This window comes from Podarcis muralis, chromosome 10 (genome assembly GCF_964188315.1).
Source record: "Podarcis muralis chromosome 10, rPodMur119.hap1.1, whole genome shotgun sequence".
NCBI classification, from domain to species: Eukaryota; Metazoa; Chordata; class Lepidosauria; order Squamata; family Lacertidae; genus Podarcis; species Podarcis muralis.
This window is the reverse complement of record NC_135664.1, coordinates 53020473-53091661: the sequence shown is the minus strand read 5'-3', so window position 1 is coordinate 53091661 and position 71189 is coordinate 53020473. Positions and strand designations below refer to the sequence as shown.

Here is a 71189-nt window from a genome sequence, read left to right as displayed (position 1 = left end):
TTTTTCTAGTAAGGCTGTTTCCCATACTGTTTGGTACCATTGATCCATGCTTACTCTTGACAGGTCTCTCCAGTGTCTGGCTATGATGTTTCTGGTTGCTGAGAGTAGGTGGGTTATGAAGGGCATTATATTGACTGCTTTCAGCTCTAGACTGAGGGTTCATCCTTTTGTGCTGTGTCTTTAGGCACAGGTCTGGGATTTCTGGGTCTGAGTGTGACTCACAGTTTTTTTCTACTGTTGCTGCTGCTGCTTTCCCCGGGGAAAACTGTGTTTTACTGCTGAATCAAAGCAAACAGCAATCGAGTTTTCTGTGGATTGTCATTTGCTCTGATTCAGCAATAAAAAAATGAGATTTCCCAGGGAAGGCAGCAGGACAAAACAAAAACAAAAAAACCCTGACTTGGACCTGGAAATTCCAGACCTGTGCAGAAAAGCAAGTGTGGAAGACTCAGCCCTGCTGTGTTCATGAAGCCCTGCTGTTCATTCTGTTGTGCCTGGCTTCTAACCTAAAGACCTACTCTAATGGCTCCACCATATGAAAGTGGTCCCTTTGAAGTGCGTAGCTAGAACAGAGACCTATTGAATTGTTTAGGGGAAAAATATCAGCCACTTTGCTGAGCTACTGAGCTGGCCAAAGAGTGTGATGTCCCGGAATCCGGAAGAATAATTTGTGGTTTGAGTTGGAATATGGGGTGAGGGTCCGTATACCCATCTCTTCTCCAAACTGGACCCAGGCACAGACTGTAAACTTGGTTTGCATTTTGGCCACCAGCCACCTAACTGCCTCAACAGTCTACAGCTGCTTAATGCACTCTGTAAATCCCACTGGTTGGTTTTACGCTAGATGTGAACATTGCACAACCAACGTCTTATTTATTTGTCACCTAATAATACGAAATGTCTCTAGATGACTTACAGGGGTGCCAATTTGAATAAAACATTGTGGGGGGGGGGCCAGGTAAGCTCCGCCCCACATAGTCAATCAGATGATGCATTGCACACACACTATTTAAATGGGAATGCCCATCAACTTTGCAGAGGCCTGGCCCTAGGAGTTGGCTCCTTTGATGACTTACTACAATACCACCCTCCACCAAGAAATGGCAATAAGCAGGATCATCATGCAGTAGTACCTTGAGTTACAGACACTTCAGGTTACAGACGCTTCAGGTTACAGACTTTGCTAACCCAGAAATAGTACCTCAGGTTAAGAACTTTGCTTCAGGATGAGAACAGAAATCGCATGGCGGCGGCATGGCAGCAGCGGGAGGCCCCATTAGCTGAAGTGGTACCTCAGGTTAAGAACAGTTTCAGGTTAAGAATGGACCTCTAGAATGAATTAAGTTCTTAACCCGAGGTACTACTGTATTCCCTCAAAACCTTGGAATAAGAGGCATGTCCTAACCTGGGACCGAAAGGATGTTCCTGTCAGTATCAAGCAGGCAGCCTCACTGGGATAGGCATTCTATAAAAAGGGGCCACCACTCAAAAGGCCCTCTCCCTTGTATGAATCTCACTTTGATGGGGTGCCTGGAGAGGGGCCTCTGCTTCATATGTTGGAATCAGATGTGCCGTGTTGCATATGGTTCGAGGTACCACTATTATTTTCCATGCCAGAGAATGGAAAGGTGGGAAGGAGCCATTTTACATTCTCACCTTCCCCCACATGTTCTACAGTTTTTGTGGGCCATTGTGACACCAGGCACTTACCATGTAGCCATTTCCTGGGCTGTGTACTCAACTCTTGGCAATGGGTCACCCCTGTAAAAGAGCACATGTGATTAGAAGTCCCTTACATGCTACAAATATAGGAGATACCAAGGATCTTCTAGAAAGTGTCCCTGAGGCCTATTGTTTGTTGATCAGGGACAGAGCTACCAACTTGAATAAAATATTGGTGGGCCTAGGTAAGCCACGCCCCACATAATTTTAATATATGTTATTATTATTAATATAAGCCAAAATATTCTTAAAAATAACTACAGACGTTCACTATCTTTTAGAAGTTCTCCCTTTTCTTCCTGTTTTCCAACAGAGGAGGCTACAGAAGTCTGCAGAAAACTATACTACAACTGCATGAATGTGTGAGCGGTGAAGAAAAATGGGAGAATGGTTATTGCTTTTGTTTTGTTTTATTGTGCACTTACTGTCTGAAATTGAAGGCCAGGTCTGCAATAAAAGCCCTTCGCTTCCTGTATTCAGCATCGGTGTATCCCTAAAATTGGATTGAGAGACAACACTTCACTGCAGTAAGTAGAATAGCCAAAAAATATAATATAACAAGATCCAAATTCTTAGTGTATGAATGTAGTTCTGATAATGGTTGAGATAATAAAGAAAGGCTTCATGGAAGAGGGCAAATGAAGTTAGCAACTGTCCAGTTAGATCTGCAAATCATAGAGTTTATGAACTGGGCAGCACTCAGTTACCACCAGGTCTAAATAACTCACCGGATGGTCATGATCCAGATCAGGGTCAAATTTGGTGATCAGATGATGGCAGTTGTCAAGGTCTCGTATTTTCTTTGGGAACCACGGTGCTGCAGCCGAGGGTATAAACCACAGATTGTGAGTGCATGCAGGGCCGTTTTAAGCATATCCGGCACTGTAGTGCAAAGATCCCTCTGGCACCCCCCCTTTCCCAGAGTTGTCGACCCTTTTTAAGGGGGTGGACCCCAAAGTTGTTGACCTTTTTTAGGAAAGGTTCCCCAGAGTTATTGACCTTTTTTTGGAGCTGACACCACACTTACACATTATCTCTAACAAGCCCTTAGAGCAAAATAGAATAAAAAGGCAGAAGCCCAACCAGCTGGGCAGGGTATAAATAATAAATTATTATTATAATTATTATAAAATCTAATGAAGTCCTCAATTCAAAAGCAAGACTCATTCAAGACTCAGCAGTTCTTCTAATTCATCCTCATGATTTAAATCACCACATATGAAAAAGTTAAAACAATCACCAGTTTGTTGTTCTTTAAATAAATGAATATAGACACAGACAATGAAGTTCCCAGCCAAGTTGTGTTTAAGTACAAAGCTGACGTTTTCAAATATTGGGGGTTGGGTGTGTGTAAAGCAGGGACATCCTGAACCTAAAAAGGACCCAAAACTTGGGTCACAAAGGCTGCAGCCCTAACTGCACTTACCTGAGAGTAAGCCCTGCTGAATCTAATAGGACCTTACTTCTGAGTAGACAGTAGGACTGCAGCAAGAAACACAGTTGGGAATTAGGGATTTCTGTTTTAAGTCTCAACCAGAGGAAAATGTAATATTGGAAATTAGGGAGAAAGGAATATGAATAGATTGGGAAGAGGGGGCTGACGAGAGACCAAAAACCACAGGTAACAAGACAAGGCACCTTTTCTGGGGGGGGCAAGTCTCACACGCAGTTGCTCAGGGCGAGGACAGCAGAGGGACCATAGTTGAGTTGTGCATGTGTGCTTTTCAGAAAAACGTAGAATTGGAAGGGACCCTGCGGGTCATCTAGCCCAACCCCCTGCAATGCTTTTTAGCTTGCATTGATCTAAAAAACCTTCAGTGCCTTTTTTTTTTAGTTGGATAGGCAATTAACAGGCTTATTTTACAAATAAGGGAGAAGGAGGGTTGCTGGCTTGGTTTGCCTTTGTTCTAGTTTTTAGCATGTGCTTAGTACCATAGTTTCAGGCTGTGAGCCATCCTGATATCTATAGGTGGAGGTCAGTAGTAGTAGTAATAGTAGTAGTAGTAGTAGTAGCAGCAGCAGTAGTAATGGTGATGATATTTTTCGCAGGGCTTGGAGTGGGTAATGGCCAGCTGCTGGAATGAATGGGGTTGGTGCTAAATGGTCTGGATTGCTTTAAAACCCCTAGGGACCTTGTTGGTGGGGGGGTGAAGAAGGAGCCCACCCCCAAAGAGGAGGAGGAGGAGGAGGAGGAGGAGGAGGAGGAGGAGGAGAAGAAGAAGAAGAAGAAGAAGAAGAAGAAGAAGAAGAAGAAGAAGAAGAAGAAGAAGAAGAAGAAGAAGAAGAAAAGCGAAGGGAGGAGGCTTCCCTCCCCCAGGATAGAGTTGCCCATAACATTAAACACAGGGCACGATTCCAGGGAGAGAGAGAAACCAGGGCAGCAGCTGCTGCTACTCACGGCTTGGGCTAGATGTATCTGAACAGGACGGGCAAGGGCACCCTGCAAGTAGGGCTGCAAACCCAGCATGGAGGCTCCAAGGAAGAAAGGGGGCAAGTCGTGGGGGCACCTCTATTCTTCTTCTTCTTCCTTCCTCCTCCTCGCTCTCCACTACCCCCTCACCATCGCCCACCTCCCTCTTTCCACAGAGTGGGCAGGTGAAAGAGAGAGAGAGCGCTGCACACCAGCCAGCCATATAGTTGGCGGGGCGCAGCTTCCATCCTAAGCCTCTGCAGGGATCACTCTCCTCCTGCGGAGGCTTGGGAAGCAAGCTGCACGCCCGCCAGCGTTGGGAGTTGCAGCTGGCAGGTGCAGGGAAAGGGGAGGCCACCAGCAAAGCTGCACAGCTCCCCCACTCACCGGGGCACCCCTGAGAGGCCAGCGCCCTGGCGCAAGGCGCCAGTAAGCCCAATAGGAAAGACACCTCTGAGTACATGATACCTACATCATGTGGGGGTTGAACAAGAGCTGGAGTCACTGCAGCTCATATAATTTAGATGGAACACCCCAGATATGCTGGCCAGGGATGATCACTCCTGGGGACGGATTCCCATACCCAAGTCTTCAGCAATCATAAAGCAGGCTTAGTTATTTTTGGTATTACCGCTTAATAAACCCTTATGAATGTTGCACTACTGATTAAAAAAAATGTTTATGTGTCTATATGGAAAAGTGAGGCAGAAGCCCAAGAGATTGCTTACCTCTTTCTTCTTGGTTGGCTTTCACATCCTCCGCCACCCTCTTTAAGGAATTAGTGAGGCTGCTGACCTCGCAGTTAGGAACTTCACATCTCACGAAAAATTCAAGGTCATCTGCAGTGTTTCTAGATACTTTAGCTGGTCTGCTTTCAAGGTGATAGATTTTAGTATCGAACACCTGTAGAAGGCAGTCCCACATAAGCACGTATTGTGTGTGTGTGTGTGTGTGTGTGTGTGTGTGTGTGTGCAATTGCAATGCACAGGGTTGTTTACAAAAGTAACAAGCATATCAACAAAAGTAGCAAGCAAATAAAAGTAATAAAATACGAATTTGACTTCCCCTCCTTCCCAGAGCAATCTGGAACCTTTTGTTTAACCGGAAACTGTGCTACACAATTTTATGCATCTCTACTTGGGAAGTTAAGTCGCATTGTATTTGAGTAAGATTGGTGCCCATTTAAGTGCACATGGAATTGCAGCTCTAACAAAAGCACCATTAAAAGTGTGGCCACTAGCCTTAATGGTCATGTTCCGCATCCACTGTCAGAGGCAGGAAGCCTCAGAGTACCAGTTGCAGGGAACCACCAGTAGGGCAAGGGCTGTAGCTCTCAGCTCCTGTTAGTGGGCTTCCCGGAGGTACCTGACTGGCCACTGTGTGGGTACTGGAAAAGAAGGGTCCTCCTTGGACTGGTCCAGCAGGAATCTTCTTATGTTATTGAGGCTCATATGCAAATATTCCTCTACCACAATCATTGTCAGGGCATGTTGGTAATTATCTCCACATCTCTTCATCACCCTGCTCCAAATTAACATTTGATGCACAGTTTTGGGCAAACGTGCTGGGTGTTTACTCATTTAAAAAAAATGAATTAAGTTGGTGATGATCACTGAAAACTAATACACTGCCCCCTACAGACATTTATTATTTTTCCACTGCTAAGATCTTAAAAACATTTTCATTGCTTTCTATTGCAAAAAAGGAAATCAATATCAAAATAAGCCTCACGAACCCGTATATAAAGCACTTTTTTAAAAGACAGAAAGAAATCAGAGTCTTGTAGGATTAAAAGAGGCAAGGGTTCAAATCCTCACTTTGAGCCAATCTCAGCTTAACAGGGCAGGCTAAAAATGGGGACGAATAAAACTCTCAGGCTCCTTGGAGGAAAGGCGGCATATCAGTGTGATAAAGAGATGTACCTCGAACACTTTGGCCGCCCTAGAAATGCCCGCTTTTCTCCCGTTGCGGAGGGCGAAGGTCAGGGTCAGTGTGGCTTTTCCCGCAGCCTCTCTTTCCCCCGCAGAAGGGTCTTTTTTGGTCGACGGCTCCATCCTCGAAGGCAGCTCCTCGTCTAGGTTCGCGCGGGTCTGCCGGGGAAGAGGTCCTGCCTCAGTCGAGGCAAAGCAGTCTTGGCTCTTTCTGGGAGGAGGCGGAGATCCCACCTCGCCTTCCAGGAATGGCGGCGGCGGCGCCTTTATGCACCTGGCTCAGCTTGGCAAGCAATCGAGGAGCTGTTCGTGGGAAGAGGGAAATCTGCCCACGACGGCTGGGGACTTGTCCTCCAGCACTTGGGACGTGGGCTCATGTAACCCAGAAGGGCGAGAGATGGCGCAGTCTCTGCTCACGTGTGGCCGGTCCCACCAGGAGAATTGTAGGGGGGACCAACTTGGGAAGGTACTCCAAGCAGCCCCTTAATAATAATTATCATTCAAAGCAGGGCGAGTTCCCCCCTCGACTGGATATTTTGACCTTACCGATTGATGAGCTTTATGCTCGCTTTAATGTTGACGGGTGTTAAATTGCTAAAATGTCTGTTAAATTGTGCATTGTTGGGGTTTCTTTTTAGTTATTGGTTCTAGATTTGTATTGGGTCTCCTTGTTGTACAACTGTTTAGGGGTTTTTTGTTTTAAAAAACGCCCTGAGCACAGATATATTTCCAGGGAAATGGGGGGTATAAATAAATGGATTATTGACTGGTATGTATGTGTTATCAAAAGTGTTTATAACCCGCCCTCCATCTGTACAGATTACCTATTCAGAACATAAGATAAGGAGGATCAGTCGAATTATAAAATACGACGAAGAGCCAGAAGTATGGTGGTTTGGTTATAGACTCCGGCTAGGATTTGGGTTCAAATCACGACTCAGCTATGAAGCTCATTGGGTGGCCAGGGGCCAGTTTGTGTCTCTCCTCCTAGTCTACTTCATAGGGCTGTTGTGAGGATAAAATGGGGAAGAAGGAGAACCACGTGCGTCTCTTGGTTATTGTTGTTGTTTAGTCGTTTAGTCGGGTCCGACTCTTCGTGACCCCATGGACCAGAGCACGCCAGGCACCTCTGTCCTCCACTACCTCCCGCAGTTTGGTCAAACTCATGCTGGTAACCTCAAAAACGCTATCCAACCATCTCGTCCTCTTGGTTATAGATGTAACGATATAGATTTAGGTGGTGTTTTATTGCAGTGTGTTCCGCTGATTTTATGTCATGCTTTATGTTCAAGGGACTGATAAACTGAATAGAAAATAATTAATTGGTCGATTCGTGTATAAAGCCCGTCAAACTAAACAGGCATCTGAAAACAAAGGAGTCCGTTAAATTATGATAAACTTCTGAACTTCCAAATACCTGGGCTGTCTGGCGTCGGTCCAGACACGCACCCTACACTCGGTATGGATCTGCAATTGTGTGTTGCCTTGTGAGGAAGAAAGTCCGGCTTGGATGGCAGTTGTGCATTTGCGAAATGTTTTGTACTGCATTGGTCGCTCACCTGACATGGGAGAGAAGGTAAGCCGCCTTGAGTCCCTATCAGGGAAAAAGGCGGTGTATAAATAAATATAATCAGTTCGCATCCGTCTGGGGAGACAACGGAGGGGAAGAAGAAGAAGAAGAAGAAGAAGAAGAAGAAGAAGAAGAAGAAGAAGAAGAAGAAGAAGAAGAAGAAGAAGAAGAAGAAGAAGAAGAAGAAGAGAGCGAAGGCAGATTCCCTGGCCATTGAAAAATAATGATTTGCTCTCCAAGGTACCGCCAGTAAAGCAGATGGCGCGTCTCCTCGCGCCAGGTGCCCCCAAACAAAAACCATACGTATTTAGGGAAAATGTAAACGACTTCTTCTTCTGCTGCTGCTATCGAGCTTTTTTATCCTGATTTTTGGAAAATCAGTGGCTGGAATGATAATGCTGGATGTGAGAGAAGGAGGCTGATGGCTAAAGAGGGGAGGGTTAAAAAAATAAAAACCCGTCCTTTATTTTAAATCTTCTCACTTGAAACCCAAACACAAACGAAAGGTTTGCTGTGTAAAAACGGACTGAAATATATTACCTCCGTTTAACTCAATGCGTTTGGATAGAGAGCGGGGCAGCAGCGGAGTTGTTCCTTGTTTTGTTCTGTTTAAATGCTGTTCATCCTGTCCTCCCAGTTTCGTTCTTTCTTAACATTGTGAAGAAATGGACAATGAAATCGTGTGTGTGGGTGTGGGTGTGAATGATAGAGTTGGAAGGGATGCCGAGGCTGATCTAGCCCAACCCCCTGAAATGCAATAGCAATGCGACATAGATATCGATAGCAATCAATGTGGATGCTTCTTCCTTAGACAATTCCTGTCCGAGGTGCTGAAACTGCCTCCTAAAAACCCAGTACAGATTCATGCCAAGCTGGTATATATTCCAGCTAACCCGATGTGAGGTGACGCTAGTTTTCCTCTAGTGATCGGTTGTTAACCTCTGGGATCAAGCAGGATGGAGTCATTCTGAAAAATCTTTTTTAAAATCTATTTCTCTTCTTTTTAAACTATATAGGCACCTACAATTAAGCTAGGGGTGGGCAAATATATCACCAGCGGGATATAAATGCCTCTAACTGGGGCTGACTCGAAGACAAAATGAAAGTATTGGGGAGTTTTGTTTTTTTGTCTGTCCTGCTACTAAAAAGACAATGAAATAAAGCTAAATGGCGTGGGGGGGGGGTGGTTAGAGGGCCGGACTAGGATCTGAGAGACCAGGGTTCGAATTCCCACCCAGCCATAAAGCGCATAGATTACTTAAGGCCGCTCACTGTCGTTCAGCCTAACCTACCTCACGGGGTCGTTGTGAAGATAAAGTGGGGAGGGGGAGAAGCGTGGATGCCGCATTGAGCTTCTTCGAGGGTAGGGGGAGTATAAACGTAGTGCGTATATAAGAGTTAGCGACGAGACTCCTTTAGCTGAAATGTAAGAAGGTTTTTTAGTTCAGCCCTACTGCTTTGTTGGTGATAAAATCAGCCACTTTTAACTTAGAACTCAGGCACGATGTAGCTGGTCATTTTTAGCAGAAAAGCTATGGAAAGAATCGGTGACATTTTGTCTTTTTTAAAAAAGTAAGCTGAATTTATTTTGAAAGCTAGATAATGGGGGGAAAGACGGAGACAAAGCAATATGCTGTTTTTAGAAGACGTCAGTTCTAAATTAAACAAGCAAACAAAAACCCCGATGGTATATTTTTATTTCTTGCAGTGGTGTGTATTATTTTATTCCTATCGAGGTCTGCTTCGGTGATCCTTGACAGTGAAGTTTTATGTCATGAAAAGAACAATAAAATACAATAAAAACAGCTAACAGTCTCATCTTCACAGAGTGCGATCTGTGGGCCACTAAAATGCCTAATAGTAATTGTGGAATACAGGCATCATGTTAGATGTTATAGCATGCGCGCCTCCGATTTTTTTTTAACGAAAACTCATAACGCTTAGACGTGGGGTGGGGTTAATGACATTTTTACTGTTGATTTTATTGCTTATTGTTCACTTTTCCTTGGATATTGTCTATGTTTTTATTATGGTGCGAACTGCTTTGGTATTCCTTTTGTAAGTGAAAAGTGCTATAAAAATCGTTTAAACTAAATGGATGAAATAAGGGTCGTCCAGGAAGAGCCCAGCATTGGGAAGGTGATCTCCGCAACGAAATCGGTACGCACGTCATCGATCAAAAGACCGAGGAAGGATATTCTATCGCAGAATCTTCAATTCCATGCCTGCACCGGCGGGGCTCCGGACCCTGAGGTTTTGTGGGAAATGGCTATTTCCACCAGAGACGAGAAATCCAAGTAAACTGCAGTCCTGAAGTGCGAATTATCGCGTCTCCCAAACCATCTAATGAACTCAGCGTTTATTTGAATCCCTGGTCCTCCCAGACTTCTACTTGAATTTCGTTGCAATAGCATAGTCCCCCGAGATATAATATAGCTGATTTTTTCGGATATCCCCAAGCTTTCGCTCAAATCAAGACTTCCTCAATGTCTTTTGTCTTCCGTACTACAGCTTTACACGAGCCAAGTTCAGCACCACCACGTCCCGGGAATTTCCGCGGAAGGAGCTCCTAGTAAGTGGGTTGCAGCTCAACAGGACCATGTCTAGTTAGAAGTCAGTCCTATCGAGTTCAGTAGGGCTTACTCCCAGGTAGGCTGGGTGCTCTCCGTCTCTTTAAAGCCTTTGATTTAGGCTGGATCCTGCCCAGTGAAATGTGTTCCATTTCCGCGCGCGCACACACACACCTTGGCTTTGAGTCCCTTCGATAGCTACGATTACTCACTGCAAATGTATTATGCAAATGGGGAGGAAAATATTTTCCAACAACATCAAAGCGTTGCCTCCCCCTCAGTTGTGGAATAGTCATAATACTCCCCGGTGCTCAGTTTTTAGCTCTCAAGAGGCCGTTTAAAAGAACTACTGAAAAACTGATTTTAGGCGCAGAGGCTCTTCCTCTGCCCCCCTGGTAGGGGGACGTTGGTGACTGTTCGGGAGAGACCTGCTCTCCCCACTGAGCTCAGATCTCTTTGGCTTCCGCTGGGCCTTCCTGTCTAGGGAGAATCCAAGGGAAGCAGCTGCCCCAGAGAGTGATATGTGCAGGGTTTTACAGAATCATGGAATGATTGGAAGGGACCACAAGGGTCATCTAGTCCAACCCCTTGTAACGCAGGAATCTTGGATGCAGGGGTGCAGCCAGGATTTATGTTGGGGGGCAGGCTTCATGTTAGGGGGGGCAGAACCTCAGTTAGTTAAGTATTTTTCTTGATTTACTTGATTTAAGGGGGGCAGCTGCACTATGCCCACACTTTGATGCTTCTTCATCTCCAACAACTTATTCAACTATTTGCACCGCTCCTCTGGGAGGATCCTGGAATCCAATGAAATGCTGACATGTGCGTGTGGGTGTGGGGGGGGGTGTTAATGTAGGAGAGACTGAAACAGCACAAACAGGAACTGAACAGGAAGAGCAAACCATCTCTAATGCATCGTGGGTTTTTAAAAATTGTAATTTATTGATTATTCAAAATCACATAATCAGCTTTAGCATATCATTGCAAACAGCTTTAAACGACGATATAAACAAACAAACAAACAAACAAACAAGAACACCAAGTGATTAAAAAAGAAAAAGCTGAGAGAAATAAAAGTTGCCGGTGAGGCTATTGCTATGTATTACCTAGCAATTTATTGATCGTCATTTCAAAGAAGAAAAATAAATTGCATGAAGCTGCGTACAGGTTAAGGACACAAGAAGAGCCTGCTGAGTCAGGACAGAAGCCCATTTAGTCCAGCATCCTGCTCTCACTGCTTAGCAGATGCCCTTAGAAAGCCCACAAACAGGTCATGAGTGCAACAGTGCTCTGCCCACATGCGATACCCAATCACAGGCATCCTGGCTCTGAAGGTGGACGGCAGAAAATAAATTTGGAGAACAGCCCCCGCCATGCTTTGCGTGTGAACTCCTGGATGAAGATGGGCGGCACCCTAAACAACAAAACAAAGGGCAGGATATGTCTGGACCTTCACTGCCAAAAGATCCACTTGAATTCCCAGCTGTGTTTCTACCCAAGACTTTAATGTATAAATCAGATTGGTCCATAGGGAAGGCACAAGGTATAAGATGCAGTAGGTACATAAGAGGGATAGCATGACTAAGTGCAGGCTAAGATGCTGATGATCCAGCAAGCAACATGCCCTTTGCAACTTCCTTCTGAAGAACAGAGTGGATGCAGCTGTTAGTGTGGCAAGTGGCCAGAGTCCTGGGAGTGGGGAAGCAAACAGGATTTCCTTCCAGTTGGTTGAGTCTGTGAAGTTTGTCCATGCCAGCTCAGCATCTGATCTACTCTCAGTTGCCTCCCCTGGAGCAGGGGGATCCTCGGAGGAGGCACCAAGGGTGGCCCCACAGCAGAAGATATCTGGCTATAGATACCACTCTTGGAGGCAGCAATGCTTCTGAAAAGCAGTCACTGGAAACCACAGGAGGGGAGAGTGTTCTTTTGCTTGAATTCTAGTTCCAGGCTTCCCACAGGCATCCGGTTGGTTACTGTGAGAATAGGATGCTCTTATTTTCTTATGTAAGGGACGCGGGTTTCACTGTGGGTTAAACCACAGAGCCTAGGACTTGCCAATCAGAAGGCCGGTGGTTCGAATCCCCGTGACGGGGTGAGCTCCCATTGCTCAGTCCCTGCTCCTGCCAACCTAGCAGTTCAAAAGCATGTCAAAGTGCAAGTTGATAAATAGGTACCACTCCGGCGGGAAGGTAAACGGCGTTTCCGTGCACTGCTCTGATTCACCAGAAGCGGCTTAGTCATGCTGGCCACATGACCCGGAAGCTGTACACCGGCTCCCTCGGCCTATAGAGCGAGATGAGCGTGCAACCCCAGAGTCGGTCACGACTGGACCTAATGGTCAGGGGTCCCTTTACCTTTATGTTCTTATGTACTAGTGGTGTCCAATGGCACAGGGTGGAAACATTCTTCTGTTAACCCACTCAGCCACTGGAGCCAGCCCTCCGCTCCCTAGACCACTGGCCCCCTCCCCCGGCTCAGACACTTCTTAGGGTCCCAGTTTCACCTCCCCCATCCTGCTCAGATCCTCTCCTAGGTTGTCCCACTCCAACTCAGAGCTCTTCCCATTTCTCTTCAGGAGCCAACCCCAAACCCCCATAAAACCTCCCATGAGATTCATGGCTGTGGATTTTTGCAGGGGAACTTGCTGAGACCTTTTACGTGTGCCATATGATATAAATGGAGATTACAGACATCTAAACTATCACCTGCCTTTATTATAACTGCGATGACAAGCACATTAAATATGTATCACATTTCTACATGCTATTAGTTATTGGTAGACTTTCTTTATTTTTTTAAAAAGTTTGATATTTGTTTCACTGTCCAGTACCGTCCCTCCCATGGCTCTTGGAGCCATCAAAAGGCATCTGAGAGCATCTTCACTTGATCTTCTGGAGAGCGTTGCAAAGAAGTCCCAACTCATCTGCAAAGAAATGAAGGAAGTCAGTCTTCTGTTTTACTCTTTCTTTTGCTACAGTTTTATATCCATAGAGCACAATAGAATGTGTACATGGAGGCATTCCCATTTCATCACCTCAATGGCACCAGGTAGACTCAGTGACACAGGTGGCTGTGCATAGATTTGAATCTTGGTCTCCTCAGTCCAAATCCTGCACTCTGCAGAAGCCAGCCTCTGATGAACAGAAGGAGCCAAGAGGGCACAAACTGAATGTACTGGCACCCAAGAAGTCTTAAAATAATGAATGTTGTTGATAATGTGATATAGGATGAAGAAGAGCATTGCATTTACAAGGAGGGAGAACGGCATCGTCAGGCATGACCGCAACCTACTTGACTCTGTTTATCTCTTTGCTGCATTTATGTCCTGCCCTTCCTCCCCAGTGAGCCCTATCTGGAATCTGGCAGAAGTCTAGCCCTCATTTCACCATTAAAAAATCCATTTGTAAGCCCATTCAACTCGGAAAATGACAGAAATTTGGCACTGAATGAAATTTGTAGTGGTATCCTGGAATACAGATTTGTGGCCATATCCCAGCAAACAGATATATGGCAAGGCTTGAACCAGGGATTGGCATTGCAGGCAACCGGGTTTTGGTGAAATATTAGTTGAAACTCCCCAAGATACTTTTTGGACTGTGGAACAGATTTCCCTAGGAGTTAGCTCCTTCCACTTCTCTGATGTGAAAATCTGCTGAAACAGCAATACCTACATGCCACAGAATTAAGCTTTTACTGATGCAGGGTTTTCAACATGTACGGTATATATTGGTGCAGGGGAGGGGGGGAAATCATGCAAAAGATACAGCAGTCTCAGCTGTTTATTCCCCCTTTTTCATCCCCACCTCTGAGTTTCAACACTTTATGAAATTCTTCAGACCACATCCATACGCAACGCGCTTTCCATTGCACCTAACTATGTTTTGTTCAGTGAGGCAGATTTGTCCCCTGCAATGAGATGACCTGTTTTGACTCCCAGTCCCTGAACCACAGTAAATCTCTTAGTGTGCAGCAGGATCTGAAGGCTCCATTAAAACTAATGGGGCAAAAACCGATGTGCAAGAGTTCTCTGTGGACACTGAGCCAGACCCACAAAGAACTAAGGGTTTGGGTATTTTCACAGGAAAATCGTTGTATATTAAAATACAGTTACTTACTGCTGATGGCATCAGCTAAATTCTTGAGCTGCTTTGTGTTGTCCAGAACTTCAATCCGTTCAGTGTACGGGTTGTAACGGACGGAGAACGGACGGGAAATTGTTGAGGCATATTTCCTAAAGGAGAAAACAGAAACTTTGTCGCATTGTTTATGGATTAATACACTGATTGAGTGAATAATTTGCATTCTGCTCTTCAGCTGAGCAAGCCCTTCGTAGAGACACGTCTTGAGAAGGGATCAAGGCCCCTCCCTTGATTTGGGATGGAAGATTAAGATTGCAATCCTATCTGGGGTTGCCATATTTCAAAAAGTAAAAACCAGGACAACCCAAAAGTTGTTGAGCTTATTATAGTAAAAGCTACAACATTTTTTGAGTTTTGGAGCTTCTTAAGGCATTTCCGGCACAATTTAACCCCTGTTGCGGGTTTTCCAGGACACATGCCCGATTTCCGAAAAATAATCCAGGACGCCATTTTCAGAGGCGAATTCCAAGACATGTCCTGGAAAATCAGGATGAATGGCAGCCCTATCCTATACCCAGTTTCCTGAGAGTTTGCAACATTGAACTTAGTAGGTCTTACCTCTGAGTACACATGCATATGATTGCACTGTATATTTTCATCTCATTTTGCTATTCTACCTTCTGCCCATAGCTTTGCATTTCTAGCCCCAGTCAACATGTTCTTTCCCCACCCTTCCAGGTGGCATTTTCTATCTAACACCAGTTTAGATTAACTACAGATAAATGTTGATTTATTCATTTCATACGAAAGTTTTTGATTCCCAGGGTGGCTGGCAGGTGAGTTTCAAGATTCAGCACTGACCTCTGTGACATTTCTGTATTATGCACACACGGAGGGACACTGAATGATCCAACCAAATCCTAACGGAGGTAAAATTATTACCTTAACTTTTGCTTTGCATCTTTGAAACTTTCAGCAACATAGTAAATGGGCTGGAATTCGGTGACAGGATATTTTTGAACTGCTGTCCTTTCCAAATTGAGAGGTTCAATGGCAGGCTTATTTGATAAGCAATACTAAAGAGAAAAAAGCAGATAGGTTTTAATTTTAAATAAAAGTTATAATATAGATATAGATATAGATTTTCCTTCTTGTGGTAGAACCTCAAAGCAGTTTACAATGAAAATTAAGATGACCAATATATTATAAATATTAGTATCATTATAATTACTGCCATACAACAGGAGGGCAAGCTTTTAAACTCTAATTATTATTTCTAGCAGCAAACTCCTTGTGGTAAATGCCACAAGGATGGTAACCAAACAGGAGGGAAATATCAGCAGGCCTGAGGTTCACAGAAGTTCAAGAAATCAGAACAAAACAAAACAAGGAGACAAAAATCTTTATAAAACAAGGACCAGTCCACCCAGAACTGAGCAGCCTTCATTCTACTACTACTGAATACCAGTTGATGAGAATCACAGCTGACCCACACCCTGCATGCAGGTTTCTCACAGGCACCTGGTTGGCCACTGTGAGAACAGACACATAAGATGCTGGACTAGACTGGCCCTTGGTCTGATTCAGCAAGGCTTTTCTTAGGTTCTTGTGTAGAGCAACCATTAGAAGAGAAAAAACAGAAGAGGGCCCCTGATCAGTGGCGTAGCATGGGGGGTGCAGGGGGGCCGGCCACACCGGGCGCAACATCTGGGGGGCGCGCTCGCACTCGCAGCTCTCTGCCCCTACCTGGCTCACTCTCTCTCTCTCACTGCAGTGCTGGCTGTGCGAATCTGATCCGAGCCGCCGGGTCGCCGCCCACTGTGGAGGGGGGGGGTGCCAGGTGTGCGGTGCGGTGCGGAGAGAGAGTGAGGGACTATCGGGTTAGGGGGCGCAAATTACTTGCCTTGCCCCGGGTGCTGACAACCCACGCTACGCCACTGCCCCTGATTGCCATGTTCTATTGCCACTGTTGGAGATAGTATACTTTTGAATTCCAGGTGCTGGAAATCGTAGGAGGGGAGAGTGCTGTTGTGCTCAAGTCCTGTTTATGTAGGCATCTGCTTGGCCACTGTGAGAACAGGATGCTTGACTAGATGTGTGCCCCCTGGTGGCCTCATCCAGCAAGCTCTTCTGATGTTCTCATTGCAATGTTTAGTTGCAGGCCTTGCTCACTCTTTCCACTAGTAAAGGACCCCTGACCATGAGGTCCAGTCGTGACCAACTCTGGGGTTGCGGCGCTCATCTCGCTTTATTGGCCGAGGGAGCCGGCGTTTGTCTGCAGACAGCTTCTGGGTCATGTGCCCAGCATGACTAAGCTGTTTCTGGCGAACCAGAGCAGCGCACGGAAACGCCATTTACTGGAGTGGTACCAATTTATCTACTTGCACATGACGTGCTTTCGAACTGCTAGGTTGGCAGGAGCAGGGACCGGGCAACGGGAGCTCACCCCGTCGCGGGGATTCGAACCGCCAACCTTCTGATCGGCAAGTCCTAGGTTCTGTGGTTTAACCCACAGCGCCACCCGCGTCCCTACTCTTTCCAGTAACAAGGGTTGTGTTCTCTTTCTTACTGATACCCCTTAACGCTGGAAGCAGGACAGGGTCCCTATTATATGTTATACACACAGGTCCTAATCTAGCTCCATTCACATGGAACTAGCATGGAGCACACTCAAAGGGCCCGACTTATTTGTTGAGTGAGTGCAGAGCTCCTTGCCCATCTCTGGAAGATTATAAGACTTAGAGTCATGGAGTTGGAAGAGACATGGGTGATCTAGCACACCCCCTGCCATTCAGGGATCTTTTTGCCCAATGCAGGGGTTCAAACCCACAACCCTGAGATTAAAAGTCTCATGCTTTACTGACCAAGGTACATACAAAGCAGACCTACATAAATACGTATTTTTCAATTTTTTAAAATACATTGGTACCTCGGGTTACAGACACTTCAGGTTATAGACCAGGAATAGGCAAACTCGGCCCTACAGATGTTTGGGACTGCAATTCCCATTATCCCTGACCACTGGTCCTGTTAGCTAGGGATGATGGGAATTGTAGTCCCAAACATCTGGAGGGCCAGAGTTTGCCTATGCCTGTTATAGATGCTTGAGGTGACAAACTCTGCTAACCCAGAAATATTACCTTGGGTTAAGAACTTCAGGATGAGAACAGAAATCGCACGGCGGCGGGAGGCCCCATTAGCTAAAGTGGTACCTCAGGTTAAGAACAGTTTCAGGTTAAGAACAGACCTCCAGAACGAATTAAGTTCTTAACCCGAGGTACCACTGTACAAGATTTGATTTGCAGAAATAGGAACAACTGTAGATTTGTACCTGTAATTCTCCAAATGACGACAGCAGCCCTGCTCCGTATGCCTTTATCTCATTGCCCTCTTTACACAGTCCAAATTCCACAGTAAACCAATAAACCTGGCATAAAGGAAAGTGCAAAGATTATATTTCTTGTGCATGAACTCCCAGATGATCCCATTAATGTGGCTATGAGCCAAATAAAGGGTGGGAGGTACCATGATGGAAAACTACAGGGATGGCTGAATTTTCAAACTTGGGGCTTCAGAACCTTTATCATTTCATAAATGAAGGTATTTTGCCAAGTGTGGTTTCTCAAACCTCTGCTTTCCAACAGACAGCTCATCACCACTTCCATTTTGCAACCATGACACAGAAGGATAATTAGTTATCCATGAATAAAGCACTGGGAATGGACACACATGACCTGCCAAAACTCTCCCATCTGCACAATTATTAAAGATAAAGGAATCCTAATGTTGAAGCCCATCCCCCAAATGAGAACATCATAGAGGTAGAAGGAAGAAGCCCATTCCAGAGATCAACTGCTAATACGCAGCTTGTGGTATATTGCAACCAGAGTGGCAGGCTCTGCAAGAACAGACGCCACATTTAAGCCAGGGCAGGCATAACTAATATGGTGCTCTGCAGAAGTTGCTGGACTACAGCTCTCATCATCTTTGGCCATCGACCATGCTAGCTAGGGCTAATGGCATTTGTTGTTTAGCAACATCTGGAAGTCGCCACATTGACTAACAGGAGACGGAAGAGAGAGGCACATGCTCTACATCTGGCCAAAGGACCCAGATCTCAGGTTCTGATCTGCATGCTCCGAGTTCAAATGCTTGGCATTTTCTGTTTGTATAAGATTTTGGCCTTAAACTGGATCAGTATAATAGTCCATATTTTAAACATTTTCTCTATCTACAAAATGAAACTATTATTTTACAGGGGGGTTTCAAGAGCATTCTGCATCCACTGAGCAGGAGCTGTCATTCTGAATCTGGTGCTGGATCAAACTGGGGGGGGGGGGGGCGGGGGGCGGGGCAGATGGCCCCTGAATTCTAGAGTTACCGTTGCAAGTTTCTCAATGTATTCATCTGGAGCACCCAGAGAAGCCAATCCGATTTCCTGTAAAAATGAAAGATGGTTGTTTTCAGTTGTTCTTTTTTCTAAAAAGCATTCCCCACCACCAGTTTGTTTGTTTGTTTGTTTGTTTGTTTGTTTGTTTGTTTGTTTGTTTTGTGTGGGAAGCACAAGAGCCAAAATTAATTTGGGCAAAAAAATTAAGGAGACTTTCTTTCTTACTTAGTTATTAATGAATAATTCCATCACTCCCCTCCTGATTATTAATCGTTTTGAGTTCATATAGGTAGGTGAGTTTTAGGAAGAAGAAAACTCAAAGTGTAAAAGTATGTCGTTTTCATAGCTGATGCCATTTCAACTAAATTCAAGGTGTTGGTACTAACATATAAGGTCCTATACAGCTCGCGACCAGGTTATCTGAGAGACTGCCTTACCCCTTCTAAGAGTTTCTCCTATTGATGGGGCTTGTGTTTTTAACTGTTTCAATGTACAGTGGTACCTCGCAAGACGAATGCCTCGGAAGACAAAAAACTCGCTAGACGAAAGGGTTTTTTGTTTTTTGAGCTGCTTCGCAAGACGATTTTCCCTATGGGCTTGCTTCGCAAGACGGAAACGTCTTGCAAGTTTGTTTCCTTTTTCTTAACACCGTTAATACAGTTGTGACTTGACTTCGAGGAGCAACTCATAGAACGCGGTGTGGTAGCCTTTTTTGAGGTTTTTAAAGACTTTGGTGATTTTTGAAGCTTTTCCAAAACTTTCCCGACACCGTGCTTCGCAAGACGAAAAAAATCGCAAGACGACAAAACTCGCAGAACGAATTAATTTCGTCTTGCGAGGCACCACTGTACATCACCTTGAGATTGTTGTATAGCAGGTGGTTAATAAATCAGTGACAATGATGATAACAACAACATAACATTAATGAGGCAACTTTTAAAGATCAAGCGAAAACTCAATTTTTTAAAAAAATCTAATTTAAATTCTGAAATGTTATAGAATCTCAAAGTCATGCAAAATGTGATTTTAGGTCTAAGTGACACATCAAAGAAGATAGTTTGAGTCTCTAGTCAGGAGCATACCCACCACAAAAATCAGTAGTGAACAAATTGTGCAAGTTTATTGAGGCACAATCCACAAACAGATCATTTCATCTCAGAAGCAAATGAAAAGTTATTTTGCTGTGTTTCCCCCTGGGGGAAGATTTCAGTCTTAATCAGGGCTTTTTTTCATCCAGAACTCAGTTCCGGCACCTCTCAGGTGGGCACCATTGCCATTATAAGAAAACAAGGAAGGTGTTCATGGTGAGTTCCAGCATCTCTTTTTCTAGAAAAACAGCGCTGGTTTTAATCCTAGGAACTCAATCCTTTGGCAACAATATCTGGAGTGTTTGTGCTTATCTAGTTCCTGTATGATGCTTTTTGATTATTTTCTGAAAGGTGTTGTCTGTTGGTTGACTTCTCTTTTTTTAAAGGTTTTACTTACTTGAGAAAACTGAGCAAAGCTGGGATCAGCAAACAGAGGGACATGTCCTAGGAGTTCGTGGCAAACATCACTAGAAGAAAAGCAGTATGAATTAACCCAGAGTGTGGAAAACACTATTCACACTTTGAACACAAGGAGGAAAGGCTTGAAGTTGCCCATCAATCACAGTAAGCAACCGGACTGCAGACTGAGCAGGTACACACCTCACCTGGCCCCAGCCTTTACCACTACTGTGAGATGGGTTGTGCATCTATTTCAATCACAGCCATTCTTTCTAAACCTGCATCTCTACATAAAAATTAGCACATGTAAATGTTATGCAAACCAGTCCCCTCTTTTTTACCTGATATATTTCTTCCTTTATTGGCCACCCTGATTTCATAAGGTGCTATGCACATTTAAACGAACAAACCACAAAAACCAAAACATGGCCTTTCACTTCATTGGCCAAATACTTACGGTTCTGGCGTGTACATTGGACGCGATGAATGGCGGATGTATTGAGTAGAGTGAAACACCCTGAACGCCAAGCCAGCCAAGAAATCCCGAGAAGACAGCAGGCCAGCTACAGGACGCAGGCGGAATCCAGTGCAGCCTTTAAAGAACAGCGGAGCTCTGCATTACAAACTGGCTGGGTGGCCATCTGCCATGGATGCATTAGCTGAGATTCCTGCATTGCGGGGGGTTGGACTAGATGACCCTTGGGACTCCTTCCAACTCTACAATTCTTCGGTTCGATGGCTGAAATCTCTTTGGCACTTGTACAAAATGCAGGAAGCTGCCTTTTACTGAGTCTTAGCATTGGTCCATCTAGCTCAGCACCAGGGGAAGCCAATGTAGTGCCCTCCAAATGTTGCTGGACTACAACTCCCATCATCCCTGGGCATTGGTAGTGTTGGCTGAGGCTGATGGGAGTTGTAGTCCAATAACATCTGGAGGGGATCACATGGGCTACCTCTGGTCTACACCAATTGGCAAGGGGTCTCCAGGATTTCAGACAGAGGTCTCTCCAAGGCCCTTCCTGGAGATGCTGAGGATTGAATCTGGGACCTTTTGAGTGCAAACCACATGCTCTACCACTGAGCTAAAGCCCTTCTCATTTATGGATCATTTATGCAATAAAATCCTATGCATGGTTACACAGAAGTTAAGTCTCATTGAATTTTCAGAACTGTGGGAATCGTTGGGTTTAATGTGGATAGGATTGCAGCCTTAGTACATTCAAATACAGTGGTACCTTGGGTTACATACGCTTCAGGTTACATACGCTTCAGGTTACAGACTCCACTAACCCAGAAATATTACCTCGGTTAAGAACTTTGTTTCAGGATGAGAACAGAAATTGTGCAGCGGCGGCACAGCAGCAGCAGGAGGCCCCATTAGCTAAAGTGGTGCTTCAGGTTAAGAACAGTTTCAGACCTCCAGAACGAATTAAGTTCTTAACCCGAGGTACCACTGTATTAGGATCACAGTTATAGCAATTGTGTTGACGATGTCAGATATTGGATCTTCACACCTTTACTTACTTTTCAAGAAGTTTGAGACATCTTCCAGCTGCGGGATGTTGTCTTCTTCGTAGCCACAGTATTTCTCCAGGAGAGGGAAGACATGATTGTGTTCATAACAAGCGTGGGTGGGATAAAGGGTCTTCAGCTCCCTGAAGACTGTTCCCCATGTTCTCTTCTCTTCCTCGGTGTATGTCACTCTGGGGATTGGCTGCCCACTAGAAAAAAAGAGGGAAAGGCAGTTAGCTTAAAGCTACTGCATGAATGCACCCCATTCCTATTAACACCAGCACCAAATAAGGTGCCTTTAATCACTGTATAGAAGAGGGGATTGCAGGTGTGGCCTCCAAGGCCCTCAAGGAAACATATCTGACTCCCTTGGATCCTCACAACAACTCGGTGAGGCAGGTGCCAGTGTGCTCACTGGTACTTCCTGTAGGTCTCAGCAAATATACATTTCATGATATGCCTGTCGGAATCTCCAAGCCTTGTCAGAGGAATTGGCCACTCTCCAGGCACCCGGCTTTGATTCCTTGTTGACCTCCCCGTCTGCGACTCCCGGCAAGATACAGGCGAAGGTCTCTATCGGCGATCCTCCTCTAACGTGAGAAGAACACACCACTCCCCTTCCTCCCTGCCATCCCCAGACAGAAATGTATTTACATGCCTTTATTTCTGTCTTTTCCAGCAGTACAGAGAAACGTGTCTGTACTCTCTTAACACCAACAGCAGAGAGAGAAAACTCCTCCCCTGTACTTCCAGTACAGGTTAGATGACACTCTGAGCTAACATCCGGTGCTCAGCACAGTGAATAGACTGTCCCTTTGTTCCCATGGTACAGTCCCAAGCATCAACATCCTGTTTGGCTTTCCAGCCAGCTGGAGCTCGCTGCTGCATTGCTCCTTTTTCGTAACAATGCCATGCCCCCACAGCAGCCATTTTGTGTTTAGCCATATCCCACCGGCAGCCATTTTGTGCATGGCACCCCCAACGCTTTCTCAGAATTCCAAATGTGACTTGAAAAGATGGGCCACCTCAGCCATGAGGTAACTCTTTCTTGTAGAAAACAGCACCGACCTTATGCACAAATAAACAAGCAAGCATAGCTTGGAGTCAAGGAATAGTGAGGCAAGGTGACACACAGGGGCAGCAGAGCAGACCTCCAAGAAATACATCGCCCACTGCAGCTCCCGCTGCTACGGCGTGCTCCTTTGAGGTAAGTTCTGCCGCCTCCTTAGCAACCGTCCACCCCAATGCCACCTCAATGGCAGCCTCTCAGGGAAGAAGGGGTGCTGCTAGTGTCCTTCCACCCCATTGAAGGAAATGGCAATGGCTGTGGTCTCCTCAGGACTGCACCCACCTGGTGTGATTCAGAGTGGTCCCCTTTCCCTTCACAATGGAGGCATTGTGGGAAATTCTAATGGCAGCTGGATTTGGCTACCTGTTGCTGCCTGGAGTTGCCAAGCTGGGAAAATACATTTAAATGGGGGGGCAGGGTGGACCCTAAAAGGCTGCTGGGCCCCTGGCAAGCATTCTGGGTGCTGATGCCAACTGTGCCCCCCCAAACAATAACAGTATCCCTCAAAAGGCAGCTTGTTACCAGCAGTGGCGTAGCGTGGGGGGTGCAGGGGGGCCGGCTGCACCGGGCGCAACATCAGGGGGGCGCGCTCGCACTCGCAGCGCTAAAATCCACGGGTTAGGGGGTGCAAATTACTTGCCTTGCCCCGGGTGCTGACAACCCACGCTACGCCACTGGTTCCCAGCAAAGAAAGTGGGGACTTGTGTGTACAACACAGACATGGACACAGCCAACTCCAAGAGGCCCAGATTCCTCCGAGGCCCCCAGTAACAGATGTGAGGGGGCTGCCCTGCCCAGAAAAGCTGGTGGTCATTGAATGGTGTGTGTGCACCATGTCTTGTGACTGAATATGTGGGATGGGGTTTAGCTGCCCCCCATATTTTGGCACGCCTGAGCATTGCCCCTTCTTACCAAGCACATTCAGCTCCGAAAACCACAACGACATGCACCCCCATCTCCCGCCTCATTTTTCATTCTACAGGCAGAAAGACTGGGCCTTTTGTCCTGTTCTCACTCCACACAGCTCTCATAATCTGGATAAGCGCTGATCTGATATATAAGCCATGCTATAGCCGCAGAGGACTGGCCATAGGATCAAGGGGCTGTCTTAGCTCTCCCCTCAGATCTCCCCTGGCCCTAAAACTCTGCGGCCCTCAGAGTCAGCTGAGGTAATGGCTCAGCAGGAACAGCAAATCTGTCTCTGCCCTCCATACAGTTAGCGTGCTGTCAGTCTGGCTCTGCCTCGAACGAGAAGGGAGTCCTTTGACCTGCTTCACTTTATTGCCTTGACATTAAAGCGGAGGGAGGCTGATTCTTCAGAAAATAATTTCAGAAATGGACAGGCGGCCCTCCCCAAATCAAAGAGTCTTTTCCAGCAATTTAGTAGGGTTTGAGGCGCTGCTGGGATAATGCGAGGGATTTCTAGAGCTCCAGGCTCTTTGTCGAAATACAAGCGATACCCCACCATTCCCTGCCCCCTTCGTTTTAGCCGGAGCCTGATGGCAGCCCCCCAATAATTGTGCAATTTTCTGTGTCTCTGCACCAGTCCTCCTTGATCTCTGGAGCTTTAAACGTGATTTTGAATTAGAGGGAGGGGGAACCGGGACCACTGTGGTTTCTATAGCATTGACCTTTTCTAATTAATCCTTAGGCCACCTTCATGGGCCCAGAGAAAAGAGCAGAGGCTTAAGGCACCGCCAGACACCAATTTGAAAGCTGCCAAGATCAATAGACTAGTGCTCAGGGTGGCAGGTGAGGTGGGGAAGGGGAAGGGGAGGGAAACTGGGATGCAAGAGGGGAGGAGATAAGCAAGAATGCCTGAGGGTGGTGGGAAAAAATGGGGCTCGCAGAGTGCCATCCTAAATTGTCCATCCTTTTCTGTGTGGGCCTTGGGAATGCTACCATTTCACTTTCACAACTTCTATAATATCTTGCTTTAATCTATCTTATCCATCTATCATCTATCTATCTAGAGATATCTATGCTGCTTTTTACCAGAAATGGTCACTGGGGCACTTCACAGCAAAATAAGGCAGTATAAAACATAGTAACATAATAAACAAGCACACTATGAATGATTCTCATAATATACATTCCTTGGTTATGCAGAGATAATTTTTTTAAAGGAGGGGGAAAGCAGGGTAGGGTTGAATGGGAGAAATCACTTCTATCCATGTTAACATTGCTACCTGAGCCTCTTTTAAGGCTCAACAGGAAATCATGGTGTGCCGGCTGAGGCTCATGGCAGCTATAGTCACATCCAGGATATACATTTAAAGCACACTGAAAACACATGACTTCCCCTAAAGAATCCAGGGAACCATAGCTTACCCCTTCACAAAGTACTCAGCTCAGTCAGTAGAACATGAGACTCTTAATTTCAAGGTCGTGGGTTCGAGCCCCACGTTGGGCAAAAAGATTCCTGCATTGCAGGCAGTCAGACTAGACGTGGTCCCTTCCAACTCCAGAATTCTATAGTTATACAGATCCCAGAATTCTTTGAGGGCGGCCATCTGCTTTAAATGTATGCTGTGCATGTGGCCTTAGTCCAAACCACCTCGGGGGCATTCAGTTGGTGAAGACAGGTCTAGATGCATCCCGCTCTAGAGTTTGCAAGGTCCATTCACATTGCCCTTCACAAGGGTCAGAGGAGTTGGGTATTGGCGAGGAACTCACATCCATCCGTCACTCTCAAGGGGCTTGGAATCAGCAACAGACTCACACAGGTAGGTCATTGGGCCCTGGCATTTACCTGCCTTGGCCGACTTCTTCGGTGTGATACTGGAGTCCTGCTCTTGGGAGCAGCCAAGTGATGGGGCAGATCCAGTGTGCCTGCTGGCTTCCACCTCTGATGAGAAAGATGGCTGGCGGCCATCTTTACGAAGAGAATCCTACCCTAAGGAAACCTGCAAACCAGGACAGGAGTGCCTATGGCTCTCATGAACAGCAGAGAAGGGTAAAGGGGCAATGGGAAGGGATGGTGGAAGCAGGACAGAGGTTGGCAAGGACCCCTTAGAGAGGTGCTGCATAAAATCAGTTCTAGATGAATATTGCCTCTTCAGCCCCCCACCTCTCATGCAAAACAGTGGAGGGGAAGCAAGCCATTAAAAAATTCACAATGCAGCTGGGCCAGGAATGACAGTCACAGAGGATGAGATCAAGACCACGAGTGATGAATTATTCCAATGCTGTTTACAGCTTCTGCTTTAATGTACATTGTGCGCATTCCCCATCTCTCCCCTGTTTAATGGCAGGAGCATAAGAGGCGCTGCCTCATTTGGCGCTTGGGGCTTTGTAGTTGCCTCTGATGCTGCGAGTGCCATTAAATAACAAAGCTTTGCGAGGCCAGAGCTTGGTCCTCATCTGAATCCAATTGATTTCCGGTAAGCTGCAATTTTAGGATAAATGCAGTCAAAGGAGGATTTAAGCACAGAGAGGAAAGGAAAGCCAGCAAGGGAAAATAAACACTTTGGGGGGAAAGAATTGGTTTGGTGAAAAGGTTCCTGGCCAATTTCATCTGGACTGTCAGACAGTTCAGATTTGGTGCTGTGACTGAGCCCTGAGTCCACATGGCAGTGCTCCGATTTCCCCATCTTGCTTTTAATTTAGCAGCAAACCATTCACCTAAGAACATTGCAGGTTTGATCCCTGTATGGGGCAGATGCATATTCCTGTATTGCAGATGGTTGGACTAGATGATCCTCAACTCTGCCATTCGATGATTCTGTGTGTTCAAGTAGGTTGTATTCAACCTCTTGTATATGCTACCCATGGAAAATAAGTTGCCTTTCTACTCAAAGACAGCCAGCAAGTGATGGTACAGGTTAAACAGAGTCATTTATCCATCGTGATCCTTCTTTGGATAGTTCACAAAGTACACTAAAGTTAGCATATAGTTATGAAACACACTTGAACAGTAGTGTGAATCTCCGCCTGTGCACCCACCGAACAGATGGCTAACGATGCTTATTTGTTGTTCATTTGGAAGTGAGCTGGGAAATGTTTAAAATACAATCATACCTCAGGTTACAGATGCTTCAGGTTGCATTTTTTTCGGGTTACGGACCGCCGAAACCTGGAAGTACTGGAATGGGTTACTTCCAGGTTTTGGCGGTTGTGCATGCGCAGAAGCGCTGAATTGCAACCCGCGCACGTGCAGACACACCGCTGTGGGTTGCGAATGTGCATCCCGCACAGATGACGTTCGCAACCCGAGCATCCACTCTCTCTCTATATATATATATGAGGGGAGGAGGGAGGGAACATGCAGGAACACAGGGCTCATCTATGTAGCATCAAGCCAAACTTTGGTGTTCACAGAATCATAGAAATGTAGAAATGTTGGAAGGGAGCACAATGGTCATCTAGTCCGACCCCCTGCAATGCAGGAATCCCAACTAAAGCATCCATGACAGATGGCAACGCAACCTTTGCTGAGGGAGTCCATTCCACTGTCAAACAACTCTTACTGTCAGAATGTTCTTGCTGACATTTATTTGGGATCTTCTTTCTTGCAACTTGAAGCCATTGGTTTGGGCCCTACCCTCCAGAGCAGGAGAAAACAAGCCTGCCCCATCTTCCATGTGACAGCCCTTTAGATATTTTAAGATGGCTACCATATCTCCTCTCAGTCTCCTCTTCTCCAGGCTAAACATACCAGGTTTGGAGTAACCCACTCTCTACACAGCCATTTCCTCTCCATCTTCTTCCCCTTCCTTCCTGGTCCTCAGCCTTTAAGCTTACCTTGAGGACAGGGTCAGATGCCTGTTCCCCCTCATTCGCACCCAAGCCCCAGTATAACTTTTGTAATCGTCCCATGAGAATTGGAGAAGAACCAGCAAGGACTATGCAACGCTCACATTCACCATTTCTAGCTGAGTCAGAAGGGCTTTCTTCTACATATGCCGAGATCCTACAATATATCTGCAAAGGGACTGCTGCATTGTCAGGAAGGAGACCCATTGACAGCACTGGTTAAGTAGAGGCAATCCAGCATCACGATGCTATGTATATTTAAATCCTCAGTGCCCCAGACATATTTCAGCATTATCCAAAGAATGAGCACACTCCCCAACCCCACACACCATTTCATCACAGATAATATATTGACTTTTAGGATACGTTTTGTCCCTTGTTGTCTTTTGCACACTTACTGTCTGTAGTTGTAAGCTATGTCTGCAAATTCCTTTCTTCTGGCCCGATAAACAGGATCTTTGAAACCCTGATGGGGGGGGGAGAGAGAGAATAATAAAAAGCACTGGTTTGTGAGTGTCGAAACAGAAATACAGTTTTAACAAGAAGTGCAGAAGCAACAAAATGTGTCTTGTGTGAATAAAAGCATAACTTTTTGTGGACTAGAATCTATTTCATCAAATGTGTGAAGATTATCCTAAACTGACAGGTCCACATGGAGTGAGGGAGAAAGGAAGAAATGTTGGCAATGAGGTTGGAGGGAAATAATATACAAGAAATATAAATGGTGCCCACTGTGCTAAACCATAAATGTATGTAGAATAATGGCAGTGATACTTCACAAGGCTTTGTTGACTGTAACACAGCCTATAGCATTGGGGAAGTTACAGGTGGCCAGTGAGGAAGAGGAAGAGGAAGAGCTTTGGCCCACAAGCCTGAGGGTTTTCTGCACTGCAGTCACCGAAGACAATGTGACGTTTCCAGATTCGCTTGCTTCTTCACATCCTAAATTACCTAATTGCAGCTTGGTTCCCCACCCCCCAAAAAATCCAGAAGGAAAGTCTCATTATCTAATTAATACTAGCTCATGCATGCAGGATACAGCTTTCACTGTATGTGCACTGAGGTTTTGTTTGGCTGATGATTTTGTCCTGCTTTCAACCACTGTGCCATTTTTTCATCCTGACAGAAGCTCTGAGAGGACTCTTTGATTCAATCATTCAGAGCAATTGAGTCTCCATTCACCCTGCTTTTCTTCTAGGACTCTGCCAAATATTTGTGTGCCAAGTGACTGTACAGAATACATAGCTCATTTCAGATTAAACTACATCTAGTGAAAGACAAATCACACTGCCCCAATTAATGTAATAGCTGCAATTTTATTTTAGATTAAAAAAAATTTGCTGCACTGCGTGTAATTTATTTGCAAGTATCCTGCATTCATTGAATTAATAGCAGTAAATCCTGGCTGCTGCGCTTCGTCTCCCGACATCAGAACAAGGTGCTATTAGCCTGAAAGGATAAGGCAAGTTGTTTACTTGCTTTGGGGTTGTGTGTTTCATTCATTAAAAAAAAAAATTTACCTGCCAGAGAGCCGCATCCATAGGCTTAGAATAAATTATAGCCTTTAGAGTGGCTCCACGTTTTTGTTTTATAAACTGTACTAATTTGGGACTGCACCATTTCAGACTACAAGGGGGGGGGGGGTAAGGGCATGTATTTTTATGGCTCCCACACATTACCCACACATTACAAAACCCTGAATAATTTCCTATAATGCATCATGGGTTCATTCTGAAAATATTTGTCCCAAGTTCTTAGGAACATAGGAAGTTGCCTTATACCAAATCATACCATTGGTGCATCTAATTCACTGTAGAAGCTCTATGGGGTTTTTGAATAGAGCTGTAATCATCAACAACAACAAAACCCCAACAGTATCCAAGAAAAAAAGATCCAGAATCCATAGTAGGGCATTACCCTACTATTAGGCCAAGAAAAAATGTCACAAAACAGTGAAGGAGCTTTCAAGTTCTTCAGAATTCTCCATTAGGCTGAATGCTAAGCAAAGGCAGGAAGGTGGAGAAAAGGGTACCTTGATTTTAAAGCCTTAAAGGTCTCAGTCTGGAGCACACCAATTATGTTTTCAAGTTGTTCTCTGTGCTCATGAGGATTAGAAATATCATTTTTTTAAAAGTATGTAAACAGAAAGACTTTTTTATTTTGCCTTACGGGGTGGTCGGCGTCCAGTTCTGCTCCGTAGCTGAGAATTTGATTGGCAAATCTATCCAGTTCTTTAATCGTTCTCGGGAACCATGGAACTAGACAGCGGGAAAGAGAACATGAATAGTCTTTAGCTTCTTGTTGCTGGCTCCCTTCAGTGACTTTCTGTCACTGAGCTACGGTCTTCGCCAAATATAAATCAGCAAAGTGTTAGCCCTTATTTAATGTTAATGCTAGGAAATAATAATGCTCGCATTCAAAGCATTGACAATACTGGGTCTTATGGCATTTAAGAACTAGCATATTTCCTGATGGCACAAGGAAACAGTTAGTGTTTACGGAATCACAAGGCTAATTTTTTTGTTTTTGATGTAACAGTCTAACTTACAGCCGTGTTGACTGTGACTGATACTTGTAGCCAAAAATATATGGAGGGCACCAGGTTGACGAAATCTGCCTAGGATGACATTTTGGCGTTTACATGGCATATAAGAAAAGCTTTGTGCACTGAATTTCCGCCTCTTACATAGCCTCTGTCTATTAAAATAGGACATTTCATACAGCAATAAACCAAGGATATTGAAATGTGTTCCCCCTAAAAGCTAAGAAATATTATGAATTGTACCACTAGAGGGCAGCAGAAGCAAAATATTGCTGCCTCAGTCACACACACTTTCTCTTACTTAAGAGTTCTGTTTACTTTAGGGAGTTGTAGGTATCTCTTAAAGACCTTTAACAATAAGCTTGTCCGCACACTACAAGGAACACAGGCGCAAGCTGGCTTTACACGCATACAAGTGTTTGCATTAAAGAGCCAATTATTTGTTGGTTTGGCATACACAGGTACACAGATTGTTCACCCCTTAAATGCAACGGGTGGATACCTCTAACATAATAAGCACAAGCAACTCAAATTTCCACCTGTGCAAGGAGATTTATGGGAAATTTAAAAAGAGCGAACTTTCTCTCCTGCTGTTAATAACAGCATTGCGGAGGAGTGTGACTGTCTTGCTAACCAGCCGGCCAATATGCACTGCTCAGAGGTACATCCCACGGTATGGTCTGAAAGCACGAGACAGACAGCTGATAGACAGGTCTGGGTCTGGGCAGTGACTGGATGGGAGGCCATCTGTGAACCCCACAGAACACATTTCAGTGATGGAAGGAAGCTGGGAGACTAAGGTTTGAAATACCAGTAAATAGGTGCCTTGTGTGGAAGCCACTTTTAGCCACATTGCGCACATTCTAGCACATGGAGGCTGGATGCGAAGAGGGATCCCCACAGTTTCAGGGACTACATTCCTAGAACCACAGAATTGTAGACCCTGAGGGTCATCTCTAGTCCAACCCCCTGCAATGCAGAGATATGCAGCTGCCAAATACAGGGATCGAACCTGCAACCTTGGCATCATCAGCACCACGCTCTAACCAACTGAGCTATCCACTTCTGAATGAACTTCTGGAGCTCTTTTATGTGCTTCTGTCAGTGCTGAGACATATAACCGTTGGTTTGTCCTGCCCAGAAGTGTCTGACGGACAGCAGACTCTCCAAGAGAGTCTGCAAATGGGCTCTTGATAAAGCAGAGATGCTAAGGACTGGATCTGCTCGTGACATTCTGCATGCAATGCATGTGCTCTGCCCTTGAGCTAGGAGACCTCTCTTTATTGGATGTAGTAATACTGCAGTCACAGTAAGGTAAAAGGAAAAGGACCCCTGGATAGATAAATCCAGTCAAAGGTGACTATGGGGTTGCAGCACTCATCTCGCTTTCAGGCCGAGGGAGCTGGAGTTTGTCCGCAGACAGCTTTCCAGATCATGTGGCCAGCATGACTAAACCGCTTCTGGCGCAACGGGACACCGTGACGGAAGTCAGCAGGCATGGAAACACCTTTTACCTTCCCGCTGCAGTGATACCTATATATCTACTTGCACTGGTGTGCTTTTGAACTGCTAGGTTGGCAGGAGCTGGGACAGAGCAACAGGAGCTCACCCTGTGATGGGGATTCGAACCGCCGACCTTCTGATCAGCAAGCCCAGGAGGCTCAGTGGATGGCCATTGATTTTGTCCAACAATGTCTTAAGGGCTACAGGATCTTCATCCCTGGTCTGCTTAAAATTAAGTGGGGGCTTACAGTCAGGTAAGAAGGTACAGGATTGCAAACTAAGGCTGTGCTTGAAAAGCCTTCCCTATTCTCGTGTCCTCCAGATGTTGCTGGATTGCAGTTCCCATTAGCCCCAGTCAGCATGACCAACGGGATGATGGGAGTTGGAGTCCAACCACATCTGGAGGGTACTAGGTTCCCCACCCTAGGACTAGATGGGACTTTGAGCAGATAAATTGTTACGAGGGCTAATTTGGGCTCAACTGCCCAGCTTATGCCGGAACCATTGGCCACAAAGAGCAAACAACAACAGCATTCCAAGAGATCCTTTTTAAAAATAGAAAATCACATTATCCGCTTGCTGAGATGTTATTTGGCCCATTCGATGGGCTCTCTCCTCCAGCCCCAGTTAGCCAGACATGTTGTCTCTTCCTGCTGCCATTAATGAATGGCCAGAGCAAGCTGTTGCAACACTGACCCTCTGTGAAGCTCTGCAGAGCAAATGCAGGCTGATCAGTAATAAATATTGATTTGTCTGCAGGAGAAACAGCAGAGTTTTATGGTCCTGCGGTGAACACCCAAGTAGTGACCAATTTAACATGGGGTCAGATGCTTAATAGGATGCTAATCAGCTATTTATATGAGGGGGCAACAAAACCGGAGGGCTTCAGAGGTTCTGGGGAACTCTGTCCGTTCTGGGGAGGGGTCAGAGACAGGGCTTTAAAATTTATTGTCGGTCCTAGGCCCAGGTTGGAGCCTTTTAAAACATAGCCAACTGCTCAGCTCAGCCCCAGGGTCCTAACAAACAAGGCTTCTACAGACTCTAAGCCTCTCGCTTGTCTCCGGACAGCAAAGCATTGTCTTTACCTCCCAACTCCCACTGAAACAGAATCATATTTAATTCTTTTATTCAAGGCTACTAGGGGGGTCTGAACTTTTTGCCCATATTAAAAAGGCTTGTGAGCAAATGGCACCGTGGCTTAGTTGGCCGATAACAAATCTTGAGTACAGCTCATGGCTAGTCTGGAGAAAGCTTTTCTCTCTAGATTGGAGGAGCTCAGTTTTTAAAATGGCACACAGATTGGAGAGAGGGGTGACGTCCTGTTTGAAAGCTGCTGCTCAAAGCAGCTTTCTCTGCATTGCTTTATGGGAAGGTTGGCTGCTCATGATAACTTTGCAATCTACAAGATGGCTGTGTAAATCAGCTTTCTGTAAACCCCAATCCTAACTGCGTCGACTTGAAACTAAGACCCAACAGCTTCAATGGGTCTTATGTTTAAGGGAGCATGCCATAAGATGCTATAAATGAGAGAGAAGTAGAACCCTCTTCTCTCTCTCTTTTGGTCCAAATTATAATTAAGAAAGATGAAGCAAGATAACCTCACCTCCCCCCACAGACCCACACAGACCCCAAAGTAATTAAACCTTCACTTTTAAGTGATTGTGATTCCCTGCCAAGCCATAACATTTTGCCCCTTTCCTGAATGGAGGGCTCCAAATATTTTCCTTTTTCTCAATGCAATGTCATGGACAGGACACAAAGGGAAGGGTAAGGAGATTATAAGGATTTATTCCAGGAAGATATTACTACCCTTTCATGTTGCTCCCGGGAAGGAAGACGAGGCAGCAGACCTAAAGCATTTTAAGCCAACCTTAACTGAAATCCTATTAAGATCACATCTGCTGCTTGAGAAGCCAGGAGGGCATTAAGATTTGGATACGTGTACATGTGTATGAGACATAGAGAAGGGTCTGCATGTGGACACTCATGGAATACTGCACTGCTCAAAGAAAAGCTACCTCCAGGTGACTGTCTTAATCCTGTGTGCCTATTTATTTCTATATAATGAATAAGGAATCCATAAGTGACAAATTCTGAATGCAAACAGGTGGCGTGATGGGACTCATGCTCTGATTGTGGGCTTCTTTGAGTGCCTACTCTTGGGAACAGGAATTTTGCCTACATGGACCTCTGGTCTGATTTGGGCCCTTAGGTTATGTCTTTGTGAATATGGAACATATCTGAACCATTTGGCACAGTGATTGTGGGGAAATATTTGCCACTGACTAGGTATAGATGAATCAGCTTGTTCCCGACCCATGCAAACTTCACAGGTTCATTCATAAGTCTGTTCTGATCTGTTTTCCCACAAATAAGCAATTCTTTTAAACAATCCACATTAAGAACATACCTAAGTATGTCATTAAATATGTGGTTTGTTACAATATACATTGTACATACGCTTCAGGTTACAGACTCAGCTAACCCAGAAATAGCACCTCGGGTTAAGAACTTTGCTTCAGGATGAGAACAGAAATTGCGCGGTGGTGGGCGGCAGCAGTGGGAGGCCCCATTAGCTAAAGTGGTGCTTCAGGTTAAGAACAGTTTCAGGTTAAGAACGGACCTCCGGAATGAATTAAGTGTGTAACCAGAGGTACCACTGTATTTAAATCACATAGTTATAACTCAATGTACAAACATATTTTATATCCAGATTTAATACCTTGAGGGAGGAATAGAATGCCACACTAAGTTAAAGACCCTTGGCAATGTGCTAGCTGCAAAAGGACTTGCTCTTGCAGAACGGCAGGAGGCTAACATGCTTCTTGCTGCTAGTGGCCCAACAGATTGCTGTAGCCCCAATACTTTCTGTTGAGCAACAACTGGTTGCGCAACTGCTGGCACAACCGATGTGTTGGATTTCATATTGCACAACTAATATTATTTCCCTTATGCAAGTTCAACAGCCATTGCCTTGATGGTCAAAGGGAGCTGAATCCAAACTTTGAGTATTATCATTATTATTATTAGCCAATAACTGTATCAGAAAAATGTAGAAATGTGCAAAGGATAATTATGTTCTAATCAACAAATTAATCCAGGAGGTATGGATCACATCAGTCTACACTGGAATTCACAGAAATCAAACTCCTCAAGCATCCCTCCTACCATCTGGGTCAAAGGAGATATAGCTGCTCCAGCTACATCTAAACCAGGGACGAGGAACCTGCATTACTACCCAGGTTGTTAGAGTACAACTCCCATCAACCCGAACTATTGTCCATGCTGCCTGGGGCTGAGAAGTGTCGTAGACCAAAAGCATCTAATGCATCACAGATGTTCCCTATCCCTGCTGTATGCTATCTAACAATCCCACAATATCTGGTCTCTGTAGTTAATCAATGCTAGTCCCAAAAAGTCTAGAAGGATCAGTAAGTGTGTATATATATATATATATATATACACACACACACACACACACACACACACATATATATACATACACACACACACACACACACACACACTGGTACCTCAGGTTACATACGCTTCAGGTTACAGACTCTGCTAACCCAGAAATAGGGCTTCAGGTTAAGAACTTTGCTTCAGGATGAGAACAGAAATCGTGCTCCGGCGGCGTGACAGCAGCAGGAGGTCCCATTAGCTAAAGTGGTGCTTCAGGTTAAGAACAGTTTCAGGTTAAGTACAGACCTCCGGAACGAATTAAGTACTTAACCTGAGGTGCCACTGTGTGTGTGTGTGTATATATATATATATATATATATATATATATATATATATATATATAATTAAAACATTACACATTGTCCCATACCAAAGACATGCACGCCAGCCAAATTTTATATCATGGTCTTCCAAATCTAAAATATCTGCATTTTCCAATATGATCCATTCCCTTTACCAACACAGATATGCTGCCTCATAATAGAATTGTAGGTCTGGCAGGGCAAAGCCTCCTCTTTCTTTTACATCTATCAAGATTTTATGTTTAATTCGTGGCTTTCCCCCCTGCCAGATAAATTCAGAGATATCTGTTTTCCATTCTTTGAGGCAACTTAACTTATTTGCACTCGGGATCAATTGGAATAAAAACAGCATCTTAGGCAGTACATTCATTTTAATGGCTGAGATTCTGCCTAACAGTGAAAGCTGCATCCTTCCCTAAATCTCCAATTCTTTCTTAATCTCTTTCCATAGTTTAATATGATTATCTTGAAATAAATTGAGATTCCTCACCATCAGCCAAATCCCCAAATATTTTACTTTTTTACCTATTTTTAGGCCAGGCATTTTTTCTAAGGCCTTTTTCGAGTGCTGATCCATGTTTTTAACCAACATTTTGGTTTTATCTGTATTTATTTTGAAACCTGTCACTTCTCCAAACCTTTTCATTTCTTCTAAGGCTTTGGGATCACTTACCATAGGTTGTTCCAGTGTTAACACCACATCAGCAGCAAATGCCCTTAATTTGTAGACTCTGCACCCCTCCTCTATACCTTTAATTTCCTTCCCTATTTCTCCTTATATGCTGAAGCAATATTTCTAACATCAGAATGAACAACAATGGAGATAAGGGGCAGCCTTGTCTATTACCTTTTCTTACTTGGCATTTGTCAGAGAGAATATTGTTTATTAGTATATTTGCAGATTGATCAGTATAAATTGCCTTAATTCCTGCTTAGAAAGAATTACCTATCTCCAACTTCTCTAACAACTTGATCATAAATGACCAAGAGATATTATCCAAAGCTTTCTCAGCATCTAAGAAAATTATAGCTGCTTGTTTTTCATTTCTTACTTCCAGGTACTCAATTAAATTAATTATATTTCTTATGCTGTCTTTCATTTGTCAACCTGGTAGAAAACCTGCTTGGTCCCTATGGACTCACTTAAAACCTTTTTCAACCTGTTGGCTAAAACTGCAGCAAATAATTTATAGTCACAGTTAAGTAGTGAAATTCTTCTGTAATTTTTAGTCTTTGTTAAATCACAGTTTTGTTTAGGAATCAGGGTAATGTGATTTTCCAGGAAGCCGGAACAACTCCAGTCACTAAAATTCTAGTGTCTTTAAGTGGTTCAATCAAAGCCTTCAGATGTCTTCTAAAAGTTATATAGTTACTCATCTCCTTGACATCTGATGGGAGGGTGTTCCACAGGGTGGGGGCTACCACTGAGAAGGCCCTCTGCCTGGTTCCTTGTAGCTTCACTTCTCACAGGGAGGCAACTGCCAGAAGGCCTTGGAGTTGGACCTCAGTGTCCAGGTTGAATAATAATAATAATAATAATAATAATAATAATAATAATAATTTTACTTATATCCTGCCCTCCCCAGCCAAATGTGGGCGGAGATGCTCTTTCAGGTATACAGTAGGGCTGGCAGTTAACCTCTTTGCTGTAGGGAAGGAATGTTGTTATTCTGAACAATATCTCCTTACCAGCATCCTTCCTCTTTTCACGTGAAAGCTCGTGGACATCTGCTCCAATGTCGTCTCTCAGTGTATGAATGATTCCCTCAAGAGCTGGGATGTTCTTGCTTTCCAGATTGATGAAAAATTCGTACTCATCTTTGTTCAGCCGGGAAGGTCTGGATTCAATGTGGATCAGGTTTATCCCCTTCTCCTGGAACAAAGACGGTAACATAATGAAAAATGAAGCACAATTTTGGCTGACGGCCTAGAAAGTGGCTGGGATCACTGGGTAGTTCACAGCACAATAAAAAAAAGAGAGAGAGAAAGAAATCACACTATGTTTACGAAGACTGAGCAGGCACGCAAGTCCCCTGGTGTCTTCCCCACTATGGCAATATGCATCATATTTTCTAAATTTGAATCCTATTTTCATCAAGGGAAGTAATAGTACCACTCTATTCTGCCTTGGTCAGATACCACACCTGGAATACCCTGTCCAATTCTAGGCACTGCAATTTAAGAAGGTTGTTGACAAGCTGGAATGTGTGCAGAGGAGGGCAACTAAGATGATCAAAGGTTTGGAACCTAAGCCTTATGAGGAATGGTTGAAGGAGTTGGGTATGCTTAGCTTGAATAAGAGGAGGAGACTGAGCGGAGATATGATAGTCATCTTTAAATATCTTAAGGGCTGTCACATGGAGGAGGGAGCATGCTTGTTTTCTCCTGCTCTGGAGGGTAAGACTCGAACCAATGGCTTCAAGTTGCAAGAAAGGAGATTCTGACTAAACATTTGGGAAAGCTTTCTGACAGTAAGAGCTGTTCAACAGTGGAACAGACTCCCACAAGAGGTGGTGGACTCTCCTTCCTTGGAAGTTTTAAAACAGTGGTTGGATGGCCATTTGTCATGGATGCTTTAGCTGATATTCCTGCACTGCAGGGGGTTGGACTAGATGACCCTTGGGTCCCTTCCAACTCTAAGATTCAAAACGATGGACTGGGTATGGATAGGACATCCTTATTTTCATTTTCAGAAATGTTGGAGGATACATTTGCCTAAATTACCATATGCAACTTTTATGCCCATTCTCTCCTTGTTGTGATGCAAATCCTCTTTTTCAGTAATGCCTAGCTGGCCACCTGAGCGACTTCTTCTTTCTATCAAGTGACTATTGTAAGCAATTAAATGGACCGGTATCCTCACCGCATGCCAGAAGCACAAATTCTTTTCTTTCTTTCTTTGTTTAAAAAAAAGAAAAAAGAGGACTGCTTGGTCTGTGTTGAAAACACTGCTATGGTCATTATAGAAAACAGTCACCTCGAAGAATAGCCATGATAAATGCTGTTTTTTTGGGTACTTTAACCTTAAATAGATTCAAGAGCAGACCTTTGTGCATTACTGACACAGAACTCTGAAGTGGCTCCCCACCATCGCTTGCCGTGAGCACTGCTGTATGTGCCTTTCTCTGAGTTCTTAGCAGTGGACACTACAGATGAACTTAAATTGTTTGACCAGATACCAACACAATAAGTTGAAAAGGTCAGAAGTGCATTCAAATCCTGCAGCTCAGGAAAGATGTTCTCCTAATTGAGCTGGTCTCCATGCAAATAATGCATTTAACTGGGCTGCTCCCCGAGGTCAAGTTGTTTTAGTTCTCTAAAGGTCTGCATCACACACAGACAATGCTTTGTGTTTGCTATTTAATTAGGTGCTCGCAAATCATTAGAGGGCTCCAGCAATAGGAAAAAGTTAAAATTACTCCCAGCAAGATTTATTATGATTGAGACCAGGCTCAAAAAGTCACAGCCTGATCTCAGCAAGGAACCTTCCTTGGATCATCTTTGAGATTAAGGCTTTATATCGGAGGTGTATTTGTCTTTACTGCAAAGGAGCTATGGAGCATCGCACTCGGTTGTATCGCATCTTAAGAGCCGCAGCCAGAAATGTTACAGCATCTCCACCACTTAGGGTCCGGTGCCAGGGTAAAGCTGCAGCACCCACCACCAAGGAGGCCAAAGCAGAGGGCAGAATGGAACTCTTTTTGACCCTTCTTATGTGAGAGTCCCCGGATTCGCTGCGGAGCAGAATGAATGACTGCAGGGCGCCAGAAAGGGGCAGATGGCTGAAGCTGTGGAAATAGAGAGATTAAAGGAGCGCCTATTGCTGTTCTAAAAGCCACAAGGCCACACAAGGAGGAGGTTGCGAAGGATGCTGAAAGTTGTCAGGAGAACACTCTTCCCCTTCCCATAGCTACAATTCCCAGATTTCCCTGCGATGAGGGACAGGATCTCAAGCCATTCTGAAAATTGCACCACCCGAGTCCCCTAACAACTCTTAGCAAACTACAACTCCCAGAATTCTTTGCGGGAAGCCATGACTGTTCAAAGTGGTATCATGGTCATTTAAATGTAGGGCATAAATGTGGCCGTAGTCACAACTAATTTGCTGGTCTGTATCCATTATGTGTTTCTTTGGGCTCATCCAGATTTTCTTTTGAGCTGTGTTTCTAGGTACAGGTCCTAGAAAGTGTCTGAGCATGGGCGGGTATTTTTTTGCCCTGGCACTTTCCCTGCAGAAACCCGGTCTTTGTCAATGAAACAGAGCAAAAAGCAATTCGTGGACAAGTCGGATTTGTTTGTTCCAATTCAGCATTAAAGAGTGGGTTTTCAAAGGGAAAGTGCCAGGGCTAATAATAATAATAATAATAATAATAATAATAATATCACTAGAACCTGGAACTTTTAAAGCACAGTATTGTGCCTAGAAGGCATGGGGCAAAAGGTAAGTGTGATGAGCCCTTTGAGGTTTGCTCAAAGATTCACTGGGCAATCCCATACTTCTTATGCAGATATAAACCCCATCAACTTCAGTGGCATTTACTCCAAGGTAAGTGCACTAACTCCAAGTTAAGCATGTACAGTATTGCAGTCTAAGGATGTAAAGCAGTACTCACTCATAAGTCCCACTGAACACACTGGAATTAATTCCAAGTAGACATGTACAGAAATGAGCTACAAAAATTGTTTTGGGGCTTCTCTAACAACATTTAGTAACATTCAATTAAATCCACAGGTTATTGGGTTGTTAAAATTCATGGTTATTCTGCGAGCCATCTTGAGATTTTATGATGAAGGGTAGTATATAAATTTAATAAACAAACAAATAAACGTGATCTCTCCGTTACTAGCAATTGGTTTAATTCAAAATATTTATAGCTGTTTAGAGCTAGGTAAGTTTTTGAAATCCTAATAGCGTTTCAGTACTCATACTCCACCTAGTGCCTAATGCTAAACTTGCAACTAATTGTATATAAATTCATTTCAGAGTGCTTACAATTATAAAATAAAAGAGAGTGTTTTCCATTATAAAATACAGTGGTACCTCGGTTTACGAACAGTCCTGTTTATAAACATTCGGTTTACGAACTCTGCAAAACCGGAAGTAGTGTTCCAGTTGCGAACTTTACCTCGGTCTACGAACGGAAGCTGACTGGTGGAAGGGCACCAGCGGCGGGAGGCCTCATTAGGGGAAGTGCACCTTGGTTTAAGAACGGATTTGGTTTAAGAACGGACTTCAGGAACGGATTAAGCTTGTAAACCGAGGGACTTCTGTAGTGCTTACACTGTTTACTCCAGGGTTCTTGGATGCATTATTCTGTAAACCGAGTAAAAGAAGCAGAAGAAGTTATACAGGCCTGTTGAACCACTGCACTATTTTTAACTTTTTTAAAAATAAAAAAAAGCCTAGCCTCTTCTAGGTGACCTATTTATTGAGCATTCATCCCAATTTGTTTGCACAACATTTTCAGGGTGGTTAGACAATGTCGACTATTTACAGAGAATTCATTCTCATGTCTTTATGGGGAAGTTATACAATATTGCATCAAGCAATTGTTACCCCATACTTCCCAGGGCATTTCCCTAACTTTTTCTTTATTGCAGAAAATAAAGGTTCTGAGAGATCTGCATTGGCTCCCAGTACGTTTCCGAGCACAATTCAAAGTGTTGGTGCTGACCTTTAAAGCCCTAAACGGCCTTGGTCCTGTATACCTGAAGGAGCGTCTCCACCCCCATCATTCAGCCCGGACACCGAGATCCAGCGCCGAGGGCCTTCTGGCGGTTCCCTCATTGCAAGAAGTGAGGCTACAGGGAACCAGACAGAGGGCCTTCTCGGTAGTGGCACCCACCCTGTGGAACACCCTCCCTTCAGATGTGAAGGAAATAAGCAGCTATCTTATCTTTAAAAGACATCTGAAGGCAGCCCTGTTTAGGGAAGTTTCTAATATTTAACGCTGTACTGTTTTTAACACTTGATTGGGAACCGCCCAGAGTGGCTGGGGAAACTCAGCCAGATGGGCAGGGTATAAATAATAAATTGTTGTTGTTGTTGTTATTGTTGTTGTTGTTGTTGTTATTATTATTATTATTATTATTATTATTATTATTATTATTATAAAATGATGGGGAGAGGGGAGCAAGTTGTGCAAGTGCTCCATTATCAGCTTTAACTGAACTTAAATTTGCTAGCATGTTATTGAATCCAGCTTGGAAATACAGAGTCTAGAAGCACCCTGAATCTATGTTCACCAGCTGAAGTAAACCAGACATGAAGTTGAGAATTGTCACCTCCCATATCCTGTACAACAATATGTCAATGAACAAAGCTTTTTCTTTTTCTTTTTTGCCCACATTATATTAGCAACAACATCTGTTTCCAGGATGCTCTGGAAAGTGGGTGAATTTCCTGAGTCAACAGTTTCTCTCATCTGGAATGACCCCGATTCCCAGCTAGTGAAATGGAAGGGGATGCGCTGTAAAACTCCTTTGTAGCTCCTTTGCTATTAAAACGTCTCCTTTCACATCCATCATGGTAAACCTCTTCAATGTTTTTTCAAGGAATGGTAGCCAAGTGTTGTGCTGAGCAGAGCTGTCTCTGTGTTCTTAATGATGGTGTTATCAAGCACGTTGTTTGAACCTCTTGCCACCTTTTAAGAACATAGGAAGCTGCCTTATACTGAACCAGTCCACTGGTCCATGTAGCTCAGCACTGTCTGCACTGACTCCAGAGATTCAGGCAGGGCTCATTCCCAGCCCTACCTGGAGATGCCAGGAATTGTACCTGGGACCTTCTGCATGTACAGCAGATGTTCTGCCTCTGAGCTATGGCTCTTTCACAATTATAAAACACTTTCATCTTCTACTGAAGACAACAAAAAGACTGCCCTCAAAACCATTTGTTCCTCCCCATTTACTTATAACATCTGAGGCCCTACCCAATTCCGTAACTGAATTTTTCTCAATATGTACTCCACCCATCGGGACGCAGGTGGCTCTGTGGGTTAAACCTCAGAGCCTAGGATTTGCCGATCAGAAGGTCAGCGGTTCGAATCCCCGCCACGGGGTGAGCTCCCATTGCTCGGTCCTGCTCCTGCCAACCTAGCAGTTCAAAAGCACATCAAAGTGCAAGTAGATAAATAGGTACCGCTCCAGCGGGAAGGTAAACGGCGTTTCCGTGCGCTGCTCTGGTTCACCAGAAGCGGCTTAGTCATGCTGGCCACATGACCCGGAAGCTGTACGCCGGCTCCCTCGGCCAGTAAAGCAAGATGAGCGCCAACCCCAGAGTCGGTCACGACTGGACCAAATGGTCAGGGGTCCCTTTACCCTTTACCTTTACTCCACCCATCTGTTTCCATCCCTGATGAAAATGCATCACTTTTAACAATGAGTTTATTCCCGCATTCCCCTCATCAGAGTAATGGATGGGTTAATTTTTATCTGGGCTGAACAGATCTCCTGCAGCAAATGGCTATGCCAGTTGCATCAATATACAAACACCACTCCCCTCCGAAAATGATGTGACCATCCACTAGGTTGCCAAATGTGCAGACGTGACTCTTTGAAGGTAGCTAGGGTAGTTTCACTAACCAAAGTAAATATTGCTTTTTATAAGCACATCCAAAATACTGAGAAAGATAACTGTTTTAAAGTTCTGTTTGCTCAGCAGAAGGGAGAGGAGGCAGAGAAATCTTTGTTAAGAGTTACATATCTGACTTGACTCTATACGCACATTTTGCCCACTGCATATAGCAGGTGTGGGGAACCTTTGGTCCTCCAGATGTTGCTGAACTACAACTCCCATCATCCCTGACCATTGGTCAAGGTTGCTGGAGATGATGGGAGTTGTAGTTCAATTAACATCTGGAGGTTCCCCACACCTGCCAATGCAGTTTGGGCAATTGCTCATTGCCTAGCACTAAAGGAGCTGGCAAAAATTCAATTTTTCAACTCAGAACCAGCTGCATTTTCTTTTCGGGATGCTTGATAGACAGATGAGTTCTGAGTAAGATGCATTGACTGTGGGGGAACCAGTTCTGGAATTCTTACACGCACGAACTTTTACTTTGCTGGAAAGGGATTTATTGTTCCCATTCTTCCAGGTAATCAATATTTTTCCCCTGGGTTAACCAACAGAAGTGGTCTTGGGATGTATAACTTTTTCTACTTGTATTTCCCCTCCATATTTCCCCTTCACTTGCTAGCTAATTTAATTTCCCCCCAGATACAAAACAAGTTGCCAGTAGTTTATTACACAACAGTTTCTCTGTTCAGAACTATTCCTCTCAAATGAGCTGCTTTTAAGAGGAGACTCAATGTTCTTTAAAGGAAACAAATGAAACCACAGAGGCTGGGCTTTTAACATGAGATGCTCTCCCCAGTGAGTCATGCCCGGCTCACCAGCACTGGCATCTTTTTGGCATCAGGTTAATACTTTCCTCTTCTCTTAAGCATCAGATGAAATATGATCCAGCTGTGTCAAGGCTTTGTTAGTGCTCTCTCTTGGTTGCTGATAAGTCTTTTCCTCCTCGCCGGCCCCTGCGCAGGCTGGTTTTATGCTTTCATGCCTTACGTGTTCAATTTTGATAGTGATTTTTGTACGTTTTAAAACAATTTTGTATATTTTAAAACTTGATTGTAAGTCGCCTAGAGACTGTCCTGAGTCACGTTACTAGCAGTTCAAAAAGAGCTGTTAATAAAGGCTCATAACACCCTCTGTGGGAAGTACAGTTTGTTTTGTGATCATCCAACTTCCATAGTGTTTCCCCTGAGAAAATTTATTTGGGGACACTCCCACCACATGTGCCAGAACTGTATGCAGTATCCCAAGTGTGGTCATTCCATGTACAAAAGCATTATAGTATTGGCAGCTTTATTTTCTGATGATCTCTAACATGGAATTTGACTCCTTTTTTAATAAAAAGAAAGATGTCTCACACAGGAGTAACCTTTTTATCAAGCTATCCACAGCGACCCTGTGATTGCTGTACTGGTCACTGCCAATTCCTCTGGTGTAAGTGTGATGTTAGGTCTGTGTTTACTCAAATAAATAACAATTGAATACTAGAAATTGTCTCCAGCAGCACAAGGATCATGAAGTCATTAACTCTATGATTCTGCTGAGTCTGCTGTCACCTGCATGGTTATTTAAAACACATACAAATTTGATATCAGCAAAGTTTTATACGTGATCCTCTGTACTTAGAAATCCACCCCATACTGAAGACATTCCCAAAGAGATGGGAAATGGATGGGACCCATGGACATGGCAGCAAGTGCATGGCTGTTACTAAAAACAGCAGCTGTACATCTAGTTCCAGCATCTGCAATATCTAGTAGAATTTGCCTTGTGCTGTGATGTCATGGCATTCCACTTTTCTCAGCCAATGATATGAATTGGGAGTGGGGAAATGAAGAATGATATGATGGCATAATGCAAGAGTTTTCCCCAGAGGTTTTTTAACATGCATGCAATGAATACATGGGGTGTGGGGTGCAGAGGTGGTGCTGCGGTAGCGCTGGACTCAACAGCTAAGAATAATGCATCAGGATTGCAGTTTTGACAGCCAGATGTCGGTTCTGAAATTTCAGTCGTGTTTCTCTTGCCGTACAGGCTTAGCAAAGCACATACCTCAAATATGCGCAGCACTTTAGCCAAAGCTCCAACTTCTTCTTTGAGGGAGAAAATCAAGGAGATTGCATCATTCTGGGCCTTGCTTTCTTCAATGTAGCTGGATTCCTGCATGATACATACGCAAATGTTGACCATAAGTCTTTTCTCATAAACATGGGTTACAAGAAAAAAGAATGGGACAAACTCAAACCATCTGGGCCAAAGTCTACAGTCTGGAAAGTCTGCTATGTGGTCAAGAAATCTTGGAGGCAGGGGTTTCTTGTGTCTTGGCACAAGAAGCTAATAAAAGCAATTTACTATGAACAATCTTGCTAACGAGGAAATGGTGAAGAAACAAAGAGATTCAAAGACTGCTGGTAGGTTGCACAATTTTATGAGGAAAATCTTGAATAGATCCATGGAAGTGTTGTTTGCAAATCTAAACAACCCATGAGGATTTGATTATTATTAATTTTTACACCAGTTAATTTTATCCCTAGAAGAGCCAGGAATCCATCACTCAGAAGATGCTTTTAACATATTAATTTAGTCCACGGGGGGGGGGGGGAGCTGCTCCTCAAAATAGGTCACAGCTAAACAAAAGAGAACTTCACCTGTAGAAGTCCGCTTGGACACTGAAAATGTTTGAAGAACAGAAACTACTCAGGGCAAATTTATATGTATTAAACATTTATATTCAGAAGTCCCCAAATGTTGGCTTGGCATGATTGTCTCATACAAACCTGACCTACTCCCTCCTGACTGAGGGAAGGGGAATGGTCTCAACCAATGTCATGCTGAGCTCCAGGACAGCTTAGAACCAGGGACGACTCACTGATTCAACACGTGAGTATGACTGAAGGAAAGAGCATCCGACCTTTATCCAAATTTCCACATTCAGGACAGGATTCTGCTCCCAGGACTCATCCCTCTAGTCTCACTGACCTTCAGAAGTCTTGCTGCTTTCAAGTGCATCCAACAGGCATTAGGCCAAGGCAAGCACTGGGGCAGGCAGTTGCCAGATTAAAGGATATGGTCACCATTGGAAACCTGGAGAGTGTGTTTGTGGAACCCTGCTTACATGCAAAATCTGGCATGTAAGTAGGGATAGAAGCACCTTGATTTGAATTCTGACTTTTGTGAGTCTAGAGCACTTGAGTTTGTCTCCGGGGGGCGGGTAACAATAGATAATAACTGAATAATATTTACTTTGCTTGTATGTGGCTCTCATGATGTCTCCATAGTCTCCCCCTCCCTGCCTTCAGACCTGGACTGCAGGCTAGGGGTATCATTTTTGAAGCCTTCCCATTGTTAAAAAGAAAACCTGCACACAACTAAGATGGCAACTAACACGTTAGGAAGAAATGTGCTAGCTCGTCTTGCCACCTGAGTGGCAAAAAGTTTAAAAATAGATGATGATGATGATGATGATGATGATGATGATTATCATCATTATTATCATTATTACTATTATTTGGAGCAGTCCAGAAATTCATCACCCACCTGCAGTCTGAAGTATACCACCTCATCCTGCTGCACTTTCATTCCATGACAAAATTACAGATTCAGCTGATTTGGAGCAGTATAATAGAATCAGCTCCTCCCAGACTTGATATCTAAATTTTACCAAAAGTATGAGCAATTTTGAGGGTATTTCTCCTCAAGGAAAACACCTAGGGAATTCAGAGGCCAATAAGAGACTGGTAAAATTACTCAGAAGAATTTCACCCACCCCTTCCTTCTACTATTCCTTCTAACTATTATATTGAATTCTTTCCTCATTGAAGCTATTTACTGAAATAATTCTGTGAGACTGGCTAACTTTGGCCAGCTCCACAGGAACAAGTGTATGGACTACAGTCAGCTATAGACACCTGGACTCCTGCAGGAAATAATTGATCTTACACCTACATTTGCTCACAGCAGATATGTAATACATGGATGTCATACACAAGCGAAATTGCATCTTTGAACACCAGTGCATACACATTTCACCTATACATGCACCTATATATGGGTAGCAACCGCACAGAGGTGCTATCGGGGCAAGATTTTGGGGCAGAAATCCAGGACCCCCACTAGACTGAAGGAGCAGGAGGATCCCCAAAAAACAAGGCAGACTAACCACATTTTAAAGTGATGTAATACAACCCAAAGGGGTGAAGAACCCATAAGACCAATAAGTCAAGTCTAAAATTACCCTGCTGCATAACTGCATTCACATATTACATGTTCACCTGAATTTTTCCACTGCAGTCCTAAAGTATATAACGCCTCTACCCAGTGCTTTTTTCTAAAAAACTATATGTTTAGGGGTACTCTCATCTTCCTACTCATACTGAAATATTGGCACTGCATATTTGAAATGGGGAAGTGCTGTGCTCATGAGCTCTGCTCCCCAGTCCCATTAAAGTCCACAGAACTGGGCAGCGCTTCCAACTTTCTGGAACTCTGCATTTGACAACAGTTTAATATGCGAAAATTAGCAGGTAAAGCGCCGGACAGAGAGAAAGGCTGTTGCTTGTTAATTTCTGCAAAGGTCAAGCCATTGTTGAAGTCATATCGAAGCTGGTCGAAAAGCTGTCAGCCCTAAAATCAGAAACTAGTAAAGTGCTTATTATAATGGACTTACCTGAGAGGCATCTCCGTTCATATGGCTAAAGAATTTATTATCCATTTCCACCCTCCAGCACTAGTGATCAGGATGTTTCTTACAGGGAGGAAAGATGGGTGACCTTACTGTGTTTGCAGGAACATCTGAGTATAACGTACACAGATATTTCAAGTTTAGTTTATAATTGAAGGGTCAGCCCTCTTCCTTTGATCCTCCCCTTCCCTGGGGTAGGCGGGGCGCTCTGCACACACCCCTGCGCCACCTCCTTCGGGCTCAAGAGGCACACATTGTTTACTCACGTCCAACGAAAGCCACAAGGCTGGAACACCTTTTAGCTTTGCCATGTGGCTTCTGTGTGGACGGATGGAAAGAATCAAGAGTCTTCTCATGCGGTTTTGTACTGTCTGCTGTGTTTAAATTCCAGCTCTGAAAAGCTTCTTCTTTTGCCACCCATGTGAGGAGAAAACAATAACAGAATTTCGACATCTGACAACATGCGATGTTCCCATCCATGCTTAACTTATTTGCCTGTGTCTGTGTGTAAGGAAGACTGATGGGAAAGTGACATAGTTACCTCATCCGTTGCCTCTTTATAATTTTGTATCGCTGTGGACAGAGTTTACCCATGTAGATATAGGACTGTTGTGTCTAAAGGGAGATTAATGGGTTGCATCTGTTTAACAAATGTTTAAGGGAAAGGCAACTTAAGGAGGCAGAAAAGGGCATTAATAGGCTCCTATGTTTTAAACGGGACGCAGGTGGCGCTGTGGTCTAAACCACACAGCCTAGGGCTTGCCGATCAGAAGGTCGGCGGTTCGAATCCCCGCCACAGGGTAAGCTTGGCCCCTGCTCCTGCCAACCTAGCAGTTCGAAAGCACGTCAAAGTGCAAGTAGATAAATAGGTACTGCTCCGGCGGGAAGGTAAATGGCATTTCTGTGTGCTGCTCTGGTTCGCCAGAAGCGGCTTAGTCATGCTGGCCACATGACCCAGAAGCTGTATGCCGGCTCCCTCGGCCAGTAAAGCAAGATGAGTGCTGCAACCCCCAAGTTGTCCGCGACTGGAACTAATGGTCCTTTACCTTTATGCTTTAAATAAAAACCACTAAGGACAATGTATTTAGTGGGAGGGCCAAAGCTCATCTACTTTGCATGCAGAAAGTCATTGGTTCAATCCTTGGCATCTCTAGGTATTACTGGGAGTGAGTCCTGTCTGAAACCCATGTGAAATATTGCGGGATCTTAAAATGATCACTAACTTTACCCATCCACAGCACTGCTTCTAGTCCTGGGTCAGAAGAAATATTTTAATGGAGGAGCTACCAATAGATGCCAGAGGTTGATGCCGGCCTGACATTTTCATAGTGGTGCCCCCACCATTGGATTCCTTTTGGTGCCAAGGCTGACAATTATTTGGTGCCACCTGAGCCCTTTTAGAAAATAAATAAATTCCGGACCCTTTTTATTTCTAGTTTGTTTGTTTTTTTATCCTGTCCTGGTGTTTGTTGTCTGTGATGCTCACCTGTGATGTAAACCACTCTGCGGACCCTACTGGATTGAAGAGGAAAGGTATTAAAGTCTAAGTGAATAGCAGCCTCTCCTTTTGCTTCATCCTCCTCCCACTGAGCACTCTCTGTGAATTGACTCCAAGGCCTTTTATCATCCCAGTCCCATGGAGAGGGAGGCACAGATTTGCTTCAAGGCATGGGGTGTGTGGCTGGGGTTTCCATTCCCAATTCCCTGCATTCACAGAAGTGAGGGTGAAGGACAATCTGGCTTTGTTGTCACCAACCACGGAACAGAGGGCTCAGCCAGGATATTTTTCTGCCTCAGATGGAACAGCAAATGTCATGCTGCTTAAAGTTTTCTCTTTCATTCAAGCAGTAAACATTTTTTGTTAAATAAATAAATACTCCCTCTCTCAATTCAAGGCACAGAGCACCCCAGGCTGACCAAGTCATTTTGACGCCTGAGGCAGAAAGTTCCATAAATCCACTCACCCCTTTACACTGCAGGAAGGTGCTCCTCCTGCCCATCGTGATTTCAATGTCGGAGGCCCCGCCTTCTAGCCCACTTCCCAGGTGGCAAAGGATGTCCCTGGAATGAGCTTGCTGCCCAGGAAGTGGATTCAGCCTGCTTTCACAACTGGCCAATCGCAAGCAGGCATGGGGGCAGACCACTCCAGGGGGTGGACCCGGCTGGGCCTGTTGGCTTTGTTCGGGCCTGCTCCCAAGGGCCTTGGCAGCCACTGTCGTTGGATCACACATCCGCCCTCTCGATTTTTCAGATGTGGGTTGCATTGAACAGCCTTGCTATGGACCTTGTCAGTCACCATATTTGGGACCAGGCTGGAATTTTCCCATATGGCTAATTGGCTCCTCCCATCTGATTTTCACCATCCTCATAGCAATCATCACAACTTTGGTGGTTTGGGCATTGGGTAGGCATAGTCTTGGACAGAGGGGAGGTTGTAGTCTCTGCCTGCCCCTCCTGAAAATGGGGTATCCTATTAATGGGATCCAGGGGAGATGCTTCTGTCGGGATGCCCAGGTAGGGCCTAGGACCACAGCACTCCCCAAGTGCAACCCAGAGGGGGAGCTACTCTTTGATGTAGGTCAAGAACTTCCTCTCTTCCAGCTGGCCCCATATTAAGTACTTCCGGCAAGCGGGCTGTTATGGCTTGGTCTCTCCCACAAACGCAAGCTGACTCTGGCTGTTAATTATTTCAGATTTATTGATAAAACAACAAACTAGGACGGAGCTCCTCTACCCATCGTCCTCCCCAGAAGATGGAGCTCCTCCCCCTTCCCCAGCATGGAAACCCCCACCTTCTCTTCCAGTATCTTTCGTGCGTCTCGGCCATTAGCCACTTTTGAGATCCTACGAGATTTGGGAGAGAATGTTTCCTGCATTCCAACATCTGGCTCACTATTGGAGCTCTCACACACCTGCCTGTCACTCTGGCCCTGTTTTTCTCCTCCCCTTTGTTCCGAGCTCAGTTTACAGCTGCTCTCCCTCTCCTCTCTGCCTTCAGCTGCTAACTGTTCTCTCCCTACGCCTGCTTCTCCTCCTCCTGTCAGCATCTGAGCTTCTCTGACATGGGCTGGAAGGAGTGTGGTCAACCCAATGCCTATGCCAAACCTCTTACATCTGTAATCAATAAAGTTGTCTATCAAAATAAAAGGCTGTTTATGTATGCAATGACGGCAGCAAGGATGCTTCTGGCCCATAGATGGAAAGAAGGAGAAGTACCAACCAGAGAAGAATGGCAGACCGAGCTGATGGAATATGCAGAAATGGCAAGACTGATGGCAGGAAGACCAAGTATTTTTGAAAGACTGGAATAACATTTTAATATATTTGAAAGACCACTGTAAACAGTTGAAATCATTGGCAGGAACACAATGACACTTGTAAAGTAACATGAACTTTGGTTACCATGATTACATAATAGATGGATTACAGTAAAAGATGCAGGAATAACTTTTAGAAATGGAACTCATGGAGGGAGGGAAGGAGGTCTGAAGGTTCGAAAGAACTTCTTTTTATTTTTTGGAATGGTTATTTTTGCTGTATTATGTAAAACTAATAAAAAATTATATATATAAGAAAAGTTGTGGCCTGGCCCAAATTTGAACTTGCCATGTCTCATTATTTAGACGGTCCGTTGGGCAGAGGACACCTAGGCATGCAAGTGCCTTTCCCTGAGAGTACAAAATCCACAATAATAAATTAATTAAATAACTAACCATTGGCTGCCCTTACATAACACTCCAAAGGCACTGCCTCACTCTGCCTAATGGGAGGGCCAGTGCTGGCTTCTGGGAGATCACACACACCCTGCTCTCCCAGGAAGAACACCAGTGAGGGTTTTGGCTATTTTTATTGGTAGTATTTAATAAACTTGGATTTTGTTTTTCAAGAAAAATAAAATTATTTACAGAGTGCATTATTAACTGCATATCAAACGTACAATAAAATACAATTCAAGACCATATAAAACACCAACAAATGAATTAATACATTCAAAACACTATTTCCGGATGTTATTGGAAGCCAAGAGGACCAACACAAATCCAGCATTAAAATGATCAAAATGAGGCAAAAAACTGGAGAGTTTTGAATCTCAGATCAAACTAGTTACTAAAGGCTGTAGTAAAGAGGTGGGTCTTTAAGGCCTGTTTGAAACCCATGGTAAACAAGACACATTTGTAATGGTTTAGTGGAACTGCATACCACACACTTGTGGGTTACTCCACGGCCCGGAGCAGGGAGCCAACTCCCGTACTACCCTTCAAAATGAACTCTGCTACAAAGGTCAATTGCCCTAGAGGGCAATAGCTAGCTTGGACGTGTGCCTTCTTTAAAAGGAAATTTCAATTTCTTATAGGTTTTTCTTTTTAAAAAAGTTTTGAAACATTAAATATTGTGTAACCTTCCCAGACCCTTTAGGGTGAAGCAAGATCTCAAGCAAGCAAAACATTTTAGCTACTCACCATACTGGTTCAAACACTCCCTTTCCCCCCAGAAATTTTATGGCTGATGTCAGACAACCTGATGCAATAGGCACACAAGGCATTCACTTTGCGAGAGGCTCTGATTGGCAGCAGCAGGGGGACTGGCTTTCAGCGACGTTGCCAGCAGTGTAAACAGAACGGTTAGCACATCAAGCATTAACTCTCCTGTGGGGAAAGTCTGCCCCATGAAAGTTTCATCCTTTTTATCATCTACAAGCACAAACTCCAAGGCATATTAGTCAGCATATTGAATGAGGTCCATGTAGAACAGCCACAGTACAAAATAAGGCCCTACGTGTTATGACAAGCAACATTTTTTTAATGCATGCTCACACTGACTGATTTTATTTTGAAGAAATGCCATGGGCATCCCCAGTCCTATGGGGAAGGGCCCTAACTCAGTGGTTGAGCATCTGCTTTGCATACAGAAGGTCCTAGGTTCATTTCCAGGTAGGGCTGGGAGAGATTCCTCTCTGAAACCCAAGAGAGCTGCTGCCAGTCAGTGCAGGCAAAACTAAGGTAGATGGACCACTGGTCTGACTTGGTGTAACTCTATAAATAAATTCCCCATTGAGGACTGAGACCTCCTGATGACTGAAGATCCAGATGAATAGGTAGAGCCCCCTGACACTGAAGATGCTGAAGAGCCAGTGTGGTATAGTGGTTAAGAGCAGTAGACTCGTAATCTGGGGAACTGGGTTCGCGTCTCCGCTCCTCCACATGCAGCTGCTGGGTGACCTTGGGCTAGTCACACTTCTCTGACGTCTCTCACAGGGTGTTTGTTGTGGGGGAGGAAGGGAAAGGAGAATGTTAGCCGCTTTGAGACTCCTTCAGGTTGTGATAAAGCAGGATATCAAATCCAAATCCAAACTCCCTCCCTAGGTCTGCCTTCAGGAAGGACCCTTGGGGTGGGCTCCTGACCCACCACTGGCAGTGGAGTCCCTGACCAAGTCACCCCATTTCTCCCTTAAGATCATCAGCATTAGAAGATCCAAGGCAGCTGGTCAATGATGGTGTGCACACTTGGGAGGCCAATATCACCACGCATGACTCTAGTCTAGAGGAATAGCATTCTTCATGAGAAAGGCCTCTTTGGACAGACTTAAGCACCTGCAGCTGGTGTGTGGCATATTCTGGCAGGCCAGACGATATTAATCTACCAGCTGCTGGAACACTATATGCCATTCCACTTCCTAACTCTTTTGCTCTGCCCAGCTTTCTATGAGATCTTAGTTCCTGCCCCCTGAGCTCTTCCTTGTTGTGTTGCCTCTGATCTCTTCAGCCTGACCTTGGCAGAGGCAGAGGGTGATCCTTCATCCCCAACTGTTACTGCTTCCCACTGGAGAAAATATCATAAGTGTCTCCTCCACCCCCCCAACTTCCTAATCAGAAAGCCCATGGAAACACTAATCTCCCATGTAACAGGTAGTTTGAGTCTGAGATAGTGGGCTTAAAGCAGGGGTCAGCAAACTTTTTCAGCAGGGGGCCTGTCCACTGTCCCTCAGACCTTGGGGGGGGGGCGGACTGTATTTTTTTTGGGGGGGGAGAATGAATCCCTATGCCCCAGAAATAACCCAGGTGCATTTTAAATAAAAGCACACATTCTACTCCTGTAAAAACACTAGGCAGGCCCCACAAATAACCCAGAGATGCATTTTAAATCAAAGCACACATTCTACTCATGTAAAAACACGCTGATTCCCAGACCATCCGCGGGCCGGATTGAGAAGGCGATTGGGCCAGATCCGGGCCCTAGTTTGCCTTGTTGTTGCTGTTTAGTCGTTTAGTTGTGTCCGACTCTTTGTGACTCCATGGACCAGAGCACACCAGGCACTCCTGTCTTCCACTGTCTTCCGCAGTTTGGCTTCCAGCGTCATAACTTTTATATGCCTGTTGTCTTTGTCCATGGAGTTTTCTTGGCAGGGATACTGGAGTGGCTTGCCGGTTCCTGCTCCAGGTGGATCACGTTTGGTCAAAACTCTCCACTATGACCTGTCCATCTTGGGTGGTCCTGCACGGCATAGCTCATAGCTTCTCTGAGTTATTCAAGCCCCTTCGCTACGGCAAGGCAGTGATCCATGAAGGAGTTAGTTTGCCTACCCATGGCTTAAAGTCTGTGAAGGGAGACAGTTTGTGTTCTACAGTACTTCCTAATATGATCGCTGGCCAGTAGATGGTGATCTTTCCATGTGAGATGATGGACTTCCTGTTTCTGTCCCGTCCCCCCTTTTGCTTCTTAACGCAAAGCAATAAAAGGGAGAAAGGGTAGGTAGGTCCAACTTAATTAAGGTAAGGCAGTTTCTACAAAGAACCCCATCTCCTGTGCACCTGAATCAGCACCTGCCCCTTGCTTCACTCCAGTTAATTGAGTCAGTAAGCGGAGATACTGTTTCCTGGCAACACCCAAGTGCCGCCACTCCCCAGGAATTTTGGTCGATGCACAAACGATTTTGCCGTCTTTTTACCACTTCGCCAAACTTTTGTTCAAAGGAGTATAATCACATTATAAAACGCTGAGCCAAAATGAGCAACCTTTTTTTTTTATGAGCCTCTTCCGCTTCTGCAAAAAAAGGGGGGGGAGACACACACTGTTGACATTTTTGGACAAAGTGTTCACAATGGGGCGTTCGCAAGAGGGCAAATGTTGGGAAGGAGAGGGAGCATGCACCCACACATGGATGGGAGTCAATCTGCACCACACTAGCATATCAGCAGAATGTGCACATCCTCACTGACATTCTGCCACAACTAGAGACACAGGAAACTGCCTTAGACTGATCCAGACCATTCGTCCATCAAATTAGTACTATTTATGCTAGTAGCAAACGTCTTTCTCAATTCTCCATTAAGATGCTGTGGATTAGATTGAAGATGTTTTGCCTGCTAAGCATGTGCTCTACCACTGGGCTATGACACCACTCCAATTTACTCATGACTGAAGCTGTATCAGGATTTAAAAAACCCTTGCATGCAGTGTTGGTGGGCGAGCAATGATATTTCCACACTGAGATTCTGAGTCAGGAAAATAAGAAAGCTAAATTTAAAGAACACACATGCTTGATAGGAAAGATCTTAGTTCTAACTTAGGCAGAGGTTCAAAGAGCCATGCTTCTTAGCAAAAGAGATGAACAAAGATGTCTTGTCTTCCAAGGAAATACGAAAAGTGGTCAGCCATCCAGAGTATCAGTCCAACACCCGGGGGAAGGCCAGCACAGGTTAAAGGACAGTATGGGAAGCTTGGAGCTTTCTCCACCTACTCTTTGCCATCAGCCTCCAATGCAAGCTGAGTAGCACCCCAACACTTCCATGCCCCCCCTTTTCTCCCCAAATGACCAGAAGCACGCTTGACTCCATTTTCTCCTATGAAAGCACTTGATCAGAAATTAGTTGCAACTCAAGTCCTTTCAGTAAAGTGAACAGAAAGTTCTTTGTTTTGGTTTTTTAGTTGTTTTTACTAAAGGATTTTCATAGTTAACAAGCGTATATACAACGTACGGTATCTGTTTTCAATTCAGAGGGTCCTTTATACAGGTCAGTTACATTCGGTGTGACACACTGCTATCACAGACATTGTGAGGTTGTAGGGGAGAGAAAGAAGGGGGTAGTGATTTTTCATTCTTTTGCTTAGTGTATGTGCAGAGTTTCTGTGTCAGAGTTGCCAAGTATAGGTTCCTTATTTATCTGTTTCTTTGTTTTTGTTTTGTTGACAGCCCTCCAAGACAGGATCCTGAGTGCCTTCTACTTCACCTCCCTTGTAAGACCAGAATTGGCTGGTGTTGCCAAGCAGACACAATTTTTTAATCAACATTCTGCCTCTTTAACAGAGATTTACAATAGGTGGGTATTTCCTGGGCATGGGAGCTAAATCTTATCACCTGCTAACTGCTGCAGATCAAATTGCAGCTCAGGAGATAGTAACAAGGCCAGATCAAAAACAGGCCAACTCATTTTACATTTTTTAATCGAAAGCTGTGGTGTCACTGCCAACGGCCACCTGTGCTGAGAATGTCAGTAAGGAAGTTTAAAATCTGACATGAAGGAGAGTTGCTTTTCCATTTTCCTGCCTCACCTTAGCTAAGAAATAGAAGCCTCAAACCTGTATGTAGAGCCAGTGTGGTGTAGTGGTTAAGAGCGGTAGTCTCGTAATCTGGGGAACCGGGTTCGCGTCTCCGCTCCTCCACATGCAGCTGCTGGGTGACCTTGGGCCAGTCACACTTCTCTGAAGTCTCTCAGCCCCACTCACCTCACAGTGTGTTTGTTGTGGAGGAGGAAGGGAAAAGAGAATGTTAGCCACTTTGAGACTCCTTCGGGTAGTGATAAAGCGGGATATCCAATCCAAACTCTTCTTCTCTTCTAGATAGATCAGTAGTCAGCTGTGGGCCAGCTTACAGCCTATGGGAATATCAGTGTTTCTTCACTAATGTCATAGGCCACCTGACAAGACCAAGCTGACATGGACAGCTTGTCACCAGCAGGCAGGCTATTTCCCAGCATGACCATTTGCTCCATAGCTTCTCCTAAGAACTTTTAAAGAGCCCTGCAGGATCGGACCAGAGGCCTATCCAGTCTCACATGTGCTTCCCACAGTGACCAAGCAGATGCTTCTGGGAAGCTCTCAAGCAGGACATGAACACGGCAGCCCTCTCCCACTGTTCCCCAAAAACTGATATTTAGTGTTACGCTGATGATGATCCAACAAGAAGCATCTATGATTCCATGATCATGGCAGCAGGCCCCTTTTCTTGATGCTTAATTCTTGAGGATTTGGAAGGTTCTACTCCAGGGAAAGCAGGGCTCCACCCCTTCCTCTCCTCCTCCTTTGAAGCATAAAGGCCAGATCAAGGCAGGGATTGAGAACCTCAAGGATGGGGAACCATCTACCTGCCCTCAGGACACACCTATTTCCTAGGCCACACCCCTACTGTGTCCTTGAACACTTGCCTGGGTGGGGAGTAGAAAGGGATGCAAAAAGCAGCCTGGTGCATGAAGTCAGGATCCACATTTGTTGCTCTGGCCACTTTGACTCTGGCCCCATCCGCCACTGCCATATGGCCCCCAGAAAGTTATTCAATGCTATGCAATACTGTGCAATACTAAAATTTTGTGTCCCCTGCCTCTTGTGCTCTGTTCTACAGCATTGTTTTGCCCCCCCTGCAGGACAGCACCAGTTGCACTCTGCTCTTGCCCACAGAGGTCAGTCAGAAGCCTATGGGAAACACACAGTGAGGGCCTCCACCCCAATATCTGCCAGCGACTGGTGTTCACAGGTATGGGCTGCATTCAGAAAAGTGTATGTGGATGTTCCATCGCACAAAGATTTCAGCTTGCACAACACAATGTCACACACACCCTTCCTCCCATGATCTCCCCAAATCTGTTCTAGGGGTTCCACCAACCCTCCAAAGCAGGGGGCAGGGGGCACACTTTGGGGAAGGAAGGGGGAGTTCCATTGAGAAACAGTAAATCTGTGCACTAATGGAACAAGTGCATTTGATCCTGCCCTATCTTGCCTCTAACCATGGAGATAGCACACAGCCACCCTGACAAGTACCCATAGCACAAAGCTCTCTACTCCCATTTTAAAGCCATCTAAATTGGTGGCCATTACCCCCAAATTGGACAACCAAGTTACATGGTTTAACTGTGCACTGTGTGAATAAGTACTTCTTGCTATGTGTGTCCTGGAATGCCCACCATTCACTTTTGTTAGATGATTCCAGGTTCTAGAACAGTGGTACCTCAGGTTAAGAACGTAATTCATTCTGGAGGTCTGTTCTTAACCTGAAACTGTTCTTAACCTGAAGCACCACTTTAGCTAATGGGGCCTCCTGCTGCGCCGCCGCCGCCGCTGCACGATTTCTGTTCTCATCCTGAAGCAAAGTTCTTAACCCAAGGTACTATTTCTGGGTTAGCGGAGTCTGTAACCTGAAGCGTATGTAACCCGAGGTACCACTGTCCTATCAAAGAGTGGGGAAATCACTCTTTTATCAACTGTCCCCAGACTGTGCGTAGTTTTATACAACTCTTGCCAAGTCCTTCCTTCCTTGACTCCACCCCAGTGATAGACCACACGCTGTCCATGTGAAAGATCCCAGGTCAGGCTCAATCGCCCTGTACCTCCAGGGAGGACTGGAAATCACAGAATCATAGAGTGGGGAGGTTCCCTAAGGCTACTTCTAGTGCAACCCCCTGCAATGCAACCATGCCCAAAACTCTGGAAAGCTGCTACCAGTAAGTGTTGGCAATACTGGTCAGACATGGTATAAAACAACTTCCCATGTTCCAAAACCAAAGGAGAGGAACCCATGACCATCTCAATATGGTCAGAGCTACAATTCCCATCTCCCTTGACCATTGGCCACACATGTTGAGGCTGATGGCAACTGGGAGCCCAAACCTCTTCAGTTTCTCACCCCTGTTCCTAACTTTCCAGGAAGTCTGATCTGGAAAAAGCCTGCCAATGCTAATAGAGGAGAGGGTGAGCTTTGAACGTCGGGGATGGAGACATTTAAGGAACCAGCACCCTTGCTTTCCAGGTGCAAGGCAAGGAAGAAAGCTCCCAAACTCTGCAGATTGATTTATCCTATTCAGACTAATATTCCAGCATCACAGTGCAAGTCACACTTTGCCCGCATTGTAGGCAAAACAGCTGCGGACGATGCATGGGAACAATTTGATTTCTTATTATATTTGACTTATTGGGCCACAAGAAATTGCACACGTCTGAATAGAGGGGGAAAGTTTGCTTCTTGTTGTCTGTGAATACAGGACAGATAATGTGCTTTTTGCCCAGTGGATCTGCACGCCCAGCCGTCCGATTTCCCTAGCAAACCTGGCTGGGAATCCCTCGACTTGCTTCCTCGGGCCGAGCTCCCATCGCCGTCCGTGCAGCAAGGAGCCTCGCCGCCTTGGCCGCTGATGGACGCGGGACACGTGGCCGCACAATGGGGACACACGACTGACCTCAGCCAAGTCGGCAAACTGCCCCCGACCTGATCCCGGCGTCCTTTGCGCGGGGAAGGTTGCTGGGGGGGAGTAGAAAGGGGAGGGGCGAGTTTTCAAAGACACCCCCCCCCCAATACTCCACCTATTGCTTTTTGCTGTCGAGACGTGGGCTGCATCTGCGACGCAGGCAGTTCCGTTTAGAGTTGCGATAGTGACAGCAGCCGAGGAACTCGGTTTGATCCAGAAGTCGACGTTTGCAAACGGCTCTCTGCAGCGCGTTCACCCCACTTCTCATTTCCTATGTTGCAAAAGGGAGCGAGGGATGGGAGCTTTGAATATCTCTATCCCGCTCTCCTCCTGTTAAATGCAACAAACCTGTCACTTCGGGTTAGTTTGAGACCCGAGGCCGCTGATTAGCATGAGCTGTAGCTAATATGCTTAAGGCTCCCTAATTATTTATTATGCCCTTAATGGCTGGGGGGGGGGAGCATCGTAACGACGTCCTTTTTAATTAATTTATTTTTTTAAAGAATAATGGTAAATGAACAAAAAGAGTCTCTAAAACAACGGCGACGATTGATTTAGGGCTGGTCCACAGAGGAGGAGGGGAGTGATTGTCCATCGTGGCCGGACGGAGGTCAATGTCACGGTCACCCGATTTGGAAAGTGAAAACTCGGAGAGAGTGAAATACTGACCTCGCTGAAGTCCCAAGTGTGTGTGTTGGAGGGGCGGGAGATCCGACTGGCCATCGTTTCCTCGAAAGGTCGCCTCCCCTCCTTCCGTCCCCCCCCCCAAAGACGGAGTTTCAGCCCTGAAGGGAAACTTTGAATCAGAAAAACAAATGCAATACTCCAATTTAGAATTACTGGTGTGTGGTTTTGTTTGTTTGTTTAGTTTAGTTTAGTTTAAACACACAAACTTTACGCATTCCTTTCTGCGGAAGTTCCGCGTCTCTTCCCATTTTGGAGGAAATCTCAAACAATTTCCCTCTCTTTCCCTTTAATTCACAACATTTCAGGATCCAGAGTTATAGTCAGAAAACCGTTTTTTTAAAAGTTAACTTCTCTGTGCTCTCCCCCCTCCTCCTCCCCCCTCTCCCTTTTCAAACTCCTTTTCTCCCTCCAGCTCTCTTTATCTTTCTGCGGGTTGTGCCAACTATTTATTTATCTTTATTATTCCTTCTCCTTTCTTTTCTTCGCATTCCTTCTTTTCTCCCTCTCTCCCTGTGCCTGGACAGTGTGATCCTTAGCTTGTTACCACCCACTGCACGCTCCCTCTCTCTGCTGTTGCCGAGGTGTTTCTATACAAACTTCAGCGTCCAGTTGTCATATTAATTATTACACGGAGTAATGACTGAAATCGTCAAAATAAGAGGGAGGCTTGAGCAGAGTCCTCCCCACCCCACCCCCCTCCGCCTCCTCTTTCTCCTCCTCCTCCTTTTTTCCTGCCTCCTCAAAGATTCAGCAAAAGACCCTTTGCAGCACAAAGCGCTAATTGGGCTCCAGCAAATACCCTGACAAGGCATGGAAGATAGGGTTCATAAAGCCCCACAATTGTGAAGGGGGGAAGGATCCCTGAATAGACCCCACGCTTCTTTTCTAAACTCTCTTGCTGAGCAAAAAATGGACTGATTCTTGAATACTGGACTGATCTTGAATGCTATACCCAGCAGAGAGAGAGAGAGAGAGATGGAAATTGTAAGGGTGCCCCCTCCTCCTCCTTCCCCCGCCCTCCCAGCTATTCATGTCTTCTATGCGGAGAATAAGCTGGTTTTTTTTTGTTTTGTTTTTTGTTTACTATGAAAGACCTTTTACTTTACTTTCGCTCTTAGAGATGGAAGGTTTGGGGAGGGGGAGGCAGAGACATGTGCCTAAGACCCTAAGCTAGCTTGCCTACTGTAACAAAACAGAGTGTAACAAATCGGACCCTCCTTTCTCCCTCCTCCCCAAAAAAGTTCCAAATGTATTGGGTCTTTTGAAGAACTAGGTAGAATTAATGACTTTCGTTATGCTTCTCGAAAGGACGGGCATTTTATCATCGCGCACGCGGGGGAAAGCTTTAAAAGCAAGATTGTTTCTTAAGCAGAGGAAAGTTTTTAAAAAAAGAAAAATGGAGAGGGTAGTGGAGGGACGTCAAAAGACCCCGGGCCTGTGGCTGCCTGCAATTCACACCCAGAAAACAAGGGCAAAATAATGACGGGCGTTTCTTGAAGGGGAGCAGAAAAGGAATATTTATTATTATGGGGAAATTGAGGACTCTTAACTGCAGGTGCAGAGCTAGTGAAAGGAGGCTGTGTGAGAGAGAGAAATCGCATTTGGTACCTATAACTCTTCACTTCAATAGCTATTTTACTCTGATCAGTAATTTGAGAAGAAAGCCTGATAACAAAACTAATTCAGAAGCTATATATGTGTCTTTGTGTGTGTGTGTGTGTGTGTGTGTGAGAGAGAGAGAGAGAGAGAGAGAGAGAGAGAGAGAGAAGGGCATCATATAGATATGATTGTGTATCATAAGCAAAGCCTACAGGAGATCTGGAGCAATGTAGAAGTTTAGAAACCTTACCTGGCTGATAAAACTAATGTTCCATTTTCTCCAGGAACAAAACATCCCTGGGTAGACTTGCCCCCCTTATGGTCATGCAGGGGAGGCATGGACCTATTGGGTCCCATGCACCACTGGCTTGCTGTTTCTTGCCTTTTTTAGACACTTTCATTTGTGGCAGGGACAGAAACCTGAAGCTCCCCAGCTGTTACTGGATTCCAGCTCCTCTCAACTAGCATGGCCAATGGGCCTAGGATGATGATAGCCTAGGAACACAGAAAGCTGCCATTCTGAGTTAAACTGTTGATCCATCTCACTCAGTATTGTCTACATTGACTGGCAGTGGCTCTCAGAGGTGGATTTAGGGGAGCACTGGGTTTAGTCACACTGGGCACTGAGCGGCACAGGGGGCGCAGCAACTGTGATTTAGAACGGAGCACGAGGAGTGGGCGCCATTCTCCTCCCTGTTGAGTTCTAACAGGGCTGAGTTCTTAGTTTTCAGACTATGGAAAAGGAAGAAGCTGACAGCCAGTGCCACACACACACACCTGGCCTGGACTAAGTAAGAAGGCAGGTGGGTGACTGGGTGGTTGAGGACAGAATGATAGGCCTTCACCTATCAAACATCATGTGGCCCAGGTTGCCTTAAACCTGTAGCTGTCCCTGCCATGAAAAGCTGGGCTTGAAACACCTTCTCAATCAGGGATGACCATTCTGGGCAAGACAGGTGCATTGTAAGATGCTTTGTTTCCAAATATTTAGGAAATAACAGCCCCCCCCCTAATCAAAAGATCACATATGCATTTATGGGGCATATTTACAAAATTGTCTGCCTATGGTCAGTAGGTTGTGTGAATCTCTCCTCTTTTGAGCAGAGGCTATCAACAGGCATGCAATGGACTAAGTGGACTTTTCTACAAAGCCCTTTCTGTCCCTGGGCAGGAGAGGGGGTTGAGGTCTAGCCCCTCCCCCCCGCGGCGCGGGGGCTGACGTAGCCCCCGCGAGAGGTGAGGGAATCCCTGGGCGTGCTCGCGACCCTGCCCGCCTATCGGCGGGCCGGGGGGAGGCGGGGCTTAAGGTTCTACAAACTCATTGCTGTATACAAATATATCAAGGTGAGTCATTGGAATGAACTTTGGGTTTTATTTCATTGCACATCTAAGTCTGGAACATATATTAGCCTTAGAGCCACACTACATGTGGACACAAGAGGCCTCTGGTCAGATCTCCCAACTTCTTTGCTTTGAGTTAAATTTCCTTGATGGGCTTTACCAATTTGCTCAAGCTGCAGTGAAGTGAGGTGGATGCTATGGGCCTCTGTGCTGTTTTCTTAATCTAAAATTGCCCCCTGAAGCTAATGGCAGGCCGGGGGGGGGGCATAAAAACACAGCACCTGTCTAAGTGCTTTCAGCAGCATCAATATTCTCACGTTAAAAATAAGAGCTAGCCAAGATGTCTGGTTGAAGAGGCTCCTAGAAATATAATGCTGGTACCCAGGGCTGCTGACATTTGACAACAGGGATGGAGCATCTTTTTTGGTCCAAAGGCTGCAGACCCTCATAGGAAACCTTCCAGGGGCTGCATGCCCATTGATGGGTGGGGCAAGCATAGGGGCAGACTTTGCTAATCTTTCATTATATGGCGCTCTGTGAGGCCAAAATTTGGCATTCCCAAAGAAACCTCTCAGTTATGGATCTTCTCAATTTTGTGCCCCCTCGGCTTGGAGCCCTGTGCAGGGGAACTGCCTGCATCACCCTAAATCCAGCACTGGGGTTGGAGTAAAAAGGGTCTAGGAAAAGAGGCTTCACCTTTCTCCATCCAGGAAAGGAAGAAGCATTATCACAAAAGTCCTTGAGGAGGCACTAGGCAAAAGCACTTGAGAGGAGCACGACCAGGGCTGGTGAGGGGCATGGCCTGGCACTCAGGACCAGGCAGAGATCCCTGGAGGGCTGCATTTTAAACAGCCATATGCAGGGCTTGCCACTACATCCCGGCAAGTCTTTTTATGAACTTTACATTATTTTTGCAGATCTGACCAGAGTTCTTCCTTGTACTAAAGCTATGCGCTCATGAATATTTGGTGGGGTATGCAAAGTGAAGCATCTTCATATGCCTTAATTGGCTTCAGATTTGTGATTCCTGCTCCTGAGGGGCATTTCACACACGTCACAGTAGTTTGCCAAGTTTGCCATCAGCTGCACACATGGCAGGGAACTGGAGCAATCCCAGCTCCCTGGCAAGTGGAATACGAGGCGTGCATCTGGCAGGTCATGTTTGTTGTATTGATGTGCTACGGAAGCTCCCCTTCGCTCGGAAGCCCGCCGCCTGACAGCGCTCTCCAAGCGGTCGCTCCGTCTCGCAAGAAGGGCTGGTGCTTCTCGAGTCTCCGCTGCCCCCGCCCCGCTCACTCGTGGGGGCCACGCCGTTGTCACCGGGCTGCTCCTCGCAGGGGTCTCCCAAGAACCGCGCTCTCAGGCGCCCTCCACCCAACTCGCCGCCTCAGAAAGCGGCTCCTGAGAGGAAAGCTCGCGCCAGGCGCTGCGCCTCCCCCCGCTTGCCAGGAGCCCGGGGAACCCCTCCCCCCTCGCCCTTTCTCGACAGCCCCCTCCCTCTTCCATTACCGCCTCGGCTTCAACTCAGCCAATCAGCGCTCCCTCCTTCCCCCCACATGCGGTGGCCCAGCCCAATTGTTTATTCAGCGGCTGGGCCAACGGCACGCGCCGGGCGCACGCACTTGCAACAACAAACCTTGCAAGCGGAGCGGTGGGGGGAGAGGAGGCGGAGTTGGGTCCAGCGCGCGTGCACGCGGGTTTGCTCCTCTGTGTGTGTGCGTGCGCGCGCGTCTCTGTGTGTTGTGCCTTTTCCATCCAATTCTTTTTTTACACACATACACACACACACAACACCCTTCTCCGGACCGGTCATGAAAAGACGGGCAGCACTTCCCCGACTCGCGGCCACTCATTGCAAAGCCGGGGAGTGTGGAAGGCGCAAGGTGCACAGAGAGAGAGAGAGAGTGCGTGCGTGTGTGCGAAGAGAGGCAGCGATAGGAGGCGGCGCGAGCGAGCGCGCGGGGGGGGGGGGGAAGAGTGTGAAGAGAAAAGGCGGCGGCCGTGGGGCGAGCGGGAGGGGGGGCCACAACAGCGAGCCCAGCTCCGGCCGCCCCTTATAAGAGACACAATCTCTGGACGTTTTTGGCAAAAGGGGTTTGGCGAAGCGGGCTGCGCACACGCGAGCGCCACGAGCCTCCCTCGGTTCCAAAGAAAGGGGAGGAGGCCAAGCCGGCGGTGCCATCTGAGCTCGCTCGCGCTCTACACCCGCAAGCCTTTTTCCCCCTTTCTTTTTATTTTTTTCAAAAAGAAACCAAATTCTCCTTCCCGCGCCTCAGGCCAGCACAAGCCGCGCGCCTTTCCTCGTCCGTGCGGCCGCCCAATGGCCAGCGCCAGCCCCACCAAGATGGACAGCGTCGCCAGCCAGCCGCCGCCTCCCGCGCCTTTCCTCCAGCCCGCCTGCTTCTTCGCGGCGGCCGCGGCGGCGGCTGCAGTGGCCGCTTCCCAGAGCGCGCACCAGCAGCAGCAGCAGCAGCAGCAGCAGCTCAGCCCGGCGTTGGCGGGCCACCCGCAGCACCAGTCCTCTCCCGGCGGCGGCGTCAAAGCGCCTGTTGCGGCTGCGCCGAAGCCCCTGCCGCAGCAGCCGCAGCAGCAGCAGGTGAAGCGCCCTCGCTCGTCGTCGCCGGAGTTGATGCGCTGCAAGCGGCGCCTCAACTTCAGCGGCTTCGGCTACAGCCTCCCTCAGCAGCAGCCGGCGGCGGTGGCGCGGCGGAACGAGCGCGAGAGGAACCGCGTGAAGCTGGTCAACCTGGGCTTCGCCACGCTGCGCGAGCACGTCCCCAACGGCGCCGCCAACAAGAAGATGAGCAAAGTGGAGACGCTGCGCTCGGCCGTCGAGTACATCCGGGCCCTGCAGCAGCTCCTCGACGAGCACGACGCCGTCAGCGCCGCCTTCCAGGCCGGCGTCCTCTCGCCCACCATCTCCCCCAATTACCCCAACGACATGAACTCCATGGCGGGCTCGCCCGTCTCCTCCTACTCCTCGGACGAAGGGTCCTACGATCCCCTCAGCCCCGAAGAGCAGGAGCTCCTGGACTTCACCAACTGGTTCTGAGAGGCCCCGGAGGCCCTCTTGGCGCTGGCTGGGCAGCAGGTGGGTTTGGCTGAAGCAGCTTCTCGGGCGGGGGGCGAGCGGGGAGGGGGTCGTGGCGGGGCTCCGTTGCTGGCAGGTTGGAAAGGAAGAAGGGTTTGTTCTTTTCTAGAACCTAGAGCTGGAAGATACCCCCGAGGGTCATCTAGTCCAACCCCCTGCATAGAACCATAGAGCTGGAAGGGGGACCCCATCTAGCCCAACCCTCCCTCCGCACTGCAGGGATCTTTTTTGCCCAAGGTGGGACTCGAACCCACAACCCTGTGATTAAGAGCCTCGTGCTTTTAGTCGGCTATTTTTCCTTTACCATCAGTACACATGGCACTCGTCGGAGTGAGGAAAGGCAAGGCCGCTGCCCCAAGGAGGTTACAATCAAAACAACTTTGACGGGGAGGATAAGCATGTGCAAATGCACCTAACAAGAGCTTAGGAGTGGAGGACACCATCTCATTAAAATTGATGGGAGTTGATTGACCTGTATCATGCTGAGCTCAGTGGCTCTTCTCCAGAGTGGTAGGTTGCAGTCCATGGACTACTTGCCCTGCTTGGGCTCCGGGTGAAAAAAGAGCCCTCTTGGTCCATGGCAAATGGAGTGTAGGGTGCCTATGCTTCTCTTTTCTTTTCCTCTCTTTATTCAGTGTTCAATACTGAGATACATTCTGAGTGCCCTATGGGGAGGTGGGACCTACTTTGGACTAGCCCTATTTGATTACAAAACTGCAAATAACTAAGTGCTCCAGAAGTACTCCTGGAAGTCAGTGTAGTGGTCAACTTTAGTAGGATCTGTCAGTGAGACAACACTGGCCTAAGTGGCTTGTGTATTACATAGCCTGACTCCAAGACTGGGCTTCTGTAGTCAGCAAAATGCTTAATATGCAGTAGGCCTGGAAAATGGTTTGTAGCCTTCAACTGGGATCTCACTGAGCAGCTAGGTCAATACTGCCCTTAACCTTTATTTATTTCCCATTCACTATCTAATGTATATCACAACAATATTTTGCCTACATGAATCAAAACACTAAAACAACAACAAAACCATGATAAACCGTAAGCTAGCACACTTGGATTCCTGCCAATTGGTACTCAAAATAATAACTCAGAAGAATATTCCATTGGTTTAACTTCCTGCTGTGTCCTATGAGAGGGCCAATAGATCTATATTATGATATAGAACTGTTAAAGGGGCTTCATTCCAAATATGTCTGGATGCCAGTTCTGTGGAAGCTAACAGGACCCATACTGTGGTCAAAGGACACTATGTGAGGTCACTTAGATCCCAGGTCTAGCCAGTGCCTGGATGGGAGGCTGCTTGAGGTCCATCACGCCAGTGTAATGAATGTGATTACTTAATCTTAAATGCGACCCAGTCCAGTGGGATCTCTGCCACTGTTTTCAGTGGGACCTCCTCCCTAGTAAGATTTAGGACTGAAGCCTTATGCACACTTTCTGGGGAAGAAGCCCCATTTATCATAATGGGACTTTTTGTGAGTTGATATGCATTACTGTAAGTGTGTTCAGGACTTTGGAATTGCACCCATTGAAGTCACTGGGATCTACACTGCAGTCCTGAATAATTTACTCAGAAGCATCTTTGAGTTGAATCCAAAAAATTCAACGTAACAGAATTGTAGGCCTTGCTGTGAAGCGGATGTGTCTTTCTGAGCAGAATGATCACTTAATGGAGCTGGCATGCCAAAACCAATTGTGTCCTTGTCACAACTTGGATTAAGCCTTGATGCTTACCTCTCTCTCCTTATGTTGTTACAGGACTTGCTGAAAAACGGTTGCATCTGTTTTCTTCCCACTATGGAAAGGAAGAAAAGTCAAGACAGTGAAGCACAGAATGAGTTTGACTGCATTTGCAAGAAACCGGAAGCACTCCCTGATTCTGCCTTTGCACTCCAGGCTGTTTTGAAGAGACATGCAGCCCAATTCTATGTATGTTTACTTGGAAGTTAGCCCCATTTAGCGGAATGGGACTCAACTACTCCCAGATAAGCCTGCACAGGATTGCAGCCTCAGTGACATTCACATACATAGGATCAGGCTGCACAACGGGCTTAGTAGCAACAGGAGGCCCAAGAGCAACTATCTGCCTATTCAGTACCCCCAAAGTTAAACAACACTGCCTATATACATCATATACATCTTCAACAGAGCAATGAGCTTCCCGTTTTGTTGAAATAAATACAGTATTGCTTCTTTGGAAAGACTGTTTCACTCGCAGCTTTCTGGACACAAAACACAGTGCAATCCTAGCATACTTACTCAGAAGTAAGCCCCACAGCATTCAGTGGGACTTCTTCCCAAGTATATGGCTTTAGGACTGCAGCTGTGCAGACGAATCCTGTGTCTGTTTACTAGATTCAGTGGGACTTGCTCTTAAATAAGTGTGCAAAGGACACTCCTGTTGCCTAGTACTTGTGGAGATTTTGAAAATCAAAACTATGCTGTATTCAAAGAATCCTCTGACGTTTCCCTCTCTCCTTCATCCACTTCCTCCCTACCATCCCCATCATAAAATGCTTCCAATTTTTTCTTGTGAACTTTTTATTATATAAAAAAAAATCTATTTGTATCAATCCTAACCAATTTTGGGGATATATTAAGCTATTTTTGTATATAAGAGACAGAGAAATTTATAGACTTTTTTTGTACAAATGGTTTAAAATGTGTATATCTTGATAACTTTTTAAATGATATGTAATGCTTATTACCTCTTCATATCTAGATGCGTAGTCAAAATGACCTTACAACTGCCATGTTTTTGTCATGTGGTCTTGTAAAGGACTTGGAAATGCCTCCGGATGTACTTTAGCACCGATGTGTCTTACTTTTTTATAGAAACTTTGCTAATGTATTAATAATGTTATTAAACAATTGTTCAAAGTGAACAAAGTTTATGCAGCTATTGTCCAAACGCAAAATGGTAGCTATTTATTTTACAAGCTGCTGCCTTTTGAAGAAAAAGAAAACTTTTACTACTGCCTTTTCACACTGTTTTATTACAAACTTACAAAAATCATGTATAACCATGTTTTATACAAACTAGTTTGGTAATAAAACCTTTTGTTTCAATTAAAGCAACGTCTTCCTGGTTCTACTGCATATCTTGATTTTCTTTTCTTCCCTATGTTTTCCATGTATAAGAAGAGTCAAATATTCACAGAGGGGGATATTACACTTCTGGGGCTCAATCTGTGTGCATGTGAGGATTCAAAATAAGCAGGCCTACAAGGATATTGCAGTAGTTGCTCTTCTGCTGCTGGGTTTTCCAAACGTGTATGAAGTAGGGAGAGGTCTGCCTGCTTAGTTTCCCTTTCTGCATCTACACATCATACCCCACCAAAGAATGAATCCTAGCAGGGAGGGAGCTCTTTTTAAAAATCTGATACCTCTGTTCTCCACTTTCTAGTGCTATATAACAGGGTGTACACAAGAAAATCAAAGATGTTTATCAGGCAATATCCCTTAAAACCATGTTAGAGAAGCGCTGGCGTATGAGAAACATGAAACGGGATGGCGGGCAGCAAAGCCGCAGAAAGTGCGCGCCTGAGATTCAATACGCCGATCTAGCTGGCCTGTTTTTTACGTTCCCCCAACAGCGTGATCTGCGTGTAAAAGTGCCCAATTACCAAGATTCAAAAAGAAATTGGGTCTCTTCCCCCTCCCCGCTTTTTTCCCCTTTTTGGCTAGTCTCCTTGTTGTCAGTTAGCAAAGACGTGACTAGAATCCGCCTCTGGTTCATTCTCTCCCCCTCGTCCCTTTCCACCTCCCCGTTTCTTGCTTAGCTCCTCCCGCCTTGCTTGCAAATTCAGTTTGCGTGCGCCAAGCCAAGCGGAAAGCCAAGCGCAAAACGCATCTAATAAAATAAAAAAGGAGGTAGCCAATGTTTCTAAAAAAAAAAAAAATCTATCCTGCTTTTTAAAAAAATGGAAGAAAGAGAGAGAGAAAAACAATGCTACGCGAATAAATTAATACAGAAAGTCTTCATGCACTGGACTATAACGGAATTTTATTTAATTTGGCAGCATTGCATTGCCATACATGCGGCCTCCTTCCCCTCCTCTACTTTCTCCCCTCGTCCATTAATATGCTGCGGGAGGGGGAGGCAGGAGTAAAGAAACCATTGGATTGCCCATTCAGTACAAGCACTCGTTTTAACCGATCTTGCAAGTTTTGTTTGATTAGGAAAATAATAACGGTTACATTCTCTTCTGCCGCTTTTTTATGCTATTTAAAAGGTGGCTCCCTTTTTCGTTTGTTTACCCACCTTTACAAGGCTGTAGAGATAAGGTATGCAAATGAAGTTTAGCAAGTAATTTATGGCTATGTGTATCCCATTACGACAATGTCTCATTCTGATACTCAAAGACCAAATTTTCTGTTCCTTATGGAGACAGGTGTTCTCTTTTTTTTTTCCCTCCCTCTCTCTTTCCCCCCACCCGCGCGCTTTTCTTCTCCTCTGAATAGTCAATATCCAGACTCGTGAAATCAAGAGGCAAAGTTACGGCGCTCCTTGTAACGAAGTCAGAAGCGGGCAGGAACCCAAACCTTTCGCCCCCCGCCCCCCCCCAAAGACCCACACCATTTCACTGGAGATAGGAAAGTGCAGGGCAGGCTGGAGCGAAATCTCATTACATCTGCTCTAATCGCTTAGCAACACAAAGCCTTTTCTTGTGCTGGGAGGCAAAGCTATTCAGGGGCTCTGACAAGACGGATTCAGCCTTAGTAAACTCCATAAATCAGGGAGCATCTATTTTATGGTACTCTCAAGTTTTCAAGCTACTCAGCTAGCGCTATATGGAGGGAGGGGGGCGGGGGCGGAGGACGCGTTAGGGGCGAAAGAACCAGAGATACCGATGGAAATTGTTAGGCGTTGTTAGAGGAAGGGGATTCGTAGAAATCGAGCCATATTTGCCCAATGCACCTCAACCACTTTTCCACTTTTCTTTCCCAAAGAATAACTGCGCGAACGAAACAAGGGGCAATTCAATAAACGCTCTTTAAAAAGCAGGGCGAGCACACACTGCAGGGCAGGTTGGTTCGTTAGGTTGGAGTCGCTGGCATTAAATAGGCAAAAAGAGCCGCCGACACCCAACCGGAGCAGTCGCCCGTTGCATGTGGGAAAGACAAAAAAGAGACCCCCAATTTGTTATGTCTGCGCAGCCAACATTGTTTTGGCGAGTGTGTGTGTGTTGGGACACAATGACGGGAGGTAACAGAAATTGTGCGCAGAGATAGATCCGCGTGCACCTTCTCGCAGATGGAGGCAAGGTGATCGATACCGTTTCGGGTGCCCAGAAAAAGAAAGAAAAGGAGTTCGATTCAGTTTTTATTTGGATCCTGCTTTAATGGCCTTTTTCCTCCACCGCTTTATAATTTTTTTTAGCTAACCCTAAATCAGGACAGAACGGAGCTCAGTGCCAGCAAGAAGAAAACTCCCAGTGACCAATGCTC

At 45.5% G+C, this 71189-nt stretch overlaps 3 protein-coding genes across 4 annotated transcripts in view; 1 reads left to right on the top strand and 2 right to left on the bottom strand.

Annotated features, from left to right (window-relative positions):
• LOC114605512 (tyrosine 3-monooxygenase-like) overlaps positions 1-6242 on the bottom strand; it is an 18329-nt gene extending 12087 nt beyond the window's left edge. Inside the window, exons 1-5 of the mRNA XM_028746863.2 lie at positions 6055-6242; positions 4861-5035; positions 2451-2539; positions 2148-2215; positions 1711-1761 (exon numbers count right to left, since the gene is read on the bottom strand). Of these exons, the coding sequence (XP_028602696.2) occupies positions 1711-1761; positions 2148-2215; positions 2451-2539; positions 4861-5035; positions 6055-6186 (515 nt within the window). The 5' untranslated portion in view covers positions 6187-6242. The remainder of the gene's footprint in view (positions 1-1710; positions 1762-2147; positions 2216-2450; positions 2540-4860; positions 5036-6054) is intronic.
• Positions 6243-11121: 4879 nt separating this feature from the next.
• On the bottom strand, positions 11122-52731 carry PAH (phenylalanine hydroxylase). 2 transcript variants are annotated; one of them, XM_028745890.2, is made up of 13 exons: positions 52022-52731; positions 44933-45040; positions 36997-37180; positions 29665-29753; positions 27894-27961; positions 21684-21880; positions 20617-20752; positions 20158-20227; positions 18664-18720; positions 17614-17709; positions 15225-15358; positions 14319-14434; positions 11122-13126 (listed from the first exon to the last, which is right to left on the bottom strand). In XM_028745890.2, exons 1-13 carry the CDS (start codon positions 52022-52024, stop codon positions 13083-13085), a joined length of 1302 nt encoding a protein of 433 aa, XP_028601723.2. In that variant the 5' UTR covers positions 52025-52731; the 3' UTR covers positions 11122-13082. The 2 variants fall into 2 exon arrangements, with proteins under 2 accessions (XP_028601723.2, XP_077791171.1); XM_077935045.1 differs by lacking the exon at positions 52022-52731 and adding an exon at positions 47547-47700.
• An 11915-nt stretch (positions 52732-64646) lies between these two features.
• Positions 64647-68812, top strand: ASCL1 (achaete-scute family bHLH transcription factor 1). Its single transcript, XM_028745891.2, has 2 exons — positions 64647-65732; positions 67497-68812. The coding sequence occupies exon 1, from the start codon at positions 64962-64964 to the stop codon at positions 65691-65693; it is 732 nt and encodes a 243-aa protein (XP_028601724.2). The 5' UTR covers positions 64647-64961; the 3' UTR covers positions 65694-65732; positions 67497-68812.
• The last annotated feature ends 2377 nt before the right edge of the window (positions 68813-71189 follow it).

Excerpts from the sequence above, each read along its gene's own strand:
- PAH (XM_077935045.1), bottom strand. The coding sequence starts at position 47,591 with ATGGATAATAAATTCTTTAGCCATATGAACGGAGATGCCTCTCAG. Across the intron at positions 15,359-17,613 it reads CGTCATTTGGAGAATTACAG|TATTGCTTATCAAATAAGCC; the intron begins GTACAAATCTAC and ends TTTTCTCTTTAG. Across the intron at positions 13,127-14,318 it reads TTTAGCTGATGCCATCAGCA|ATGAGTTGGGACTTCTTTGC; the intron begins GTAAGTAACTGT and ends ATTTCTTTGCAG.
- ASCL1 (XM_028745891.2), top strand. The coding sequence starts at position 64,962 with ATGGCCAGCGCCAGCCCCACCAAGATGGACAGCGTCGCCAGCCAGCCG.